The sequence below is a fragment of the Rissa tridactyla genome, chromosome Z (genome assembly GCF_028500815.1).
Source record: "Rissa tridactyla isolate bRisTri1 chromosome Z, bRisTri1.patW.cur.20221130, whole genome shotgun sequence".
NCBI classification, from domain to species: Eukaryota; Metazoa; Chordata; class Aves; order Charadriiformes; family Laridae; genus Rissa; species Rissa tridactyla.
This window is the reverse complement of record NC_071497.1, coordinates 87,148,770-87,218,461: the sequence shown is the minus strand read 5'-3', so window position 1 is coordinate 87,218,461 and position 69,692 is coordinate 87,148,770. Positions and strand designations below refer to the sequence as shown.

General features: G+C 53.9%; 3 protein-coding genes across 3 annotated transcripts in view; 1 reads left to right on the top strand and 2 right to left on the bottom strand.

Annotated features, from left to right (window-relative positions):
* The window catches only part of LOC128902247 (ferrochelatase, mitochondrial), a 19,731-nt gene extending 11,753 nt beyond the window's left edge, over window positions 1–7,978 (top strand). Inside the window, exons 7-11 of the mRNA XM_054184840.1 lie at window positions 239–337; window positions 1,099–1,206; window positions 2,180–2,344; window positions 2,769–2,828; window positions 3,298–7,978. Coding sequence (XP_054040815.1) covers window positions 239–337; window positions 1,099–1,206; window positions 2,180–2,344; window positions 2,769–2,828; window positions 3,298–3,432 — 567 coding nt within the window. The 3' untranslated portion in view covers window positions 3,433–7,978. The remainder of the gene's footprint in view (window positions 1–238; window positions 338–1,098; window positions 1,207–2,179; window positions 2,345–2,768; window positions 2,829–3,297) is intronic.
* Window positions 7,979–25,490: 17,512 nt separating this feature from the next.
* Window positions 25,491–43,018, bottom strand: LOC128903100 (one cut domain family member 2-like). The gene is given in 3 exon segments (XM_054187013.1): window positions 25,491–26,154; window positions 41,804–42,777; window positions 42,779–43,018. Coding segments are annotated over 3 exon segments (1,440 nt in total). The 5' UTR covers window positions 42,958–43,018; the 3' UTR covers window positions 25,491–25,867.
* Window positions 43,019–55,625: 12,607 nt separating this feature from the next.
* LOC128902779 (sia-alpha-2,3-Gal-beta-1,4-GlcNAc-R:alpha 2,8-sialyltransferase) lies at window positions 55,626–60,670 on the bottom strand. Its single transcript, XM_054186312.1, has 4 exons — window positions 60,492–60,670; window positions 59,317–59,439; window positions 56,655–57,212; window positions 55,626–55,908 (listed from the first exon to the last, which is right to left on the bottom strand). The coding sequence occupies exons 1-4, from the start codon at window positions 60,668–60,670 to the stop codon at window positions 55,626–55,628; spliced, it is 1,143 nt and encodes a 380-aa protein (XP_054042287.1).
* Between the last annotated feature and the right edge of the window lie 9,022 nt (window positions 60,671–69,692).

Here is a 69,692-nt window from a genome sequence, read left to right as displayed (position 1 = left end):
ATCAAAAGTTCATGGGAACCTTTGGTGTGTTGGGACTGGGCACTGTGTGCTAATGCATAGTAAGAGTATGTAATATGCGCTGTCTCTCCCTCTTGCCCCACGCGTACTGAATTTTGGAGTTTTGGAGTTCCTAAGGCAACCTGGAACATTGAAGCTGCCTATCTGGGGTCATTCAAGAGCCCATAATGCCTCTCAGTGCTTCTGATTCAGGGCTTTGCTTTTTTTTTTTTCTGAACAGTGCTTCACCGATCACATACAGAAGGAACTGAACCTGTTTCCACCCGACAAAAGGAAAGATGTCGTCATCCTCTTCTCGGCTCACTCGCTGCCCATGTCTGTGAGTTACATCAGGTCCCTTCTGGCACTGTTAGACCAGAGTCACTCTGGCCGGGCTGAATGGAAGGGCATGAGGCTCGCCCGCCCGTGGGGTGGAGCCACAGTTGTGGGAGTGCCAGGCAAATATAAGAGACAAATACGAAGGTGAGTTAGTGGGTTGGAGGTGGAAGCCTGACGCGGAGCTGAAGGTGAAGCACGTGAGCTGTGTGCAGCACGCTTGCTCAGATCTGTGCTGTCGGCCACCATTGAGGATGGGGCGCTGGGTTACGTCAGGCTCGGTATGGCTGCTTTCATGGCCTCACGAATTTTCCAGCTTAAACTCAGATGGTAATGGAAGGGAAAATTTGATTATTTTCTCACCTCTAGAAAGCAGTAATAATGCTTTCCCTGAAGGAATGAAAGTAAAAAAGGTGGCAATAAATGACTTAATCCTCTGTCAGCAACCGGCAACTGCAGTGAAATGGCTCTTGGAGCATTTTTCAAAAATGCAGTGCTGTTACCGAAATGTAACCATATCTATGTATGATGATATAATAATTTATCTTTTGTCATGGGAGGAAGGAGGAGTAGATGTTCTGGTAAAGCAGCTTCATCATGGAGTTTGCTGGGCAAGAATGCAGTTTTTCTTCCCTGTTTCGGATGAGCCAGGCACTTTGTATGGCCTGTCCCTGGCGCAGCCGCGTCACGTGCAGCAGTGATTTAGGTGATCTTTGCCCAAACGTGTTCACTGGGAGAAAAAGGTCTGGTGTTTCTGTGTTGAAGGTAGTGAACCGTGGTGATCCGTATCCTCAAGAAGTGGGAGCTACTGTGCAGAGAGTCATGGAGAAGCTGAACTATTCCAACCCGTACAGGCTTGTGTGGCAGTCCAAGGTAAGTGCTCAGGGAAGCTGCAGCGGCACCTGCCACTGTAAAGCTCTTCAGGTGATGGAGTTTACGATCTTACAGCTCAAGAGGGTCATAACCTCAGTGCTTTTTCCCATTTGCAGCAAGTATTTCTGCTAGAACATAATCCCCATATTTTACTCAAATTCAGTCTTTCCAGATACTCTATCTGCAGTTTCTTGCCTTTTTTGTATATTGCATCATTTTGAAGTAGATTTTTGATGTGTCCGTTAGAAAACCTATGATCTCATACATCTAGTTTGGCATTTGTCTCTGCCAGAAAGAAGACTCGAGCACTCACTGGATTTTTAAGGTGTTGCTTTTTGAGGATCAGTGAGCAATTTTTCTGAAATCATCACTATGGTACAGGCATTCTTAATACAGAGCCAAACAGGCTTCATTATTCTTGACAAGGACTGTTTGCGTTACTTTGTACTGCTTATTACTACTGCAGATAGCAAGGAACATAAGTTTTACCAGAATTATGTAGTACAAGTAACTTTATATCTCAAAGGCGTTACACCTATCATGCCATTGTTGTCTTGTTCTTAAAATTGCATTTTATGATACAGCAGCAAATACTTCATGGATAGCAAAGGGATTAGGACACTTTGCTACAGGATGGTAACTTTAAAAGGCAGGTAAACCCTGTGCAGTATTGGTCAGGGTTTTATTGAACTGAAAACAGCAGACCTTTATTTAAATTTTTGTTTAGTTTAATGAAAGTCTCATTTAGGCCAGCCCAGGTTCTGTTTCCTTGGGATTTAAATGACAGGACAGTATGTCTTCATAAAAAAAAAAATCAATGGAGAAAGCGAGAGGTACTGTCAAAAACGGGAAAATACAAATAACTGGCTCCATCTTAAACATGATCTGGCCTGTGTGGTCCTGCTTAAGAAAACATGGATGTTCTTTGTAAAAGTTTTTTTTTTTCTTTATTTCTCTTCCCCTTTTCTTACAGGTTGGCCCGATGCCTTGGCTTGGCCCGCAGACAGATGAGACCATTAAAGGGCTGTGCCAAAGAGGAAAGAAGAACATGTTGTTGGTCCCAATAGCGTTTACAAGTGACCACATTGAAACGCTTTATGAACTGGATATTGAGTATGCCCAAGTTTTAGCGAATGAGGTGAATGTTTTATAGTTTTTATAACTGTTTGGATAGTGGTGCTCTGAAATGACTTTTCCTGTTTTGAAATTTGCTTTGTACTTGCTCTTTGCAATATGCAAATTTTATTTTTCTGTAAATTGAAAATTAATCTGAACTGGTTTAGCTCCAATTGATTTTAGCAACACAAAACAGGTGGGATTTTGTCTTTCTAGGTTTAACTCTTTCGGCCACTACTATCCTTACTAAAAAGAATCATTTAAATTTTGGCAGCAAAGTGAAATTTTGCATCATAGTTATTTTTCCTGTATTGAAAAAACATGATATTGCATTCAGCGCCGTCATTTTGGGGCAACTTCCGAATGAAGCAGAAAGGAAGATTTTGAAGGCTAACTGGTGAAGGCTCTATCAGACTTAACTTCTCTTCTCCTTATTTTTGATTCAGTGTGGAGTTGAAAATATCAGAAGAGCAGAATCTCTTAATGGAAATCCACTGTTCTCCAAGGTATCTTCTTTGTTGCAATAGCTGTAAAAGTTTGCACTTGTGTGTTTCCTAATAGATTATGGATGTCTTCTTGTAGTTTTAAAGTATTTTGAGTTTAAGAGTAAAAATGGAAACCCCTGTAATTTAACCTGTATACCACAAAGAGTTTTATTTTACCATAGTTCGTGGTGGTGGTTTTTTTAGAAAAAAAAAAAAAAGTTCAGAAGTTTGGCTTGACAAAAAAGAAAAACAGTTTTGTATCTATTTTTAGTAATCTTTTAATGAAATATTTGTCTTAAGATACTGTGCCAATACGGCTTTAAAGCAAGATTTTCCCCTGAAGTAAAAGGGGGGTGGTGCTTAAAAAGTGTAGGCTGGTGGATACACAATTTGGCAATCTCGCTAGTCAGTGTGACGCATGTTAAGGCATTTTTTTATGTTACGTAGATAACGTTTGCTCACTTCTGTTTTTTAATTAACTGTCTTTCAGGCTCTGGCAGACTTGGTCTGTTCCCACATCCAGTCGAATGAGATCTGCTCTAGGCAGTTAACCCTCTGCTGCCCACTCTGTGTGAATCCCGTCTGCAGGGAGACGAAAGCCTTCTTCACCGGCCAGCAGCTGTGATGGGCGCTGGGGAGGGCACCTCTGGCTCCAGCAGGAGCATCGCCCTGGTGAAGCAGTGCAAAGCAAAGAAACCGCTTGGCCACACTGCGCTGTTAGATACTTACAGGCTGGTAGTCTGTAACGTTAACCTCGTGGTAGTGAGGAGAACTTGACTTTTTATGGGGTTTTTTTTCTTCTTATGTTTTCTTTGTTTGAGAAGAGTTTGCAGAAAGTAGGAAAATAAGGCATTTCTCTTGTGAGATGTGAAAAGATCTCCTTTCCTCTGATTCTGATTGGATTTAGCATGAGCCCATAAGTACGCACTGAAAAACTTAAAAAATTTTTCTACAAATTAGCTTCTATTTCCTATGCAGGGATTTATTTGTATGCAGTTTTGTCATGAGTGCGTTAGCTGCGACTTTCCAGGTCAAGCGTATGATTATTTGTTTTGTTTATGCTTAAGGTACCGTATAACCAGCATAGTCACCGATTGTCTCTCTGAGAGTGATTTTTTTCAGATGGCTTTGGAGATCAAGTGACTTCTAATGCTTTTTAAATAATGTGTGTATTTTTTTAGAACATAAAGATAAGGCTTTATTTTGTTTTGTTTTTTTCCTCCTGCCAGAAACTTCCGGTGAAGGCTTAGCTGGGATAGTAGAACGCACAAGATTTGTTTACATTTTCTAGCAAAAACACTCTCATTATCTGCAGGAAAGCCTCTGCGTTTGAAGAGCGTAAAGTGAAAGGAATAAGCCTGTTTGGGTGATGCTGAAGAGCATGCTTAGTTGAAACGAGCTGTGTACGTTTCAAATCTAGCAGCTGTCAGCAGCATGTATGGAAACATGTTGGTTTATCTTTTAAGCAAAATGGCTTTTTAAAGTTTTTATTAAAAAGGGCTTTCTCTGTTTGGTTAAGTAAATTTAGAAAGTCAGGCTTGGTCTCCAGAGACTTATAGATCTGCTCTGTGCTTTCTACTGTGCCACAGTGCTGTGGTTTTTGTGGGATACCTATGGAGTTCCGTAGGTACAATTGATCTAGCTTAATTGATGTTATTTAAAAGTGAGATGATAAGTCAGGAGTAATTTACATAGGAGATGCCTGAGAGCCAGCAGCGCCGCAGGCTGACAGCTGTGTGCGAGCGCGTACCTTTGTAACAGCTGAACGTGGTCTGTTAGATTCTCGGCACTCATTGTGGGCCGGGAGTGTGCACTCGTAACCCAGCTAAACTTCTTCCTCGTTTTGGCAGGCGTTGGGGTGCATCAGGACTGCTGAATCCACTCCTGAGTAGCGGTAGTTTTGTGGAGTGAAAAACCTTTTTAGGGCAGTATTCCCTCACTGTCAGCGCCGGGACCGGTGTCCAGGTTAGTCTTGGGATAGGAGAGGCCTTTTCCGAAAGGCTGGTCGCTGCACAGCAAGCCTGAGCTTGGCACTGGAAGTAGTTCAGGGCAGAAGTGCCGCAGCACCTCCCTCAGTGGTCCCCTCGCGCGGGGACCTCTCCTCCTGGCTGGGACAGAGGAGGAGCAAAGCTGTGACAGTGTTCTGTGGGACTGAGCCATATGTCTGTTAGCCTAGCTGTCAACTTCATGGGTAGAAATGTTTACTTTACGTAATTAGCACTGAAATTCCAGTACTTTGGCAATGCAGGTTGTTTTCTGTAATTGGCGATTCAGCTAATCGTGATGTTTGAGAAGCAGATGCCACGCCGCTCAGACAGTTTTATTTGCTATTGTAATTATGAGGCATGAACAGTTTGAACCTCTGATCTTTCAAGGATAGGGTTGTTTAAAAAGAAACAGGCCTCTGTTGGTATAGCAGGGGTTTACCTTGTTCTATTTTATGATGCAAGAATGAAACGTGGGATACTAAATGGACGCTGCGTCGATCAGCCAGTGGGCCCAGTACTGCCATGGAGCGGTGTAAATCCTACTGCACAGCCTCGCTGGGACCTGTGGCCTGACACGTCCTGAGAGGTGATTGCCGTGTCTCCACTGCCATACTGCAGCTTCCCAGTGTGATTATGGTGGGACAGACTGAAACTCCTTCAGCGCCAGAGCCTCCGACATCACTGCTGCCCCTCGTTGCTTTAGCAGAAAGAAGTCTTCCTTGACCCTTCGTAGCGGTGCCTGTTTCAGTGGCAGGGAGCCAGCAGCCAGGACTTCTCTTCTCGCTCTCTTGCCCCGTTCTTGGTGTCTGCTCGCTGCCTTGGCAGGCAAAAGGAACGCAAAGCTGACTCCTGCCCTTGCTCGGGTGGAGTAGGTGGTTGTCACATGCTTACGGAAGGGTGACGTTTTCATGGAAAAGCTTTGAATCAATGGCAAAAGAGTAAAAATGTCTGCAATATGTGTGGGAAGGGAACACTGGCCTTATCTCTCCTTGGACAAAGAACTTCTTTTCTCTGTTCCCGTTTCCCTGCTTGACACTTATGGGTCACTGGAAAACAGCCTGTTTTGTAGAATCTTCCTACTTATACCTCTTTCCTACCAGCCGAAGGGTGTATCGACCTTCAAATCCAGGTTGTGACCAGCACATTTCGAAGTGTGGCTGAAGCTGGCAACTGAAGGTTAACTTTATATGAACGTTGTGATGCTATAAATATAGATTGGCTTTTTATTTCCATACTGGAGAGAGTACTGAATATATTAGCCGTCACTAATTATGAGGCATTATGTTTGTCCCCAGTTATAAAAGGTATTTAAAATTCACTTTTTAGTATGCTAACCACAAGTGAGATAATTACTAAGCCTATTGCTGCTATTAGACCATAATGTAGAAATCACTTAATTTTCTAGCTTTTAGCAGATGGATCTCATCTCATGGAGTTGGGGGTGTTCTTCATTTTGCTGAACAGATTTGTAAAACCACTCTGTCCTGTTGTGTAACACGCGTAATTTTGTCCGAGTGCAGCATCAAAAGCCTGTTGAAAAACTACCTGAGCGAGTTAGCTAGCAGCTCTGCTTAATGTTTGTAACAGAAATCAAGATAACTGAGACGGGTAATGGCGTGAATTCTGCTGCCATCGAAATCTTCTAATCCTGTGGTTTTTGTTTGGGAGTGTTTCTGACTATGCTAACTAACAGTGGCATTCATCTGACCTTACTTTAGATGCTTCCGATGTAGACGTCAACATCTGAGCTGGTTTCCTAGGTACTATTTATGGTCAAAAGATTGCTTTAATATGCGATTCTGAGAAATTATTCGTCTCTCAAAGCGGATGTCCACAGCGGGGTGGATGAGTTTCACTCTGTTGCTGCCTCTGAGTGTGAAGGGAGCGTGGGGACTAACTCGGAGGTAGTTAGCTACGTTACACATGTCTAACGTGAGGAGAGATGAATCCCATCCATTACGTGCCTTCTTCTTCAGCACTCTGACAGCGATGTGTAGCCGCTGCATTTGGGAGATTGCAGTCTTAACCCGCAGTTATGCATTCAGCTTCCCTCTGGCAGATTTTAAACGTTTGGTGCTATGAAGTCAGGACCCCATCTCGCCAGATCCTGAGTGCTTTCTGCTCTGGTTGAATTGACTTGAGCACGTGGAAGTGTCAGCATCTGGCAGACTCTAGTCCTGGGACAATAATCGAGTTTGATTTTTTCGTTATCAATTACACTCCTTTTGCAGTACTTTATTTCATTTGCAAGTATCGTTTACATGTGCCCTGACAAAAAGCAACCAGTTGGAAGTGAGCTGAAGCGGTGTTGCGCAGTGTTGTATCCCAACATTTGGTTGGTGAGAGCCGAGTCCTCAGGCTGGGCGCGAGCAGCGGGGCGGCTGCGGGGACGGTGGGGTGTCACTGTCCCCTTGCCCAGGCTGCTGGGTCCCCCCCTGCTGATGCTGGGGGTGCCGGTTGCAGCGCGGGCTGGCAAACAGCCGCACAGCCGAGGCTGCGCCTCAGAGCAGGGTGAGAGCTTGGGAGAGAAATCTTCGCACCAGCGCGCCCAGCGCTGGCCTGAGGATATCGACTGAAAAATGGGGGAGTTCGGAAACAGAGCCCTTGGTGTCCTAAGGGAAGTAAAGTGGGAAGTAAAAGTGCTTGCAAATGGAATGTGTTGAAGAATTTGCTCGCGATTAGGCTGTTCTCCTGATTTAAGTCTCTGCAATTTTGCTTTTTTCTTTTTTTGTGTGTTCAGTTGGAGTTTTCCTCTTTTGGAGTTTATGTATTCTCTCTTATTACTGGCTGCATTTTAGAAAATGTGATAGCTTCCAAACGTGGTGCTGTAACGTTAAAAGGTGTGTGGATAGCCTGTGAGCTAGCCTGCTCCTGCAGCGAAGAGGATGTCACAGCTGAGCTCGGTGGGGCCGGCGTTTTCCTAGGAATATCTAAAAGCTCACTTCATTTTCCCTTTCTGCCACACCCAGAGAGCTGGAAATCAATATGAAGTGTAAGATGCAAGAGAGAGAAGTTCCTTTTATTTTTAATGCCAGATGTGTACAAATACTTGCTTTTAGTCCAACACAAGTGTTTCAGATTGAACAAGGACTTCCATTTAATGCAACACAAAAAAATTTGTATAATCTTACTGTGTATCAGTCGCCATAAAGGTGGAATTTCGATTAAATTTTTTGGAAGAAATGACTGAGCTGTGTGTCTTTAGTAAGAGCCCTTTGTGATGGTGTTTGATGTCCTCTCTGTTCCTTTCCTTCTCTCTGCGCCAGAAGGCAAAGGCGTTGGGGCATGTGCTGGGCAGCGCTGTGATTCGCATCAGCGTGTGAAGCGATGATTCCCCGGACAGAGTGCCGATGCCGATGTGCTTTGTGCTCGAGAGGCTCAGGCCCTGGGTGCCTCTGGGAGGAAGCGCTCCAGGCGCGCACCAAGCATTCCCACTGCGCGTGGCTCTCGGCCGAATCCTGCTTGAGTGCTCAGTCCAAGGAACCGGACTGATGTTACCTGGAGCAGGGCCTCAGCACCCACCCAGACGTACCGGCCTGGTCCTGCTGTGCCGAATCGCTTGCCGAAGTGGCCGAGCTGTGGTGGGTCCGTGCCTTCGGTGTGCAGGGGAAATAAGGGCACTTCAGCCCTGCGGGCTCACAGTCCTTCGGGGTCAAGTTGGTGTGCACAAGGGCAGAGTTCACTAAGGAAGCTCTGCGAGCAACAGCCTTTTTCTGGGGATTTATGTGTGGTTTTGCACGTGGATGTCCTCAGTAGTCAAAGCTGCTTATTGTGCTCCCCTGGGAGCATCTGTGTACGTAACCTTTCAGCAGGTGGTACCACGTTGGGCTGATGGTTTCACGCTGCCCTTGCCCCCGTGACTTCCCACCTGGGGTAACAAACTCCAGTATCGGTTAAACTGGTCCCTTGGTGGAGGTGACAACTGCACAGCGAGGCTTTTGCACGAACTAGTAGTGCCTTCCTCTGTACTTTTCTGGAGAAGGGGCCAAATTCAGCTTGAGCCTTTGTTTCGAAGGTCTGTTCCCCGCTGGATGAGCCCGTTCAGGCGGGGTGAGTTACACCTTAGCCTGCCTCTTCGGCTTCGTTTGCCACGACCTCGCTGAGTGCCCGGGACGATGCCGAGTGACGCTTCATGACGTGGAAGGGGATATGAAATACCTGGCTGCACATGGTGCGCCTTTCTCGTGCCGAGGCCCAGCTCCACGGGGCTGTGCGCTGGGAGGACGTGTGGAAGTGAGTGTATCCGTCTGCTTTCTGTGGAAGCGGGGGCTTTGTGTGCTTTCTCTCAAAGTCGGCTCGAGAAGATGGTGAATAGAAGACTTGCACTCGTTTTGAATCCCACCTGTGACTTAATTTATTCAGTTATCTATTAACAGTCTCTAGGCAGCTTATTTCTTATGTTAAAAATTAAGTGCTTGATTGATTATTTTCTAGAACAGTGATGAGAGTTGTTGTATACTTAAGCTGATCCATTAGTGAGCTCTCATTACTAGGCTGTGATGGGAGGGAGGCGAATGGATGGAAGATGGGAAGAATGGAGGAGAGCGGTGCTTTTGCTTCTTTTCCTCTGGTGTTCCCATCAGTGGCTTTGCCATTTTGCATCTGGATGGGGATTGGGCTGAGGAAGTGCGGCAGAGCTTAAGGAGCGTCATATTTATTTGAATCCAAAAGAATCTCTAACCTTGTGGACGCGTGGGCTCACTCTCCCTTTAGAAAGTTATAGTAGGGTCAAAAATCGCATCTACTGGCATGGGTTGGCCTGTGGCCACGGGCTGCCTGCGGGCTGTCACCTCCGCATCCCCCAGATGCAGCAGCGGAGAGCGCAGCTCCTCCGCGTTCGGCAGCAGCCACGGTCCCTCCAACGCGGCTGCAGCCGAGACGCTGGTTGTGGCAGCTCCTTGCCCTGCGGTAGGTCGGCGTCCTGCTGGTTTCTGCCGAGATCTGTGTGAGCTCGGGGAAGCCGCTCGCCCCGCTGCAGCTGCAGGTGAGCCCCATGCGCCTCGGTGCCCTGCTGGGACCAGCAGGACGCGGCTGAGCGAGAGGCGCTGCTGCAGGCTCGCGGGCGCTGCACGGCGCATGCTTTCCCTAAACTAATCCTGGGAAGTTAGGGGATTGTCTTGGCAACGCTTGGTCACTTTGTGTTGGATAGATGGGGTTTAGGTTGCAGGAGGATGAATATTCACGTCCTGTTAACAGCGGACAAGCCGAACTCCCTGCTGCAACCCTGAAACTGTGGCCGACAACCGCGTCCTCGCACCTTTCTGCTCGGCACGGGCTGGTCAAAGGCTTAATCTGAGTTGTACCGACTGGCTGGGTCAGGCCACCGTCGGGGCCATCTGAGCAGGTATGGGCTGTGCTCCTCTGTCCTCCTCTGTCAACAAAGTACTCATCTTCTGTCGATACCACCCGTGACGCACTGGGCAAGTCATTTATTTGTAATTCATGACTTTCAAGCCCTCACAGGCAAGTTCTGCTCTTGCACACAGAGCACAGAGATTTGTAAATTTGGACCAGGTCTAAAATCTGCCTTTTGTTTTCCTCCTAAATTCGTGTTCATCAGTAAATGCCAGGAAAAGGTTATTTAATTTGCATCCCGTGGCCTGGCTGACCGGCGTCCTTTACGTGACTGCACGGAGATGGATGGTCCCTGAGAAGCGCGGCCTTTTGTCCCCCCAGGCTGAGAGGTCACGTCGGGAGCGGCCGCCCGCTGACATCTGCGCCCCAAAGGCCAAGAGATCAGGAGGCCATATCGTGGGGGGAAAGCGCTGAGGGTGTCGCTGCCGTTGTCCTCGGAGGAGGGGACCGTGCCGGCGATCGCAGCGCTCGCAGGGCAGGGAGAAGGGCCAGATGTCGCGGGGATGAGGATTCATGGCAGAGCCCATGCCCGGCGGTGGCGGGTGCTTCTCGCTGGCCCCAAGGACGTCTGTTAGGGCTCCTCCCTCCCAGGACCAGACCCGCCGCCCAGGATGCGGAGTTGGAAGTCAAACCTCTGTCTCGTTACCTTGATGTCAAAATACATTACCCACAAAGTACTAAAGAGCGACGTTACCTCCTGCTGATTTATGGCAAGGTTTCCGGGGTCTCTCAGAAATGCATGTGAAGACACATTTACACTCCCTAGTGGCAAGGAAAACCTGACACAGCGGCGGAGAGCAGCAATATGCCGTCGGAGCTGAAAGCACAACCGCCGCACCTACGCCGCAGCGCCCGGAAAAAGCCATTATAAATAGCACCCGCTCCCCAGCCAGCGCTCCCGGGGCCAGCTGCTGGGCATGGAAGGCCAGGTCAGAAAGGCTTGGAAAGGCCTCGAACCGCAGGGCTGGTGGGGGCAGCTGGGAGGGAGAGGGGTGGTCGGGACATCGTCCTCCCAGGGCTGCGGGAGGCTTGGGGGGGCCGCAGGGGGCCAGGGACCACGGGTGTCCCCCCAGGAGCGTGCAAAGGGCGGCCGGCCTGAGACGGGTCAGAGCAGAGCTTCACGTCAGAGTTTATTCACTGGCGGTTGAGAGAATTTGCTGTTCTTCATTTTGGGCGGAGTAAATAACTTGAAGTCAATATACCTGCTTGAATAATTACGGCAGCATGATTTCTCTCGGAAGGTGGCCCGTTACACTAAACCGCAGCACTCTGCTTCCGTTAACAGAGATAAACTGCAGAGATTACGTGAGATTTTGGGGTGACTGAGCCTGTGTGTGTGATTTAGACTAACGGTACCTCGTGTTATCCTGCCCGACAGCGCGCAGTTTCCCGGCAGCGCGGCGGTGCCTCCTCGCATTGGTCTGAACTGCAGCGGCTGCCGTGGGCCTAAAGCCTCAAACTCGGGAAAATATGGCAAAAAACGCGCTTCTGGAAAGTCTTCTGGATTTTACACAAAGACATGCTTCTGGAAATGTCCTGACGCTACGCCAGATGGGCTCAGGATCTGCCATGGGGCCGGGGCGGCCGCGATCTCTCCAGGGGTGAGGGCGGGGGGGCTGCCCTGCCGAACCCAGAGCCTTGGTCATCCTTTTCCTGTCATTTTTAAGGATGATCCATAATGTGTGAACATCACCCGCAATCGGGGCCTAATTGCGTTTCTCAAGTGAGCACGCTGCATTTTCAAGGAAGTCTTAAACGAGCACTTAAGCCGTACTGCGGCTGAGCAGGTCCGGGGAGGCTCCGCATCCCGCCCCCGGCTCCTCGCAGCCAACTCCCACAAGTACTTTTATCGCAGAGTTATTAGGCTGTTATGGTCTACGATTGTCTTTTACTGCCTTTGATTTCTTCTGTTGTCAGGCGTGAGGAAAGTGATGTGTAATATGATCCAAAGTGTTCTTGTTTGTTTTAATCTACTGTTTTAATATATTATGGCTTCCTGCCATTATGCCTTTCTGAGATGGGCCCTGGAGTCACTCGACGAGGTTTTATATGTGCAGAAGCTGAAAGGCGTTTTTCCAGTGGGTACATCTTATGGTAGGCAGAGCTAATCTTGGGTTTTCCTCCTCTGCGTGTGTTTGTGTGCGCGTTGGCGCTGGTTGTTTCCACCTGAACATCGCCAATCCCGCTGCCGTGTCCTGCCGCACTGCCGATATCAAGTGTTTTTTCCTCCCGGTTGTTGTTTTTAGGCACCTCTGTGCCACACGTGCTGAAATACGTGTCAGCAGCATTGCAAAAGCTTCTGCTGTTTCTCCCCAGAGCAAGCCAGTTTCCTGGCAGTGACGCGGGGTGCAGCTCTCCCTGCACGCTGGCTCCCAGGCTTTTCCCCAAGGGAATCCCAGGCCCCGCCAGGCTTCAAGTTGTGCTGGGCGTTTGGTTTGGAAAAGACAGCAATACCGTAAGCTAAAAACCCCGTTGCCAGCACTTCATCTGCAGTCAGGAGGGACCCGTGCCATGATCGCCGCGGGGTCCCATGCAGCGCATCGTTACTGTCAAGTCCAGCCTGACGGATGCACTGCCGTCCCCGGCACTGCCCCGGGAGGAAGAGGAGGAGGAGGAGGGGAGCATGGTGCCCACTTCTTCAGCCCAGGCTGCTCTGCCCTGCCCGCAAGTGGGGGTGGACATTTCGGGGAGCATCCCGCGGTCCCAGTGCGCTCCGTGGAGCCCTGCCGGGGAGCAGCCTCGCCGCCCCACGGTGCCCCCACGTCCCCACCATGTGAGTGCAACATTTTGCTGTGGGTTTTTTTAACATTGGTGACAAAACTGAGGGTTTTTTTTTTTTAAGGTGTTTTAACCTGGAATGATCACGTGAGCCCCGGTAGGGTTAAGAAGCAGCAAATCGAGGTGAATTCACAGGGATGAGCCGCTCCGACGGGCAAGTTGGTCCCCTCGCCATGGGTGCGAAGTCTGCCCTGGACCCGAGCGCAAGCGTCACGAGCTGGCACTGGGAAAAGCCACCAAGGGAGGGAGCAGCAACTCTTGTCTCGGGAGGTTCCAGCTGCTGCCTGCTGGCCTGCGGAGGGGAACAGGAGCGGTGGCGGAGGGGAGCGGGAGACGGGAGCACCTCTGCACTGGGGACGCCGCTCCAACCCCCGCAGCTCCTGCGCTGCCTGCGCTCGGGGCGTCAAGGCGTCAGAGGAGAACATGCAGAGAGACGCTGTGGCTGCTTAACGCCCTTTGGGCTCCTACTGGTGTGTTTTTCAGGCCCACATTTGGCTCACACGCGCGCCAATAAACAGAGGTGGGTGAAGAAGAGTCTCAGGTAGGTGGTGTGGGTCCCCCAGTGCCACGCGGGACACGGCTGGTGCCGTGGGTGCCCGCTGCGGCTGCTGTGGGCGGGCAGGAGCTGCCACCGGGACAACGGGAGGAGCTGGAGCATCGAATCCTCCCAGGGTTCCTTGGCTGAGCACCGCCGCTTCTCCGTGCCCTGGAAGTGCTGGCCGCGGGATGCAGAGGGGCCTGGCCGCGGCTGCTCCTGGGCTGTGCTGGGGATGCTCCGGACACTGCCCGGCACCGGCTTGGATCAGCCGCGCCCGATCGCGGGCTCGGTGAGTAATGCCCAGCGTTTTGGCATCTCCCGCTGCTGCGGCACAGCCCGGTGACCACCCAGGCCAGTGGCTTCGGTGCCAGCGCAGCTGGGCACCCGCAGAGCCGAAGGTGTCCCTTTGCTTGGGGGATTTTCCGCAGTTCTTCAGCATTTGCAGCTGAAGCCGAGCAGATACGGCTTTGCAGCCCAGCTGAAGTCCTGCCACACGCTCGGGTCATCCCTCAGCTTTTTGTCAGCTTAATGAAATGGTCCCGTTTCCTTCTTCCAGATGTGCCCCCTGCTAAGTGCCTGGAAAATGCATTCCCGGGGGAAGGATCCCGCAAGTGAAATGGAAATGACCTACCGGGGGCTGCATTAGTCCCAGCGTCATCGCTTTTATTTCTTTGCTGTTGAAGTGTTTTTACCCTTCCAGTGGTCAGCCACCGTCCTGCCCTCCCCCAGGCCCGGTGGCCATCTCGGCAGCACTCACTCCGTCACCGCCACCTTCTCCCGGGTGAGCTCCCGTGGAGCTCTGCAGGGGGACGGGGGCAGGAAGATCCATCCAGCCCTGCTTGTTCCCTCTTGCTCTCCCCGTGGAGCCCGGCACCAGGCTCCGGTTCAGGTCAAAGCCCGTTGCCCTGTGTGCGGTTGCAGGTCGGAGCGCGTGGAGCCGGGTGCTCGGAGGGATGCCGAGCCCCGTGCCCGGCCGGAGGCAGTGCCTGCGCTGCCGGGAGCTCGGGGCTTGGGGGGGTTCTCTTCCCTCCTCTTCCTCGGGAGCCCCCACCGCACCCCAGCCAGAGGGCGAAGGTGGGAAGGAGACTTGAACGAACAGCAGCGTTCAGGGCTCTTTGAGACGAAATGCTGAAGAGGCAGGTCTGCTTTTATTTGCACCAGTAGCCACTCAGCAAAGTTAAATGAAGCAGCTTAAATTTAATTAACGGCAGAATCTGGCTCAGCATCGAGAGAGGGATATGAAGAGACTGAGCATGAAAACGAATTCTTCTTGTGACTTCATTAACCCCAAGGTTAAAAATCGGTGCTAAGGTTAGATTCAAGATAACAAACCCCACTGTGGCTTTTTTACTGGCGACGGTGCTGCGGCCCCCGCTGCCCTGTGCCCGGCCCCCAGTCCCCCCCGCCGGCCTGCGCCCTCCCCGGGGGTGGGCAAGGGGGCAATGGTGTCTGCAGGGACTCTGCCAACGCTGCCGAAAGGTTAAGGAGGGAAAGAGCCATTTTTATGGGTTTTTTTTAAGATATAAACACAGGAAAGTGCTTTCCCTTTTTCATTTCATTTTGCTTATGATGAGATTACTCAAGGAGAAAAATGCTGGAGTAAAATGAGCGACGGCTGCAAACCTGCTACATTCTCCATGAAATTCCAGCTCGAGGAACCTCCTGCCTCCTCCAGCAGTGCTGCCTCAGGGAATGACAGTGCGATAATTTACTTGATTTTATGGTAATTACATTGCATCATGTAATTCCATGATTTAGATAACAAACATCTTCACTGCTCTAATGTAGGCAGTGACTTACCACCACCTGAACGAATTTTTGGAATTTTCTTGGGAAAAGCAGAGGCCACTGGAAGAGGAGAAGGATAAAGAAGCCGGGGCTGAGGACCTCTGTCCTTGCCGGCCCCCCCTCAGCTGGTTTGCTCTGGGCACTGGCCCGGGCCCCTGGGGTAGCCCTGTCAGTGACCTGCTGAAGGACGGTGGCTCCTCGGAGGAGCTGCCCTGTGCGAACGGCACCCGACGTGTCCTGGCCAGGCTGAGAGAGGATTCTGCACCCAAGTGACCAAGCTCTGCCTGGGAGCGCGGTTGCTCCCGCCTCTGGCGTTACCGGCTGCGAACGCAGTGCTCCGTTTCGTTTTCAGCCAGCCTGCATAATTACAGGACTTGCCTGCGTAATTACAGGATTTTTCTTTACAAAAGACCTTAAATACTGACATGCCAGAGCCCCAAGCCCCTGTCTCGCGAAGGGCCCTGAGCAGCGGCAGCGAGTCGATGCACGCAGCGTCCCGCGCATGATAAGCAGGAGGAGCGAAGGTTAATGCACTGGGAAGGGTGTGCGAGAGCAGAGCTGGGCCAGGAGGGCTGCAGAACGCCCTGCTTGAGAAACCCCCTGCGGGATAACGAACCTGCGCTTCTCCCCCTGCTTGGCTTCGTCCCCGTTCCACGCTAACCTGTCTCTGGCACCAGCCGTGGGAACAGACGGACCTGCCACCTCTCTTTCCAAGCACTTTTTGCTCATGCTCGGCCAGATGTGACGCGCAGTGGCGTGTTTTGGGGACGCGGTCCCGCGCTGGTGTGGCTGTGCTCGGCTCTGTGTCCCCGACAGCGGTGACAGCCCCAGCCGTGCCGGGGCCGGAGCAGCGACGCTCCGCTGTGTGGGGCAGGGCCAGGCGGGGGGAGCAGCCAGACACCTGGAAAAAAGACAGGAACTTTTCATCGCACAAGGAAGCAAAAGCGTTGTTTTCCTCCTTTATTGAACTTTGGCAAATAATATGTGTGTGTGGGTTTTACATCAATAGCTATAAATAAAACTTTGAAAGCAATGTAATACTTGTCATCAGGATAAAGGACATCTATTGGCACAAATCATTGAGTAAAAACCCTTTAATGATAAAATAACATTCACTCTTTAGCTACTTTATTTGTCTGAAAAACTCAGCTTACACTCAGTTCAACATATCACCTTCCACAAAGTTAAAAAATGACATAAAATGACATAATAAAATATACCTTAAATTTCATAATACAAGTACCTTGGCAAATTTTAGCAAGCTGGACCACCTACTGTTGGCCGCAGCAGTGACCGTTGCCATTGTCTCACATACCCCGTGTTGCCTTTGGACTGAAACCTGGAGGTGAGCTCAGCGTGTAGGTATTACAACAACCGCGTGTGCCTGAGCAGCGTCGGGATCTGCTAGCATGAGTCGAGGCTGCCGAAACAAATGTCGAGTCTGCTTATTGCGGAAGAACATAGAAAGCTTTCTGGAAGATTAAACACTATTACAATCATTAACTGTCTTACAAAAAAACCCTATTTAAAATTCTTGTATCCATTACCGTCTTTGGCAGATAAATAAGAAAAAAAAAATAAACAGACTATATTACAAAGCTTTCATTATCACAATCTACCGTATAAGGCCAAATAAAAATATGTTTCTTTGCACTAATGAAAGCACATCTCTAATATATCCTTAATGACAGACAATATAAACACTCTACCGACGTTACTTCAGATGCCTCATTAGAAGACTGCGACTTCCGTACTCCTATTCCCCGAGTGGCACTCTTCTACGCAGAGTGAAGTGTATTTAGCAGTTGATTTGGCTTTATGTCCAGTGCGACCGGTGAGTCAGGGTTACGCCAAGAGCCGGCTATAAAAGACAATCAATTTGCCAGCCCGCTCGGGCACTGTGAGACTGGGGGGGGCCTGAAACCCGTTTGTGACACGAGGGGTAACTCAAAGCGGGCGCAAAGCGTTTTAATGAGCGTGAACCCCGAGGCGAGGGTGCCGGGGGTGGCTGGGAGAGCGCCGCAGACCACGCGCCCATCGGTGTCCTGCCGAGCACCCGCCGGGACGGGCAGGAGGCAGCGGGCAGGCGAGGGGCGCCGCGGCGCGTCCCCAGCACACCCTGTGTGGCCCGTCCCCCGTGCCGTGCCCCGCCGGGCTGCCATAAAGCCAAAGGAACTCCCGAGCCTGGGAAAAAACGCACAGTTGGCTCCGTTCTGAGCAAGATGTCTGTTTTTGCGCGACCGACTGATGGATCCAATCGGCTGGGGCCGGTTGGCCAAACTCTTCCCCAAATAAAAATTTAACTGGAATTCAATTTGTGCCCACGTTTAAAACACGGACAGACCAGAACTGACGCGCACCTCAGCTCTTGTCAGTACATAAGCGTATGAGGCAAAACTGTGCGTGTTTTCGCAGCGTAAATGTACACACAACTGCGCCACAACTGCTAACAGGTAACAGGCTCCATGCATAAATAAATACCATCAAAGCAAAAGGCCTATTTTCAAATCCAAAAGAAGAAGTTGCCATTAAGAACCACGATGCATCACACTGCTAAGGTTTTGCCTCATGCATAAAAATGGTAGCGCTGATTGGCAGTTGCTAATTATAATACTACACCGTCACACAGAACAATTAGCTGTTCAGACCAAGTAGCACAAATGTAGAAAATAATCTTTTTTTTTTCTTTTTTTTTATCAACAGAGCAAATTAACACAGATTGTTTCTTCAGCAAAATATGAAACTGTAAACTTTGGGCTCATTCTGCAACTTTTCCCCAATCCGTAATAAACAAAAAAAAACCAACGGGAAGAAAGACTGACGTACATTTTTAAGCGCACCTGTTCCGTCTATTACAAAAGCACAACCTAAAACGTATAAAGCTTTTTCTTTTTTAAATCACAGTTACCAAAAAGAAACAGTGAATAATTTATTACATACGCTATAATAACATTACTCTAAACAACTATTCTCTATGAGGTATATCTGAGAAAATTCGGTAAGGGATTGCACGGTCTGCGTTGCCAACATGCCCAGTTTTATATTAAAGCTTTGGAACCATGAAGAAATAGAGAAGGAGGAGAGGAGAGGGAGAGGAGAAGAGAGGAGACGGAGAAGCAGGAGGAGGGAGAGGAAAAGGAGGAGAAGGAGGAAGAAGAGGAGGAGGAGGAGGGGGAGGAGAAGGAGAATAAGAAGGAGAAGAAGGAAGAGGAGGAGGAGGAGAAGGAGAAGGAAGAGGAGGAGGAGAAGGAGAAAGAAGGAGGAGTAGGAGGAGGAGAAGAAGGAAGAGGAGAAGAAGGAGGAGGAGGAGGAGGAGGAGGAGGAGGAGGAGGAGGAAGAGGAGGAGGAGGCGGAGGAGGAGAAGGAGAAGAAGGAAGGGGAGAAGAAGGAGAAGGAGGAGGAGGAGGAGAAGGAGGAAAAGGAGGAGAGGAAGGAAGAGGAGAAGAAGGAGGAGGAGGAGGAGGAGGAGAAGGAGAGAGGAGCCTTTGGTATTATTAGGAGTTTTGTTCTTTGCAGGGCTGCATTGCAAAGCACCACAGTACAAAAAGCCCACCAGGTACGATTCGGCGGCCCAGTTGAAGCTGAGGTATTCACAGGAAGAATAAAAAAAAGCACAGAGAGGTCTAGACTGGCAAAATCGTTGCTTTGGTTCAAGCAAGGCACTCGTCCCGTGGTAATGTCACACTTTGCAAGTGAAGCACGTGTCTGGTGAGAACCGCGACTGCTGGGGGGACCCTGCCAGCTCTGGGGTTTCTGTGCCCAGCCCGCCGCCCGCCCCTGCCGGGCAGGGGGGGCCGGGGACGGCGGGAAGGCTTCGCCTACGCCAGGACAGATCGTCTCCTCCACGCCCGGAAGGCATCCTGAGAATTATTATAGCTTTTTAGAGAAGGAATACAGAGAGAGAGATTGAGAGAGAGAGAGAGAGAGAGAGAGAGAGAGAAAGCACACTTGTCAAGTCCCTATCTTTTCCAACACAGACTGGAAACCAGAAAGAAATACGAAATAAAAGGCAACACTGAATTGAAGCGGAGCTGTTGTGTTGAGCCGTTGGCAATCTGTCGGGGTGAATCCAGAGGCGTTGCTCGGGCAGATTTCCTGGGGAAAGGCTCAGGCCCCCGTCCCGTCCCGTCCCGCCCCGGGATCGCCGCGATGCTGCGCCAGGGTCTCTCCCGCCTGCCTTCACCCTCAGCGCAGCGAGGCCTTTGTGCCGCCGCGGGGCAGGCCCAGGGATTTACGAACCGGCTTTTAACCTCAGCCAAAAGTGCACGCACCTGCGATCTCAATTAGGTGTTTTATTTCCCCTCTTTTAAATTTACCTACCAGCCAGCGCCCACCTTCTCGTTGTTTTTTACTGCGGAACAGGCTCCGCTGTCGGCAGGATGAGGCGGCTCCTACCGAAAAGCTGAGCTCGTGTCTGCCGGGGCCCATGGGGAGCTCCCCGTCGGATAAACAGGATAAAACAGGCCAAAAGAAGCAAATGCTAAAGGGCACCGCTAATCCCCCAACGACAAACAACCAACTTTTAAGTAACCACTTAGGAACGTCATACTAATGGAGCTTAATGCAGCTTTGTTTCATTGCTAACTCGAGAAAAAATAATTAATTGATTTTCATATGAAAACTGTAGTCGCAAACAACACCTGCACCGTGTAGGCAGGAGCGAGCAGCCTCCGTCTCCGCTGTGCCCTCCGCGTTCCCCGAGCCCGCTGCTGGGCGTCCGGGTGGCCAAAACGGGGAGGGACCCCCTCCCCTCAGCCTACCTGTTCAGGAACGGCATTGCCTCAAAACGATCATTTCTAGCCCTAATTTGTGCTGCTGGCGCAAAGGCGCACCCCTGAATCCGTGAGCGGGACCGGCGCGGGTGGCAGCACGCGGGTCCCTTTCCCCAGGGAATCGTCCGCCGGATACAGCCGGGATTCACCTCAGCTCAACACAACCGCTCCGTCCCCCGGGATCTGGCGTGGGGAGGGACGTGAAGGGGTTCTGCGTCTCCAAATGTTTTTGGCTGGCGGGAAGGCGTAAGGGAAACACAGAAAACGTCGTCACCAGAACTGGCAGCTTCCGCGAGAAGCATCTCTCTGGGTGTCTGGGCTGCAGCTGTACGTTGCTGTGTGTAGGAGAGAACAGTTGAAACTACAACAGAGCACAAGCAAAATGCAGACCGCACAGAGAAAGAAATCTTTGGTATCTTTGGTATCATCAACACGATTAAAATTACAAATGGAAAAAGTCAGTGAGGTAGCCTCTTTGGTTCTCACTAGAAATAGAAAGGTTTTTTCTTTTTTTCTTTTTCCCTTTTTTTTTTCTTTTTTCTTTTTTTTTCTTTTTTTTACACACACAGAAGTTCATTCTTGGAAGCAGCTAGTTTAAGGGTTTCTCTCTTTTCGCTTGGCATGTATTATGTTTTCACCCAGCTTAAGTTTTAAGAAGCCACAAAGTTCAGGCAAAGTATCCCAGTGTCTTTTTTTTTTTTTTTTTTTCCTATTGTTTCTGAATGCACAGTTTTAGGCTGAATATTCATTGCTTGTCCTCAAAATTCGCTCTGTTGTTCTTACGGAAAATCAGCTGTAGTGCTTTAAAGGTGATTCTAAATAAAAACCAAAAACTATACAAGGGCATCCTCAGATGATTATGAATAAGTTAAATAAATAAGTTATATTAGGAAGGCTTTATGTGCCGTAATAAAGGTATGTCACACTTTCTAATCAGATGGGAAGAGATTAACTTAAATAATTTAAATTTTGATATTTAAACAATTGAAATTAATTAAAAGAAGAAATTAAAACTAGACTCCTGTTTCATGTAACTCATTATTTTTCTCCTGTCTGTAACAGAACGCGGCTGCTCTATGAAGCAATACTAACTTTTAAGCGTATTTACTAACACAGGCTTCGCATCTCTGATGCGCTACAACAGTAAAACGGATAAATAAACAAAATTAATCCCAAATTAATTCATAAATGATCGAATTAAATAGTTACAAATAACTCACATTGGAGCCTGATCCCGCAGTCCACATTCAGCCAAAACTCCCATTGAATTTCAAAGCTGAAATGAAACTCAATGGGATTTAGACTGAACAGAGATTTCAGGACCTACTCTAAGACTAAATTAAATAAATTACATTATTGATAGATAATATATCGGGTTAAAACCCACAAGTGTCTGGAAAAAAATAAAACCATTTTAAGCTTTACCTTTTTAAAAAATTTAAACAATAAAAATTCCCCTTAATAAATATAAAGGAGGCCAAGTATAAAGTTTCCCCGTGTCTTAAAAATACTCAGGTATTGTGACAAGCAAGAAAAACATCGGGTTTTGTCCGAAGCTAGCACACTCTTTGCAATACCGTGTCGTTACCGTGTCTTGCTCTGGAAGAGGAGACCCCTATTCCCTTCTGCAGTTTGAGCGTAGTTTGCTGGTTTAGTCCTTCTCAGGTCTTTGGATTCAGCTTTAGGTAAGAGAGATCCGGAATAAAGCTATTCAACCGAAGTCATCAAGCACATTCTTTGTTCCTTCACGGATGATTAAGCAATATCCAAGGTTTTTTGAAAGTTGAATTCATCTTGGATGTGCCCATGGTAGTAACTCCAAGTCCACGGTACAGAAGATGCTGGGATACTATCTGTACGTACCAGTCTTTCGTATCAGAATAAATAAAAGGAACAAGTTACATTACGCGGCTCTATAGATTCATAAATATATGGTATATAAACGTAACGTATCTATTTGAGTTTTTTTTTTAGCATGGGCAGAATAGAGCGTATATTCTGCTCACACGTGTACATACAAACATATCTACCCACAGCATATGCTACGGACACTCCTCTTCTGAGAGAGCTGCTACATAAAAGCCTACGAGAGTTGACAGTGAAACGGAAGACGTAACACAGGGCCATGAAAGATGCAGGGATAAAAAATGCAGCAGCAGTTTCAGATGTTCAGATGAAAATGACTTTTGGCGAACAGGGAGGAAACACGGGCACTGATGTACCTGCAGTCCCAGCGCAGAGAAGCCTCTGTGTTTTGCTAAACAAGCGCTGCAGCGCGGGCAGTCGCGTCAGCCAAAGTGTTGTCATTAGATTGTTCCCGGTGGGAGGCTGCGGATCAGCATTTGAAAGAGCCAAGCAAAAACTTAAGCCGTAATATTGCATAACAAAAACTTCCACAATTGGGAGAGAATTAACGATTTCATCGGGGATGTATTTTTTTTGTAATTCAGCACTTGATCTAGACTTACATCGTTATGGCGATTGGGATGAACTCCGATCAGAAATAAAAAGCCCAAGTCTTTGCTCACAGGCTTCGGGAGAAGCCCAGGGCAGGCTCCCCTCCGCCTCTAAGGATGGTGGTACGTGGGAGGCACAACCAAGGCTGTCCCTAACGTGGTGTCCCACATGCCCGTCTCTGGGGTGGGACACCGGCTGCTGGGAGGAGGCCTGGGTCTCGTTCCTTGTCCCGGATGATACGCTTCTCTGCCCCGCGACTGCAGTAAGGGAAGGGGCGGTAAGGAACAACAGTCGGGGTTTTCACCAGTGGCGCGTCACCTCCCGCAGTGGTTACAGGGGCACTATGGGATGGAGCATGAGAAAAGTGACCAAAACCCAGCATCACCTGACACTGCTGCAGATTGCGGGAGGACACTGTCGGAACAGACATTTCCCGCGGGGGCGATGCCACGTTCAGGATGCGCATGGAGAGGCTGCTTTGAGCGGACACTCTTGGATGGGAATGAAGGTGGAACTTCAAGATGACCAAACCGCCTCAGCTGGGTGCTGCTCTACAGCGAGCTGGCTCAGAACTCCTCACGCAAACACCCCGAGGCGCTGGTACACATCAGCCCAGACCCGAACCATTTTTTGGCAGCTTTAGTCCTGACTACCGGGCTTCTCTGGATTATTTTCAAATCATGCCCAATCTTTCTGGGAAATCTATGTTTTGCTTCCCAGAGTTGGTATGTGCTGTCAGTTTAGCTGTGAGGATCCCAAATTTACTTTTCAGAAACCTTTCCTGTCCTGAGCAGACAAGGCTTTTTGATTTTCTTTCTTTTTTTAAATGCGAAAATTGGAAGATGACTGCAGCGGTTTTGCGAAGTAGTTAAAAAGAAGCCTTTGTTTAAATGTAGAGATAGAGCACAATGGTACCACGGAGCTCCAGCTCTGAAGAGAAATTTAGACCGAGGTCTGCGTGTCGTGACTTGGACCATCAGGACTTTGAGCAACCAACATAATGTGTCTAATACATCAAAACGAACTACTGAACTGCCGCATGAACTGCCGAAACCTCAGTTTTGGTTCAGATCAGGATCTGATCTCGGTGAGCCAGCCTGCGGCGGTGCTCAGCACTTACAATGACATAAATCGGTACATACAGATATTGCGAGTTTTATCCCTGGGGAAGAGAAAGAAGGGTGTGGGTTACTCATCCGATTTCACATACGGAAGGATGGGTGTTCAAAGATCTAGACATACAGGAGACCAAATCTACCTGACAAAACAAGTCATACCCAACGGACACATTTTCCCTACGTGGCTCTGGAGAGAGGAGACATACCAGTGTAGTATCCCAACATCTTGCGCTTGGAGTCCATGCAGCTCTTGGAGAGATCCCGTGTGAGGCAGAAACAGGAATAATGTAAATAAACCCACCCTTTTGGTTGCTCAGAGAAACAGAAGTGATTACCTGTACCCAGATCAATGGTGCTATATGCATTCAGTCGTGCAAGAGGAGATAACGAACTGAAAGAAAAGTAGTGAGAATCCTCATCTTTGGTATTGTAGCTGTTGAGGTTTTGGTTGCTCTGTTCCTTGTTCTTTTGAAAAAACTGCATAGGCACAAATTAAAGACAATCTTCAACTTTAAGATGACTGAGTTGTCAAATGAAGCAGCAATCGTACTGGCTTTGCTTTGTTCTCGTTCTTGTCAACCCTTTCTTTGAGATCTGCTTCCTAAAATGTCCAAGATGTCTGTCAAAACACAGTGTGTTACTCGTTTGCTTCCTGACGTCCTTACTTGTTTTTTTTTTTTATTTTTATTTTTAGTTTATTTTTAAATGGAACAGTTCGTTGCAGAAGAAGTAGGTGCAGAAAACGTTTCTTTGGTTTCGATTAAGTAGTACATAAAAAAAGTCTCAAGTGTCTCTAAAGAACCACGACCGCGCTTGGCTTTGCTGCCGGGGCCCCGGCGGGCGCTGCAGGAGGGGCCGTTCTCGGGTAAAGGCGCACGTCGAGCGGCCGCCACCGTCCCGCCATCGGTGCGGCGGCGAGCGCGGCGGCTGCGGCCGGGGCTCGGCGTCGGCTCAGCTGGGCTGCTGGCCCGCCGGAGGTGGAGAGAGGGCTTGGAGTTTGTGAGGCTCCCCCATCGCCACACAACCACCCGCACCAGCGATGACGAAGAGAAAATGGCAAGTTATAAACATCTTTGGCTTGCAGTAATCCTGTCTCTTTGGTGTGCTGTGTTCCCGCCAGCTTGGGTAGCTGGGGGGTAAAAGGAACTTAGGGATTCAATAGATTTAGATGGCGTACTGAAGTCATACGCGGCACATCTGAAATGGCCAGTGGCATCTGAAGGGCTCGTTTCTGTTTTTTTCCTGCTTGAAAGTACCATAAAATACTGAAAAAAAAAGGAACAAAAATACATTGAGCGCTAAATACGTTTCAGTAATAAGGACGTTGCCGAGGAGAAATTAGATTCCTGGTAACTAAAAAGGACGCATTAATGACCTAAAAAAATCTAGATCTTCCAAAATGTTGTGTTTGCTCCATGTACTGTAGCAGTTAAATTATTGACCTCCTGAGTGTGCATCTGCATTAGGTACAAACACAGAACTTGTGACAAACTGCAAACTGTGCTTGAGGCTCGCGTGGTCACAGAGGTGTTCCCCACGGCCCGGGAAGCCGGGCTGCGCGGCGGAACAGTCGCTGCCGGGAGTCCAGGGTCGTACCTATTCCTATAGCTACTGGCTTTGTGCTTGATACTTTGAGCTCAAGTGAACTGAATTTTTCTGATCCAAGATCAAGCTGTACTCGCTGATTAAATTAAAGAAACTAAAAGAAAAAAAAACAAAACCAAACAAAAACTTAAATTTGATCTTTTTTTTTTTTTCCCCCCTAAAACACTTAACAAAACCATGCCTGAGTTTTAAAAAGAGATTCTCAGATTCTTTAGCGTCTACGTGTCAGACTTTGTGCTCCGTTCTGGTGTGGCCGCGCCACGGCGGTGAGCTTTGGTGCAGGGCGGTGTGGCCAGCACCGGCGCCCTGTCGGCAAGCGCCGGGCATGGGCAGGCTGCCCGGGCTCGCAGCGGCACCCCGCCGGCCGCGGCTCTTTGGGGCTCAGGAGAAACTTGCCTCACGGACGACTCCCCTACGTTTCAGACCTGCTTCGCCTGTCCTGAGCATAGTATTGTATAGAAAGAGGTTAATTCTTGACTTGCGCCTGCTAAGACTGACTAAAAGCCGTGAGAAGTGTCCTTTGTTACAGCTGGGCTGGGGTTCGTTTCCAGGAGGATTGTGCTTTAAGTCACCAGTGACGGGCCCCGCTGCGAAGCCGCTCTCTCCACCGTGCCATGCCGCGCCGCGCCGTGCCGTGCTGCGCCGTGCCGGCCGCTCCCCATCACGCTTTGGTACAGGTGCTGGGGGCCGAGGAGGAGCCCCCGGAGCTCAGGTCGTCCTGCCACTTCTCCAGGCTGCGCCGGCGGGCGTTCATGAAGAAGTTGCTGACGGTGGTGAGCTCCAGGCCCAGCTGCTGGGAGATGGTGATCTGCATTTCTTTGGAGGGGCGCTTGTTCTCCTTGAAGATGGCGAAAAGCGTTCTGCGCTGGAGGTCCGTGAAAACCAGGCGGGATTTCTTCTGGGAGTTGTTCCGCTCTTTGTTCGGCTCTTGCTCTTTGCGTTTGCAGGCTGGGGAAGGGGTGGGCAGAGACAGAGAGAGAGAGCGAGCGTCAGGACGCGCCTGGCTGCCGCAGACCCCGCCATGGACCCCGCAGACCCCCCCGACATGCGTGGCCACGCCAGGCACGGAGACCTCCCGCAGGATCCGCAGCGCCAGCCGTGCACGGCCGAGCCAGCACCGCACCGGACCTGGGGGCTGGCGGAGGAACGCCAGGGGGTTACGCTGGTGATCGCACTCGCGTCCCAAAAACCTGCATTTTCAGAAATTATTTTGGGTGGGCACCTGATTGTTGGGCATTCCGGCACTGAATTCCAAGGCAATTGGAGCGCCCCCCCCCATCCTCAGACAGAGCCCTCGAATTCACCTGCCATTTCTGGCTAGTGCCCAACTTTGAGATTTCCCACACTTTTTATAAAGCCACCATCTGAGAAGCGCGTTGCTCCTCTGTCACAGCAGCATTAGGATTAACAAGTTAGCTTATCTGATGTCAGCCTGGGAAAGAAAATGCAAAGCGCATCCTTTTTTTCCCTTCATTAGCTAAGACAAAGATTAATCCTTTGCAGAAACTTATCATGTGCCGTAGCATATAACAACCGCAGATGACTATTTTTTAACAGGCGCTGTTCCGTAACGTAAACTCCATCCCGTGCGTAATCTACAGGAAATACAATTGGAAATTGCTGTTCTTGCCTTCTGAATAAACCTTCCACCCATGTTTTGGGGCAGATCGGTGGGGCGGGCCGGAGGGATGCTCGCAGCATCCTCTCCCAGCGATGTCCGTGGGACGGAGAGGTGCTGGCCACGGACACGGTGGGACGGGTAAAGCCGCACGCAGGGGAGGGCGCGTGGTGGAGGCCTGGGGCTGCCACCCCAGCAGCCAGGTCTAACGTTTGTACGGGAGTTTTATTGCTTTAAACACCCCAAAGCAAACCCCCGTCAAAGCTCCCCTGGCAGCAACTTCATGTGACCACCGCTGGCGGAAAATCATGTTCAATAGCAGAAATGGCTGCCGTCCAGCTGAACCTCCTGTTTGCTTCTTTTCTCCAGAAAGAGAACTCTTTTTAACCATTTACCAGTTTATTTGTGGCTTCTATCCGCTGCTGCAACAGCCGCTGTCTGAAAGGCCTGCCAAAACTTCCGAAATCTGCTGGGAGACAAACTCATGGCTTCTGCCGTGAGACCATTTGCTTACGGCCTCACACAGAAATAACCGCACACCACCCCGCCTGCCTCAAATTCTGCGCCTCTGTAAGCTTGCGCTTTCATACGGTCTCTCACGTGTGGAAAAGCCATGAAAAAAGACAAAGCGAAACTGCAGCTCTCTGAGACGAAACGGCAGCAGTGCCTGCTGTTTAGGCAATGTCCCTCATCAGCAGTCAGCTCTCCCCGCACCCCTAGACTGCGGACACCCCTGCGGCCCCCGGCAGCCCTCGGGCAAGCCGGCAGGGCTCTGCGGGGGCCAGCGCCGCCCCCCTCCCCGGGGCATCTCCCGAGGCCGAGGGCGAAACCAGCCAGAAACGCCCGTCGGAGCTCAGGTCAGGCGGGGCAGCAGCGCCAGAGCAGCGCTGCGCCAGGCGATGCTAATGCATCCTAAAAAAAATCAGTATTAATAGCTGATCTGTATTTATTAGCACAGAGAGAACATCAAGTGCTGAAACCAATACCGCTGCCATAGCATACCCAGCTTTAAAAATAGCCTGATAAGGCTGTCTGCATGGGGCAGCAAGATAAAAAAAAATCCATATGTTGACATGGTTAGGTAATGCGCTGGGACAAAATAAGTGGAGTGAATTGATAAGTGGCCGGGTTTTTAAGCAGCCCTATTAAATAATTCTGCAGGTCTAGAATGTGAAATGAGAACCTGGCCCAAAAGGTCGAACTCAGACTGTGGAAATGTCTGTAATTAACCTGAAGTCAGGACTGTCCCTGTCGCCCTGTGCCTGAGCAGGGCAGAGCAGGGAGCCTGGCTCAGCCGGGTGCGTGACTACACTGATCAGCTTAGTGTGGCGCACGGGACAGTATTCCACTGGGTTTCTGCAGGAAACTGGAATATTGTGTTGGAACAGCTGATCCTCATCTTGCATCCGTTCTCGGCTGCCAAACTCCCGTGGCTGCGGCAGAGCTGCCTCTGGGAGGAAGGTCGGGCTGGGACCATTTGAAACAGCCCAGGAGGGACAAAACGTAAGAGGAGGATGCTCTGGAGAGCCGGGTCCAAGCCCAGACTTACAGGATACGGGCGAGCGTTGCCGGGAGGAGCTCACAGCGCAGCTCCGAGGCAGCGGCACCAGCACAGGGCTCCTGATGGCACCCGCGGGAGTGGGGGGCAGCAAGGACCCTCCTGCCCGGGCACGCCGCAGGCGGCAGGGTGAGCCTGTAACTGCCTCCCCATGGCTGGACTTGGGTCTCTGGAGGCGATTAGCCCAAAGGCTAATCTGGGTTCTCTGACTGCACCTCTAACATGCTCCACAGATAACGTTTTACTGCCCGTCTGAGGTGAAGAAGCAGATTTTAGGCTGGATTTCTGCATTTGATACCTTGCGCTGCCTTTTGTCTGGAATCCACGCGGCGGTACCCGCAGCACTGGGGATGTGACGAGCACCCGCATCTTTGCCGCAGTTTCTAATAGGTTCCGGGACACTGGGAAGAGTCTAGTGTTTCCTAACATCACTAATTTATGTCCAGAGATACTCTGCGTTTTACAGTTATTGGTATCTTATAATAAATAATGCAAAGGTATGTGCTTTTCAATGCATTCAGTAAATACTTTCCTTGAACTGTTAAGTTTGCTCTTGAAAAGGCACCATAAAGGCAAATGTTGTTCCTTGACATGCATTTATCAGAAGAGAAAAATGGAGTGAGCACTCTAATAAAATAAAGTTATTATCCAGGAAACCTGCCTACAGAAAGAGAAATGTTTTACTAGTAGAGGGAAGGGAAGCGGCCATCTTGATCCTAAGACCAATTTGATTTATTAACTGCAGTTAATACTGAACATATTCTATGGAAGAGAACGGACAACTGGCAGGAACTGAAAGTCGTAACTGTGGAAAAAAAATATAATTCTTCTCTTTTCTTGTACACCGGACTAAAGACACTTTACATAGAAACAATCTAGAAGGAGCTCAGAAATAGATTCAGTGCTGCCTCGCTTAACTTTGGCTGAAGCGGAACCCCAGGGGTTTAAAGGGCATTAAGAGCGGCGCAGAGACCCGACCCAGCGGGGCCGTGTCCCCAGGGAGGGACAGGCTCTCTTCAGCGAGCAGGGCTTTGTCCCGCAGCTAAAACTAAGGGAATGTTTAAAAAAACGTGGCTTTAAAATAGAATTAGGTATTGCTTAGGAATAATAAAAAAAAAAAAAATTAAAAAAGCATTCAGCGCAAGTGTGGAGAGGCGGGAAGCGAGGCAGCCGAGGCACCAGGAGGTAATGGGAACGAGCCCCAAAATCTCTGCAGCTCCCAGCGCCAAGAAGGTTCCTCTCCATGAAGACAACAACTATTCCGATGTTCAGCTTTAAATATGCAAGACACTCCATCGATTTTTTTATTAGTGTGTTCGCAAGCCTGAGGTTAAGCACGTGCTGAAATATGTTGCCAGGTGCCGGCGGCAGGCAGGCAGCCGCACCTCCCGGCCGAGCCGGAGCAGCGCTCGGCCCGTCTCCCCCGGCCCCGCCGTTCTGTGGGGACATGAGCCAGCCGAGCACCCAGCCCTCCTTCTCAGCCAAGGAAGCGAATTCCAGCCACGGCTCCGGGCTGCCCTCCAGGAGCTGGGTAAAACCCCACCGCTCCCAGCTCGTCCGCCCCCCTCTGCAGAGCCTTGTCCCCCCGGATCCCCTCTCTCACAAGCCAGCTCCCCCACCAGTAAGGCTGGCGCTCGTTTCACCTAACGCTAGCCAGGGAAAAGCAGGGCACCCCACGTCCCGGCTTCCCCGGCAGCCGGGCACAACGTCGGACGCCGCTGGGCTGCGTCTGCCGCAGACACCTGGCTGCGAGGGGGTGACAGCGGGGAAGGACGTGGCCTCCACTCCATCGCCTCCCGGGACGCACCTCTCTTTCGCGAAGAAGATTTGCTCTAAACTGCTGGCAGTTAATAGCTTTCCATGCAATTCACATGAGAAAAAGAATTATATGCCACCGCTTTGGAAGACTCACGACCCCACCGTAACCAGGAGCTGCAGTGACCGACGTGCGCTGCATCAGCCCCAGCATCTCCAACCCCATCTGCCTGAGAGGCGTCCGCAGGAAAGCGGGCCTTTTTTGGACTTTATTCTACAAGCCCCTCTGAGTTTTGGTTTCCTTGTGAACTTCACATGCTTCTAATTTAAGCTCAATTTTTTTTTGTTGCCGAGTATCATTAAATTGAATATTTCTACTAATAGTTCGTTTGTCTTATTTTCTGCAACAGTAATTCTTATTTTCCATTTTCCTCCAGAGGAGAGAGGAACCTAGCCAGCCCCTGCATTACAGACAGCTATAAATCCTGAAAAACATCTAGAAGTGTTTCAGTTGGTAAGTATTGTCTTTAAAACTTCCGTTTATAAAGACTGAAGCACTGGGAAATGTACTCTCCTATTAAAGACGATGCATGGCAGCTACCAGCAGACGGCAGTGGGGTCGCTAACGCAGCCACGTGGGTCTCCCCTCCACCCCGCTGCCATGAGAGTCGCATCCGCAGGAGCTGCGGTGGTCCCCAGCACCCAGCCCATCCCTGGGGCCCGGCACCCACCCCCAGCTGGGCATCCCACCCCGCTCCGGCACTGGCCCGGCTGGCTCGGGAGAGCTGCGGTGGCCAGTGGATCCCTGCGGGGGGGGAAACACAGTCCAGGGCAAGTCCTCCACTGAGCTGGGGAGAACTCCATGAAATGCAAATGGTTCAGACTGGACGATCTGGCATTTTCTCAGGACAATCTTTTTCACTGGCAGATATTCACAGGGCTCCGCCGTTAATGGCTGAAACAACGCGCGGCCCGGCGCAATCAATCTGCCCTACGGCAGCCAGAGGCAGCGCTGCCTATCCCTGTGGGCAGCAATAGCTCCTACCAGCTGTTTATGCACGCACAGAAAGACCGGCCCTTTTTATAGAAACTGCTTTTGCCACACGTAGGCCAAAATTGATTGATACGGAGCTCATCACTGCGAGTGGGAGCGCTGCCATAGTGTTCAGCCAAACCCCACCCTCCGGACCCTCCGGCACGGGGTGGGGATGCGACTGGAGTGAGCTGGGGCCTCTCTCCTCCCTCCGCTTCCCCCTCGCTGGTGCCAGGAGCGAGACAGCCGGGGGACAAGGACATGAGGGTCACCAGCATGAGGAGGAGGAGCAGGACAGGGAGGGGTCCCAGGGGCTGGGGTGGGCTGGATGCTTCGTGCCAGCGAATGGCCTCAGCAGGTATTTCAGAAAGTGAGATCTGCAGAGCCTGGGCATCTGCGTGCTCATGAGAACGCCACTGGTGGCTAGTACATCCAGAGGAAGCCCCTGCCCCACATCCCACACCAGAGAGGGGATGGGGACCGTGCCGCTGGCAGAGGATGGGGCGAGCACCGCTCCTCTGCGTCAGCGCTGCTTGCGGCTGGGCTTGTGGCAAGCACGCCAACATAGAAACAATGATCGCTCAAGCAAAGGAAAGGCGTTAATGTGAAGTCTTCCAGTGGCTAATGCCATACGGAGCTGCAGGGAGTCTGGAGAGAGACGTCCCAGAGGTGCGGGAGCTGGTCCGTAAGGGGGCCCTGGGTGGTGATGCTTACGGGCAGGGGGCTTTGCCAGCCAGGCTGGAATACAGTCATAATAACACATATAACTACAGAGACAGGTACAGAGGGACTACAGAGCCGTCCCGCTTCATTCCAAGTCCTGACACCAGTTTCCTTTGGGTACTGGAAATGTTAAGGAAAGGGCTCGTGTGACTTTCTGTCCTGTGAAGCACGGACACTGTAAGCCCCGCTCCTAACGCAAACAAAATCCCAACATGAATCTGACGTCAATCCATCTCCCCCCTCAGGTATCTCTGCTTTTACCCCAATTACGCGAGGGGGTTTTAATCCAAAATCCTAGAGGATTTTTTAGCAGCCTGAAATTTCTTCGTCGTCTACTTTTGCTGAAAAAAGCCTCCCTTTGGCCTCACCTCTGCTAGATTTGGTTCCCTGCAGCTCCGCAGGTTAACTAATGCCCTCAGATAATCACTGGGTTTACGGTGTTTTCACTCTAATGGCAAAAGTGGCTCTGGCCCTGTGAAACAAATAGCAGATGTTAAGAAGGAGCCGAGTAGAAAACAGTATTCCCTTAATCCAGCAGTAAGTCATTCCTCTCCCTTGTTCGTAAGGATAAGCCATGAATATTGATCTCTCGTATGTGGTTTCATGCGGGTGTAGTACAAAGTCAACTAAACCCAGTTATCTGCCTGATGGAACTAAAAAATGTTGCTCAATTTGATTTCGGAGAGGACTCAATGTGGGGGAAATTTAATTATGCTAGTAATACTGAACACAATGAAATGACCATCGAAACGTTTTCCAAAGGTTTAAAATGTTTTTCCTTCGCTATGATTCACTTAAAGCAACCTCTTGTATATCTGTGTTACTACAATCTCTTAAAAACTAGGCCTCAAAAATCAATTTGATTACCTCTCTGAATTAAGTATGCACAAATGAAAGCAATTGAGATCGATACAAATTAGGTTAAGTACTCCGCTGTGTACAGAATCATTATGTAACAAGAAACAATTTGAATGAAGACGCAAATAATCACGTTGTCGGGGTGCGCAGCCCCTGCGCCTTCACCAGCTCCTTTCCCACCGCCGCACGCTCACGGCACCCTCCCGCGCTCTGCAATCCCCGCCAATGCCCTCGGACGGCATTCCTCCAGAAAAACAGAGTACGCCCACCAAGGAGGAGTGCAGCGCAAAGTGTTAATTCCTTTCCTCCAGGGAACATCTGCCGCTATTGGAAAAGATCTCTTTCCTCGCCCAAACCAACCCTCCTGTAGCGGCGAGGTGCTCCCCGCGCTGCAGTTCCTCTTTGGAGGTACCGGGATTCCTGCAAGGCTCCGAGAAAGCAGCGCAAAGCCTGGACGCTTCCCGCCAGGCCTGGGTTTTCTTGGTACTCAACCTGATTTTTCTCTCCCTTAATTCTGTCACGGAAGGAACGTCCTCCTCTCTCTGGGGTTTGCATCCTTCAGCGATTTGAGAAGAAAAGATGAATGGGTTCGGGGACTTGGTTCTTTTATATTTCTTGCTGGCATGCAGCAGGTCTCGGGCTATTTGTGTCGCATCTCTTGTAAATCTGCCGGGCGGCTGAAATTGGGCTGTAAATTCTGCGGGGCAGGGGCTGCTCCCTCCCGTGCAGTGCTGCAACACCCCTCGCAGTGCGGGATCTCTGACAGGGGCCTCCAAGTACTATTGCAATATACTCCCAGCATTAATACAGAATGATAAATAATAGATGGGATAGGGCCAATTTATTGCACTCCAGGGCAAGAACAAGTGGAGGCTTGGTGATTGTGCAGTACAGTTTCCACGTACCCCTCGTCACCAGGCGGTTACAAGCTCTAACCCTCACCAAAGCAGTTTCGGCAAGGCAGCCCCCCAGGTTCTCTGCTGTGGCCGAGATGGGGGGCATCCCCTCATGCTCAGTATCCAGCCCTCTCTATAAACAAGCTTTTCTGTGAGCTGCAAAAGGAACAGACCCGATTTCAGGCAGATTTCTGTTTCAGAGTTGATCGCGAGCTGGTAAGGTCTCCTTTCCAACAGCTGGGGGACACGTAAGCTGTCCCCCCTGCCGGGATCAGCGTCCAGCTGGTGCAAGCTCCCACCGTAGCCCTGCCGCAGGGCAGGCACAGAGATCTTCGTCCTCCCCACTGACTCCTGTTTTCACAAGAAGGGGCTCAACCCCCCCGGGTTACCTGTGAGAGCACTGGTCCTGGGTGCGGTGACACCCCGGGTACCCCACAAGGTACCAGTGACATTGTCCCACAGGGACAGACAGACACATGGCATCATTGCATCAACCTCGTCGAGCTGCCAAAATACACTTGTGCTGGTGGGAGTCCCAGCTGCTTTCAGAAGCACAAGCTGACGGAAACTGCGCAGCAGCAGCATTTAAATGCCATCCCCGGACTGTGACAGCAGCGTGGCCCCGCTGGCAGCGCTGGTGTCGCACCCGCCAGCTCTCGCAGCAGCAGCAAGGCTGCTCAGCTGCTCTGCCCAGTCACAGCAAAACGGCCTTCAAACCACGCTCTGCCAGTCCTCCACTTCTAACGCCTGGGAGATTTATGTTTCCTCTTGTTCTGGAGATTCTCCCTTTTGAATCCCAAAATAGTTTCCAGCTGAATTATAACACTTTTCTGTAAGGAGGATTTATATTCCCCTTGTCAGAGCACGGAGCTGAAACCAGACCTTCCCCCCACGGAGTGCTCTGCCTGTTGCAGCAGCATCCGCAAGTGATGCGCCAGCACATCCCCTCAAGTACCGGAACACAGCTGCGACCTTCTCCCCGTGGGGAAAGGGAAGCACTTCGGGCACCTTTTCCACAAAAGGACTGGGAATTTAAAGTTGAGGTAGGTGAGTGAGCACTGAATAGGAGTCTGAAGTCTTCGAGTGGATGAGAATTTGAAATATTTTGCTTTCTTGTTTTCTGCTGATTGCATCTAGCAGCTTTCCCACAGCTATGTGGCTCTGACACCCTCCCACACTGCGGTTCCCTCCTGGCACCTCACGCTTACAAGGCAGAGTTGAGAGCCAAGTCCCGTGGGCCCTACTGCAGGGGAAAGTATGGATCTACCGAGTTCCTGCTGTGTGCCTCCAGAAATGGTTTGTTTTCAGAAATTCTGACTCATGGGAGAAAGCAGGAAATGATTATTTCCTTTTAATGGCTGTAACCGATGGGGTGCAATTATGAAGAACAGCAGAGAATGGGAGCAAAGCTCTGCCAGCTTCTCTGGCAAAGCCTGACCTGTGCTGCCCTCCTGGCTCTCCGAGCTCTCCCTGCACTTCGGACAACGAGTGCTGAATGCAGAATGCAAGAGAAGGCTGGGAGGAGCGATGTTCTTTGCCATACAGCCAGGTTCCCATTTCCTTCTTCCCAGGGGCTTAGGAAAGCACAGCTCCAGCAGCAGAGGTAAGCGTCCCTCCTCCCCGAGCACCAACGGGGTCGCGTGTGGAGGTGAGGAAGGGACTGAGACCCTCTAGGCAGAGGGCTGTGGGTCTCCCACCTCCGCAGTGAACGTGCCACCACGCAGCTGGTGGAAGGGAGATGGGATGGCTCGTCAGCGGGCCCTGTGGGCGAAAGCAACTGCCTATAGTAGAGCTCCTATCACCCCAGTGGCATGAGCTAGCTGACACCGAGCGTGGCTCCAGCGTCGGGTCTGTGGGGCCATGCCCCATAGGACACCTCCTCTGCGGTGGGCTGGATGTTGGAGGACACCAAGGTGCTGCACCCTGGCAGGATCTGGGCATGACAGAGGAGAAAATTGGCACTAAAGATGCCAGAAGGACAGGGGGAAAGCTTTGGGAGCTTATACCTAATCTGTGTGAGCCTCTTCGCATCGGGAGCCTGTGGTTAGGGCTGCCACGGTGCCGTGGTGCCACTGGTCCTTCCCAGCCATAGCTGGAGAAAAGATGCTTGTGCTGGGACGCTGGCTGCCGAGGGCAGCAGCGGCATCCTCACCTGGTACAGGAACGAGTGGGCATGACAAGCACAGAGGAGAAGGAAAATGGAGAAGGTGTGTGGGAAGCTCTCCGAGGAAGACTTCCTCATGCTCTTCCTTTATCTTCTTCAGCTACGTGCTGCTTGCCAAAGCTTAATGCCTCAGCGCAGGGCCCCGATCTTAAATGCCCATTATGACAAGATGAGATCTGCTGGAAAATCACCGCTACTCATAAATATGTTCCCTGCTTACTTAGAGATATTTTGGTCCCAGAGACAATTTGCGTTTTGGGAAACTGCCAGCCTCTATCGCTTGTCTAATAATTCCTTTGTGCAGCATTTAACAGTGGTTTGACTCCCCTTTTTTCACAATGGAGTAGTTTGATTTTATAGCTCAAAAAACCCAAACAACCCCAAACCACTCCAATTTCGTTTTTGATTGCATTTCTATCTGCCATCAGTGAGTTGTCTTGTTGATCTTATCACTGAGCCCATTTGAGATTAGTCTATTTTGTATGATTTCTGCGTACAAAAATCCTCTATAAATCAGAGAGCCTTTTATGCAAAAGTCTGCAAGATTGATAGAGCTGGATACAAAATCTTTTACCTTGGAAAAAGAGATGTATTATCTGTCCCCTTGGACGTAATGCTTTCTCTGCATATTCATCTCCTAAGTATGATGGGGCTTTTTCTAGAGAAGACAGGAGACAAGATAGCAGTCTTAAATACAAACAGATTACTATCAGAAGAAAGGGAGTCATTTTTTTTGCTGTGTCTAGCAGGGATAAGATGAGAGGCAAAGGATTTAAAAGACAAAAAGGGAGATTAAGGCTAGTCATTAAGGATTTTTTTGTACCTGTAAGCCCTGGAAGAGATTGCCTAGGTAGCCTGAGAAATCCCCATCACTGGAGATTCCTGAAGAACGGGGCAGACTGTCAGGACAAGTGATGTCTCAAGTCCTTTTCAGCCCTGCTTTCCCTGTTAGATTAATTCTCCGTACACCTGCAGAGCCCTGTTTCCACTCTGAAGGCAGCCACAGGGGAGCTCCTCTGATGCGAGGAGTTTGCTGCTGTTAGTGCTCGGAGACTCAGAATAGCCGTGTTGGGTTACTGGCAAGAAGCTTGTCATGTCTGAGTAATGTCTAATTGGAAGGGATGAAAAAGCCACTTGTAACTGGTGGACGGCAGGAACATCTAGGACAAGACTTTGTGACTAATACAAGGGAGGAGCGCTAAGGATGGGGCTACAGTGCAGAAAAAAGCAGCGCAAAGTTTGAGTCAAAACACCCCTATAAAGAGCAAGGGAAGAAACAGCATCAGCTGCTGGAAAATAATCCTTTTGGCAAAAATGTTCTCTCCTTTATGTGATCCTTGCCAGAAATAAATTCTGCCAGTTTTCAAATGCAGAGAAATATTTGAGTTTGGGATATTTCATTTCAAATGGTGATGGCCAAGAGATACTAGGCAAAAAAATGAGATGCTGGAAAAAATCTAGTAAGGAAATAGCAAGGAACAGATCGGAAAAGTTCAGAATGATCAACACAGAATGATCACAAACTGATTGATTCTTAAAAACTTAGAGGAAAAAAGAAGATATAAATGCATTTCATGAGAAAGATGGTCAGATTTATCTGTATCAATCAATCAAGAAACCGATAAAAACTGTTTGCTTAACAAAAATGGTATGCAAATTTCTGCAGGGCAGAAATGTCTTCAGAAATAATCTGGAACAAAAAGATAGGGCAGGGTATTATTTCAGAAAGTGGGTACAAGAGAAATATAATTTATCACCCAGCACCACAATTTACCGCATGGATTGTTCAAACATAACCACTAATCTATATCTGAAGAGAGTACTAATATTTCAAGCCACTAAGCACCTTTCAAAGAATCTTTACGTACCTGTATATTTAGTTCTGCACTAAGAAATAGTTTTATACATAGATAACGCAGTTGATACAGATGTTATTATGCCTTAATTTTTAGCTGTAGCTACAGACAACAAAATAGGCTCAAAATCCAGAGAAAGGAGCTTTAGGTACGGCACAAAGAGGCAGAGGACAGAGAGCCAACAACAGTCTGCCTGTACACAACCCACCCCTAGCAATCATCTACAGCACGGGGGCTCTCCTGGGCACTGGAGCGTGGACGGGCGCCGTGGGGTCAGATGCACTCTCGCAGCTCTGGCCTTGGTGGGGTGTGGAGCCACCATCCCTCCCTCCTCTGCTGTCACCTTGGTGGGGTGTGGAGCCACCATCCCTCTCTCCTCTGCTATGGCCCTCCCAGCTCACCAGGCCCTGGGCCAAGGAGAGGCCGCAGCCGCCGCCTGCCCCGGCGCTCATCTCCCCTCTCTGCTCCCCTCTCTCCTCCTTTGCCTGTTCCTCCATCCCTCCCTGTCCCCCTCCAACCCTCCCTGTTCCTCCATCCCTCCCTGTCCCCCTCCATCCCTCCCTGTTCCCCTCCATCCCTCCCTGTTCCTCCATCCCTCCCTGTCCCCCTCCATTCCTCCCTGTCCCCCTCCATTCCTCCCTGTTCCCCTCCATCCCTCCCTGTTCCCCTCCATTCCTCCCCGCTCCCCGCCGCTGTCCGTGGTGCTGACGGTGCCGCCGCCGCTCCGGGGCTCTGCTCGCCGCTCGGGCCGACGGGGCCTGACCCCCCCCGCCCCGGGCATCGCTCCCCGAGCCCCCCTGCGTGGCGGCACCCGCCCTGCCCGCAGCAGGCGGAGGTCACGGGGGGGAAGCAGAGCTTGTCCCTGCGTGGGCCACACGCTCCCGGGACCAGAGGACCGGAGTGTCGCCGCCCGCCATCCCCGAGCACTCGCGGGGAGCAACGACGAGACACGACCGGGGGGGGGCCTTCAGCGCAGCTCCGGCGAAACCTAGCCCGTGGGTGGGCACGTCCCCGGCCGCCCCCCGGGGCTACCCCACCGGGGATCCGTGGAGAGAGATGGAGCCCCCCGGCAGCCGCCGCTGCCCCTCGGCCGGGGGCAGGCGAAAAGGCGCGGGGCCGACACAGCCTCCCCCGCTTTCCACCCTCCCCCGAACCGCGCTGCGATCCAAGGGATGTAAAGACGGCGAGGTCAGCGCGCCTGTTCTGCACAAATGAATCATTGATGGTGTTTTGGTACAAAAATGTTTAATCATCAATAAGGTGATTCAGCAATCGGGAAACGTAAACAAGCAGCGCGGGCGTTTTGCTGCTGGGCCCGGCGAAACGGAAAAGGCACCTGCGGGGTGCGGGCTGGCCCGGCCGGGCCCGGCCTTGCCCACGGCCACCGGGGCGAGCTGCCACCGCGGCTGCTCGGGGGGCCGGGGACACCCGCACAACCCCCGCGCACTCAGAACCGCCCCCGGCTCTGCACCGGCATCTCCGGACCCCGTCCTGCCCGGGAATACGGCACGGGGCTGTTTTCACGGCAGGGGAACGCGGCACGGAGTTATTTCAATTGCAGGGCAATACGGCACGGAGCTATTTTAATTGCAGGGGAATACGGCACGGAGCTATTTCACTTGCATTCTTGCCGTGTTTACCGGGCAGGGATTCGGCGATAAAGCCCCGGTTCCGCGCTGTGCGGGCAGCCCGGCCGTGAGGAGGCGGCTCCGTGTGCTCAATCAACCCGAACCGCCGTTGAACCCTGCCCTCTGAACTCGCCGCCCTGATAAATACCTTGACTCGCCCGAGAGATCGTTAATATTTTTCACCTCGGCAGAAATTTAGGGACTGCCCGACGGGGCCGCACCGGCCGCGGCACAAGGGCTTGTCAGAAGCCCGGGGCAGGTCCCCAAAAGCCCCGTCCCTGCTCCAGCTGCCCCGGGGCGAGCCCGGTGTCCCCGGGAGGGCACTCACGCCGTCACGCCAAAATTATGTTTTTACTCTCGGACCCCCAAAACGCGCACCGAGCTGCCTATTCACAGTGTGAGCTGCCCGCAACTCTGCCCGGGCTGCCCGCACCGCTCCGAGCACCGCAACGCCCGAGCACCCTCCACCAGCTTAGGAGTCTCTGAAAGACTCCCAAGAAGAGACAATAAGCACAGAAATAATAAGAAAAATTAGACTAGACTAGAACAGAACAGAATTCTATATCTTTTATAATAAGAATAATAATAAGCACACACGACTGCTACAGTTCCTACAGGGAGAGGGGGAATTTCCCTCAAAGGACAGCAGATTTTCATCCTGTTCAGGAAAAACTTCCAGGAAGGACAGGGCAAACTGGCCATTTTTCAGAGATCTGAAGTACTTTCGGTTTATTCCCCTTGCTCGGAGGGGAGTAAAGGGGAAGAAGGAAGCACCGAGGTAATGAGGCTGCATAGTCACATGTGGTAATAATAATAAAAAAAACTGATTTCCTGAAGGGAATGGTAATTTGCAAAGGTCTTTCCCACTCCACAGGGAACCTGTACCCACTCAGACACCCAGTTCTCTCCAAACTTTACTCCTGGGTGCAAAGGCATGCAGGGGGAACTGGGAAAGTGGAGATCCAGAATTATCTATGCATAACTCTCTGTGTACGGCAGAAAATCATAAATCGCATCTACGCAGCCGCCGGACGACAGCTCATGGCAGAAAATCAGAAATCGCACCTACGCACCCACTGGGCAACAGCAAAGCTGTCACCCGGCGGGCGTGTAGATGCGATTTCTGATTTTCTGCCCCATATGTAGGGCTCCATGGGGAACCCCCCACCTGGGATTGGTGCTGGGAAGGAAAAGCACCGGCAACATTACTGGAAATGAGCCGGCTCAGGTTCCAGATCAATGAAAACTGGGTCCACGCGTTTATGCTCCTGTTGCCAGCATTAATGCTCTTTTAATCTTCTAAACATTATCTGCATCGATTTCCCTCTAGATACGCGTTTGTTTGAGGAGGCGACATCACCGCGTGCTCCGGGAAAAAAAAAACAACAAAACACAACACAACCCCAAACCCTTTCTGTTCCTCTGATGCTGACATTGCAGACAAACCTCGGGACCTTCATTTGGTTGATAATACGGAAGAACTGGATGGTGTTGGGAAGGACGGGAGGAGTTTGCAGTCGCCGTGAGAGCGCAGAACTAATCAATAACGCGCGAGGATGGGTCCGTCCAGGTTGGAAGCAACCGCAATAAAGGAACGGCGGGCTTGGCGGAGCAAACCCCCCCAGTTTCTAAATTGTGCAGGTGGACGTGTCGCTGTCACAGCAGAGAGCCGAGCCGGACATGGGCACACTACGGTGCGCCTGCCCACGCGTGTCTGCCCGTGTCACCGCCTGCACCTTTACCACCGAGACACAACCACCAGGCGACCGATTTCCACGGAGGGGAAGCCGGGGGGGTGTGCGTGTGTGACAGGCCACGTCCCGGGGTCCTGCGTGACCGTGGGACCAGACAGCCGACGTCCCTGCCGCCCCCCCCGCCCTGCCCTGTCCCCCCTCCCCCCGCACGGTCAGCGCTGTCACCGGGTCACCCTCGCTCACCCCACCGCGGGGCGGGCGATACCGGGGGTCGCTGCCCCCCCGTCGCCTCTGTCCCCCCCCCCCCGGCCCCGCGCCCGCAGAACAATGGGGGCTGCGGCGCCCCGCCACCGCGCCAGGGGGCGCCCGCGCGCCCTCCGCGGGACAATGCGGCCGGCGCGCGGGGCTGCGCGGGGCTGCGCGGAGCCGCCGGCCCCCCCCGCCGCTCCGCCCGGCCCCGCCGGCCCCGGGACGCGGCGCGGTGCGCCCGGCAGCGCCGGGAGGGATGGTGGCGTGGCGGGGCGGCGCGGGGCCGGGGGGGGGGGCCCTTCAGCACCCGGCCCCGGAGAGCTGCCCCGGCTCCGCCGACCGGCCGCGGCGGGCTCCGCGACGGCCCCGGCCGCGGAGAGCGGCCCTCCGCCAGCCCCGCCGCGGGTGCCCGGCCGCTGAGAGCCGGCGAGGCGGAACGCGGAAAGGGGGCGGGGGGGGGGGTGTCGCCGAGCCGTGCCGGTACCGGCGGGGAGCGCCCTGCGGAGGCGGCCGGGGGTCGCGCTCCGCTCCCCGCTCCTCCCGCGGGGCGCCGGCCCGCACCTACCTGCCAGCCGCAGGGCCGACATCCTCTGGAACTCCGGCTCCTGCAGCCACTTCCACATCCTCCGGAAGGTCTCCCGGCCGGACTTGAGTTTACTCCAAGGCTTAGGGTTCCGCAGCAAGTCCGAGAGGGTCCCCTGAGAGCGGCACAGCACCCGCTGGGCGAAGATGGCCTGGGGGATGCTGTAGCGCTTCAGCTCCGCCGTGATCCTTTGTGCCACTTCTTTGGTGTTGATCTCCTCCAGCTGCCCCGAGCTGCTCACCTGCGAGCCGGAGGAGGAGGAGGGCGGCCGCTCCCGGCCGGCGGGCAGCGCGGGCCCGTGGGGCGGCGGGTGGCCCGGGTGCGCGGGGTGGTGCATGCCGTTCAGGTGGGGCATCATGGCCGGGGGCGTCCCCAGCCCCCGGGAGAGGTGCTGCTCCCCCCGCGCCAGCATGGCGGCGTGGGCGTCGAAGTTGGGGCTGAGCATCTTCTCGTGGCCGGGCGGCCCGTAGCCGTGGAGGCCCTGCTGGGCGTTGTGGAGGGGGCCCAGCCCGTTGCCCAGCGGCGAGAGGCTCTGCCCCATGCCGGGCATCTCCTTGTAGGGCCCGTAGAGGTTGTTGACGGCGGGCAGCCCGCGCTCGTCCCGCATGAGGGCGAAGCTGCCGCTGACGTTGCCCGAGAGGCGCTGGTGGTGGTGGTGGTGGTGGGCGTGCGGGTGGGCGTGCGGGTGGTGGAACTTGTCGGAGACGGTGGAGATGGGCGGCAGGGGCTGGAGTGGCGTCAGGGTGGTGTAGGTGCTGCTCATGCCCATGCCGGGCGGCGAGGACTCGCAGGGCATGCTCATGGCGTGGTGCAGCGGGATGGAGAGCTCGGGGCGGTACTCGGCGGCGCCGTCCAGCAGCGAGGCCATGCTGGACACCATGGCCGGCCGGGCGGCGGCGGGGGCCAGCTCCTGGTGCGGCGGCGGCGGCGGCGGAGGCGGCGGCGGGGGGGGGGGGCACCCGGAGCGGCCCGGCGCTGCGGCCGCCGTGGTGGGGGCTGGGGCTGCCCATCAGCTCCGGCTCATGGCCGGCCGCCCCGTGCAGGCTGCCCAGCGGCTCCATCGCCATCTCGGGGTTCATGGCGCAGGCACCCGGCTCCCTGGCGAGGCATCGACGGGCGCCGCGGCCGCTCCTCATTCACTCATGGGGGCGGCGGCCGCGCCGGGGAGGGGTGAGGGGGGTGGGGGGGCAGCGCGCCGGGGCCCGAGGCCGCCCGCTCCGCCGGCCGCGCGGGCAGCGGGCAGCGGCGGCTCAGCCGGGCCCGCGGCGGCCCCGCGCCATGTCCTCGCCTCGCCGCCGCCGCCGCCGTCTGCGGGCGGCGGGAGCTGTCCAGGGCGCGCCGCGCGCACCGCCTGGCCGCGCCCGCGGGGCCGGGCCTGCGCCGCTGACGGCGCCCGCCAATGGCGGCGCGGGGCGGGGCGGGGCGGCCGCCGCCGGGCCCTTAAAGATGCCGCGGCCCTTTGTAAGCGTGCGGGGGGTGGCTCGCCGCCGGGGACCGACCGGGACCCTTGCGTACCACCGCCGCGGGGGGCCGCGGCCCGGCGCCGGCGAGGATCCTCCTGGGGGCGGCCCGGCACGGGCCCCTCCGGCTTCCGGTGTCCCCCTCAGGTGCCTCAGGCTCCTGGCGTCCCCTCCGGTGCCCCAGCTCCTTCAGGCTCCTCAGGTCCCCTCAGCCGCCGCAGCCTCCTCCTCAGAGCCCCGCTCCCCCGAACGGGGCTGCGCCGAGTCCCGGCAGGCGGCGATCCCGCCCGGCCCGGCGGTGCCGGTGCTGGTGCCGGTGCGGGCCGGCGGCGCAGATGTCGCCTTTGTGCGAAGGCGGTGATGGGGACCGGTGAGCCCCGAACCATTGCTCGGGCCCGGCCAGGCAGCGCCCCGGCCGCCGCGCCCGCGGGGAGATCCCCCCTCGGAGCGGGCCGGGGGCCGGGGCCGCCGCGGGGCTCGGAGGGACGCCCCGTCCCGCGCCCTCGCTCGGCCGGTCCCCGGCGGAGCAGCGTGAGGCGCGGGCAGGGCCCCGCTCCCCAGCCTGCGGCTCCCGGGGGTCCCCGCACGGTCTTCTGCCTCCCCTCTTGCTGGTCCAAAGCCAGGCGCGGTGTCCACCCGCGTTATTAGTTGCATTAAACATGGGAGAAAGTACGGCTTGGTAAAAACACCTCACGGGCGTAGATGACCTGGTACGGTGACAAAAGAAACCCGTGTCCCCGTGTCAGTCTGCTTTCACACGGCTGCCCGGCTCCTCTCCCTAGTGCACGCACACCCCGCGCACAGACATGCACATTTTTCCCTCTCTCTGCGGAAGGGACGTGTCCCCCGGCAGCGGGAAGGGGCAGCAGCACCCACAGCTCTGCTGCGGGCGTCCGAGCCGGCAGGCACCCACCGGCGTACAGCGAGCGGGCTTCAACTGATTCATGTTTGCCCTTGCCAAAACCATCTGGTGTGTGACTGCAGGGCCATCGATCCGGAGCTGCCAGCCCCCGTGCCGGCCCAGCACGTTACTGGCAGCCGGCTTCGCTCGGCGCAGCGCCCGCCTCACAGCCCCCAAAGTCCCCGAGTGCCCCATCCCCAGGGGTGCCACTGCGCGGGGGGACCCCACCGGCCTCCTGCCGGGCAGACCACGGGTTCACAGAGGGGCTCCAAGTGTGGCTGTAGCCTCCGCACACGGTGCGGTGTGGCACCGCGGGGGCTGTGGAAAGATGGGAGCGGGCAGGCAGGCCACAGAGGGGGTGGGCAGGCGAGGGGGTGGGCAGGGGGGGCCTGATGGGAGCAGCGCCCGTGGGGGCAGGAGCCGCCGGCACAGAGCTGGCAAGTAGGGACCTGCCTGCTCTGGCCAGGCCCTGTGCCCCCCGCGTACCCCGCTGCAGGGCATCTGTGCCGAGACATGTCGGGCCGTGCCATGCCACCCCAGGCCGGGCCGTGCTGGACTGTGCCACACCGTGCCAGGCTGTGCCGGCGTCTGCCATGCCGAGCCACGCTGTGCCAGACTGTCGCGCTGTGCCGTGCCGTGCCAGGCCATGCAGTTGCTGCCAGCCATGCGGTTTCCTCTGCTGTTCCCCCCGCCGCCTCCTGCCCTTTAATCAGTAACGCAGCGACGGCAGCTCCGAGCAGCTGTGTCCTTGCGTTTTATGTCATCCTTATCTCGGGCCCCGATAACCATCTCTACGTTTGTAAAGGTCCCACCCCCACACTGTCTTTCCGGTAACAAAATGGGGGGAAATGGGAGGAAATGTCACCTTTTTGATAGGATCAGCAAGAGTTCAGCCTCGGTTGGACATTGGGGAGTAAAATTCTGAAAAGGGCCAAAGGGGAGCAGTGTGCAGGGATAGTGCGGTGCGGGGCTGTGGGGAGATGTGGGCAGTGTGGTGTGGGCAGCGCGGTGTGGGCAGCGTGGGCAGGGTGGGCAGCGTGGTGTGGGCAGGGTGCTGAGCCGCCTGCCTGGTCCTGGGTACAGGCAGGGATGGATGATGGGTGCTGGGCAACTCTCTGCTTTGGGACATGCAGAAATAACGCGGGGCTTGTAAAGAAATGCAGCTGGCGAGTGAAAATGGCTGAACCCAGTCCAAAAATGGCTGTATTTTATATTCTTCCGAGGCAAGACACCGCACATTACCAGGCCGCTCTCCAGGGCAGCTGGAGCCTATTTACAAGCAGGTTGTGTATGACAGCACCCAGTTTCCCTACAGATTTTCGCTATGGATCCCAAAGGCTAACGATCCGTTTCTCTCCACTCCGCCGTGTGTCTCTGGAGCTCACGGTGTTTTCCAACTGCTTTTTGGCACTAACCAAGTGGGTATAAAATGAAGCTCCCCCCACCCCAGCTACCCCTGCCCTTGTCAGCCTGTGGTGGAAAAGAGAAAAGAAAGGAAGAAGAAAAAAGAAAGCCCTGGCGTGAGGTGCCTTTGTTCAGGACAAGTTATGCGTGAAATCTTTTTGTCCTTCCTAAAGGAAGGCAAAAGTTGCAGTTGATTTGGGGAAAAGAGAGGCAAGTGCAGCCCTCCGGAGGCGGCGGGCAGGCGGGGAGGGGAGTGGGTAGGCAGACCCCGATGGGAGCCAGGCAGATGTGCCGGCGTCCTTCTCCTTCTTTTCCTTTTCCCCTGTTCCTTTCCCTTTCTCTCTCCCTCTCCCTTTCCTTTTCCCTTTCCCTTTTTCCTTTCTCTTTCCCTTCCCCTTTCCCAGAAGAGCTGAGGTTGGGGACCAGGCACTCCAACTGCTGCTCAAACGGTGTCACACAAGCGTGAGTTGGTGGCAGGACATGCCATGCATTTTTAGGTACTCAACTCCATCCCCTCCTGCCGCTCCTGGGAACTACCAGCACTCTCTTTACGGAGTGGGAAACGTTACCTAAAAGTTAAGATGAATCATACTTTGTATTTTAGCTCCATAGGTTTGCAAAGATCTTCTACCACGTTTCACAACTTCAAGGAAATACAACTTTTTGTTGCACAAAAAACGAACGGCACTGTTTTACTTGATTGTGTATCGATCCCCTTTGCTTTGAGGAAAGCCAGCTGCATTCAGCTCTCTCAGTAGGCACCTCGCCCCCCTTTTTGTTGGTTGGGGGGGTACTCGGCTTTACTGGGGTGTGTGCTGGTCGGCATAAGACGGGGTTCCCCGCCGGGGCAGCGCGGCAGGAGCACGGCAGGCAGCAGGGCGGCCGTCTGCCTGCCGTGGTGGGGCGCAGGATGGCGGGGGGGGGGTGCAGCTGGCAGGGGCATTTGCCAGCGCCTTCGCTGCGCCACTCATTTCGATCAATTATGCTCTCTTTAAGTTAACAGAGGAAAGATGAGAAATTGATTTTTTTTTTTTTTTTTTGCCTGAATAAATGATATTTTCCAAATTCAGGAGATAAGGCCTGACTTTGACCTTTTCTTTTTAAACCCGCGTCTGATTACTGCGTTCCACGGTTATGTTATATTACACCTCGTGGCGCCTAATTCTGGCCTCTTGCCAAATTGATGTCAAAATCTTTCCATGGCTAATCAGCCCCCCAAACGTATAAATAGCAGGGTGGCGGGGGCAGCTGTAAGCAGGGCGGTGGGTACGTGGCGGCACAGCGCCACTCGGGCGCCGCGGTGCCCGTCCTCCGCCGGCGGTGCGAGGGGAGAGCTCTGCCCTTCTGCCCCACGCGTGCCACCTGCCTCGGCCCCCCGAGGCCCCCGCTCCCCTGGATGTTTCTCCCTGCGTGATGGAGGATGCTGGCGTGTCCTTTGGCACCCACGCGAGGCCGTGTGGCGCAGGCAGGGCTGGCAGGAGCGATGTCGGAGAGCCGGGGCGGCCGCTCGTTGCTTCCAGCCTAACGAGCTTTGGCTGCTCAGCGGGAAGCGGCGTTCCCTGCCTGCATGGCTGCCTTTGCCAGAGGCTTTCCCTCTGCTCTTGGGGGAGGGAGGTTTCTTTGTTAGTTTTCCTCTTTCTCCCTGCCTGCAGCCAGGACTCCCCGAGCCGCTTCCCCTTCCCCTGGACCAGGCAGCGGTGCGGGGCCCAGGAGCCGCTGGGACGGGATGGACCTGGGGCTGACCTGGCCTGGCCGCGTTCGCCCCAGGCTTGGCATCCTTCTTTTTTTTGTCTGTGGCTCCCCAGGGTATTTGAATTTTATTTCCTCTCCTCTTTTGTTCACTAGAGGTTGGACCCTGCGGTTTCCTGCAGCACCCACAAGCCATCTCTGAGCGCGGGGAAGAGAAGGGCCTGGCCCTTCAGCGCTGCAAAGCTGGCTGGCTGACTCAAACCGCCTGAAAAGGGCACGTCTGGGGGTTCATCATCTGCGCTCGCAGCCCTGCACACACCCTCGCGCTGGTGCGGCACCTGGCTTTCCCAGCCTTCCCTTAAAACAGCTGGCAGGAGCTGGGCAGCGACAGCACACATCGTTTTCACCTGCTTTTAAACAAATATTGCAAGTGTTTTCTTTTGGTATTTTGAAATTGTTCTTGGACCTCTTTTCTTCTCTGCAGAGGGCAGAGGGGCCGGCTCCAGCCCCCAGTGACATCTTCCCAGCTGGACGCGGGTCCAGAGGGGACCTAAACTCGTATTGGTCCCAGGCGTATCTGCTGCCCAGGAACTAAGTTTTGCTCCTGAGAAGCAGAACCAACCTTCCTTGTGATTTTTCTCCTCCCAGACCGGATTTCAGCTATTTAGAAGTAAAAGACAAGTCGGACAATATGGGATGTTTTTCCCTGAGTTCTTCAGGGGGCAGTTTAGAGGGTAAAACATGCCTGAGAAAGATGAATCCAGCTTCAACAGTGCAAACTGATAAAGGAAAAAGGGCTCAGGGGCTACCAGGGGCAAGTGAAACCCTGGCTGGGCTACTTGCCTCCAGCGCTGGCACCCTTCGGCTCCGGCACCGAGGGGCAGAGGCTCTGGGGAGCCTCCCTTGGGTTTCTCAGTGGGGAAGATGAAGGGAAGGATTTTTCCTCTCCCATCGCTACACCAGAAATTGGGTTTTGGGGCAATAAATCCCAGCTGGAGTGGTGCTTGCCAGGCTGCTCTTGCCAGGGGCTTCCCGAGCAGCTGCCAGTCCCCGTGTCCCCATCCCCGGGCGTCCTCACCAGGCAGAAGCAGCAGCTCTTGCGGATGGGGAGTGCAGTCCCCGCGGCACGGCGTGGCAAAACCAGGAGGCGCTGGGCTGCGGCGGGGACCGTGGCAGTGGGTGGGTGGTTGCTCGCTTGGGGGTTTCAGCTCCACACCTCTCACGAGACACCCCTGCCTCGGTGCACCCCGTCACCCGCTGCGAGAAGGGCATCGTGGCCGCGCCGGCGTGGCTGATGGCACACTTGGCTGGTGAGGACCATGGTTAAAGATTAAAACTGGATCCAGTTTGCAATATTTATCTTGGGAGCAGGAGGGCCCCAGCTTGTTTGGTTTGTGGGAAGTGTTGGGAAACAGTGATGCTGGCGGGGAGGGAGCGGGCAGGGCTGGCCCCGGCCAGGGCGTGGGGTCCCGGCAGTGCCCACGCGGCGAGTAGGGCTTCGGTGGCACTGGTGGAGGCAGGACGGGGAGAAAAGCCGCGGCAGGGACCCGCATCAGCGGCGAGCCCTGCAGTCAGGAGGCGAGCCCTGCTCGCCTCCCACGCTTGGCACGGTGTCCTGCCTCTCAGCGGCGACAGGGGCACCACCGTGGTTTCGAGGATAAATATAATGGATGCATTAGATATCAGGGGTGGGAAGCACGCAAGTAGCATAGACAGGTAATGCTTTTTCGTTTATATTGCACCAAACGTTACCTCCTGAAGCATTTTTCAAAGATCGATGACTGGTTGCCCAGACTATTAGCCCTACTCTGGAAACAGCCACACAGGTGCCGGGACAGTGAGCCCTCCAGTTTGTACGGGAGTGTGGCGTTTAAATGTATTTTGGTGGCTGGCCGGGGGATGTGGGGCCGAGACCACGGGCCATGGACATCGGGGAGCGGCGCGGGCAGCTCTGGGACCCTCTGTGGGGGTCTGTGTGCCAGGCAGACCAAAGCACACGCCGTGTCGACCACAGAGCATCTGTCACGGTGTCCTGAGAGGAACCAGCAGCACCAAACCCTCACCCCTCTCACCACTGACTCCTCTTCGGCCAGCACCTCAAATACAGCGTGGGCTGCACGAAGCCGTGCTCGTATTTTTGCTAGGGGAGAGTGTCCTTGGTGTGCTTTCATACAATTTGAGCACATTTCCAACCCCACAGCGTATCCTTTAAGATATGGAAAGCTTTTTCATTAAAATGACGATCTGGTGCTCAGCGGAGTGTGCCTACAGCGTGGAAACCCTCCCGGCGCAGCCCCTTCGTTACTATTGACAGTTCAGGAAGTAATAAGAAGAAAGAAGCGGACGCAGCTGAGTTTTACAGACTTTCAATGCACAATAAAACATTTTATTTAAAAACAACGCATTCAATATTGTGTTTTGGCACGAGTCAATGTTGCAGGCACATTCACACCAAAGAACCACATTGCTGAGAGATCCCAAAGGAATCGCCGCGTTGTTCTCCACAAGCGATGCTGAGGACGAGGATGCGGTACTTGGCCAGGAGAAGAGCCAGGGCCTCGCTGGCCAGCGTGCCCGGGGGCACGACGTGCGGCGTGGCCGCGGCTGGCAGGGGAGGCGCCCGCCTGCGTGCCCAGTCCCGGTCCTGCCGATGCCGCAGAGGCTCTCCCGGGGAGCCAGGCTTGGACACCAGCTTGGCTTGCAACGGATTTCACACCGTGTGCGGCTCTGCCCTTCACCTGAGACTGTGCCCTGGCCCTTTGTGAACGTTAGCCATTGAAAAATAAATAATGCTTTTAGTATGGCCGTCAGATAATGAATCCTTTATTACAATTATGGCATTTTTTTTTCTTTTTTTAAAATATTTATCTTCTTTTTATTGAAAACAACTCCATCAGGCATTGAACTGTATAGCCATTAGAATAAAGACACATTCATTTACAGAAAACCTGCTTTTTTCTAAATGACCTGTTTTTGCAACCTCCATTCACAGTTAGTTATATTTCACAAACGCTTGCTTTTTGGTATACTCCACAATTAAAACCGGTAGCCAAAATGACTTCGTTTTAATGTATCTTGCTACCATTCACTGCAAAGATGCAAGCAACGCAAATACAAACCCAAGATGTGTAAAAGAAGAGAAGGTCACACACGTATTTCCACCCTTATGTACACCCCCTCTTCACACCCCCTGCCCGGCGGCCAGACCCCCCCTGCACAGTGCCCGTCCCCGGCTCCCCCGGACCCCACAGCCCCTCGGCAGAGGGGATGGAGCAGGATGCGGCCACCGCTCGCCCCCAGTGGCCACAGCGTGCGGGACACTGTCCTGGCAGCCTGGGGGCGAGTGGGCTCCGTGTCCCGCCAGACTCTTCCCCTGGCGCTGGTCAGAAGGGCCTCTCCTGGCTTTGAAAACTCAAATGTTCCATACTCACAAATATTGATCACATCGCATTACGCATACGCTCATTTAGCTGTATTCGCTTGCCTAGACGTTCAGTAATGACAGCGAGCGTTGTCCCTCAACCGTCAGGAATTCGTTCAGGTAGAGAGAGGCAGGAAGATTTTGGGCCAAAGAGACGGGAAGGAAGAGTCCGGCCAAGGCGGTACCCAATGCAGGTCCTGTCCCGTCCTGGCAGGGAGGGCGGCAGCCGGCACCTCCTTGCCTCACGGACCCACATTCCATAGCAGGGACCAGCTTGGGACACCTGATTTTCTACAAAACCAGAATTACCTGGGCCATACGCCCTGGCGCAGAGAGAAAAGGGCGCCGAGCCCAGAGCTGTCAGCGCAAACACCGGGGGGTCACCCCCACATTGCCGCTCTAGGACGCACAGTGCCCCAAACGCGAGGTCCCACCAGAAAAACCAGCCTGAAAATGGGGGTTTGGGAAAGAGCCCAGTCTGAGCGCGAGGCATCGGGGGGTCCGAGCCCACCCTGGGCCACTGCTGGTCCCACCGGCCGGCGCAAGCTGCCCTTCCCCTCCCGTCTCTCTATAAAAGCAGAATTCAAAGAGCATCTAGGAAAACAGGCAAAAACAAAAGATGCACATTTTAAGATGATTTTCCACATTGCCAGAGCTCAGACAAAAAATATTGATACTAAGAAGCAATTTACTTTGGGCTGTATTGCGCCATTGATTTTGGGGCAGAACTCCCCATTAAAATCAATGATTCTGAAATGTTCAATGTGGTTCTGAAAAATCGATGGGGAGTTTTGCTTAAAAATCAATGATATAATATGGCGCTCTGTCAATAATTTTTCTGTATTCCCATTTCCGAATATTTGCAGTCGTTTTCGTGCTTCCTTCTCTGCGCTCAGTGCCTCTTTGTGCCTCTGGAAAGTTCCAGCTGCGCTGCCAGCGCCATCCCCGGGATTGAGGGGGGGGGTCCCGTCCCTCTCCGGGGGCGGGAGGGGGCTGCAGAGCACCGGTGTTCCCCCACACCCCCCCCAGCGGGGTCTGCTGCCTTTGGTCATCCCGGGACCTCGCCACAAACGGGACGAGCCTGAGAGAGACACTCCCTTTGATGACATTAAGCAGGATCAAATTAAGGTACCGTGCATTAAAACCCCTTTCTGTCACCATCCTCTCCACAATCTGGGGGTGCAGTGGGGCGCCCCAGACCCCCCCCGAGCACAGCTGTGGGGAACAGGCTGGGGCTGCAAGTTGTGGGGAGAACAGAAATCCCGACTGCGGGCATCTTCCCCAGGTTTATTGTGACTGGGAAGGCAATACAAATTTTTTAAAATAAATGATGAAAAATTAAAAAACTACCCTGGGGCAACTTAGGGTTTTGGTTTCAGCCTGTAATTTTTATATTTTATTTTCTCTCCTGGGTGCTCTAAAGCAGTAGCTTGAGGGGAGAGAAGATTTGCCCTTCTCAGGATCAACCGGCCGAGGCCTCGGGCGTGCAGGGGCTCTGGGGGAGGCAGGAGGCTGCAGCTCTGCCCGAACCAGCTCCACACAAGCTTTGCCGCGCAGGTGCAGCCACCACACACGCCTTCAGCACGGGGAAACCCGCTTCTGCCACCAGCCCTCGCTGGGGACGCTGGGGACAGGGCTGGCTCACAGCAGGTGGCCCATCCCCTGTGGCTTCCCGGGAGCTCACAGTGCACCCGCGGCCAGTTTGACCCTGGAGATGTTGCCCTCCCAGTTACAGGGATACACGGCAGGTTCCTCTGTTCCCGGTGCCCTGCAGCGGTCCCGATGCCATCAGGGAGGAGCTGCAGGGGGAGATGTGTGATGAACCACCTCGCCCCAGGCTGAGCATCCCCACTGCAGAAAGGGCACAAAGTGCGCAGATGGAAATACATTTGTTTAGGATAATGAGTGTTTACTCGCGACTACATCTAATCTAAAGTAGTTATGTCACGTAGACGCTGTGCAGCAGCCAAGCAGGATCTGCCAGTGCAATTTCCCAGTGGGAGCCAGCAGCCAAAAACTGTACAGAGCACGCTGGCCTCCACTTTCATGCCAATATAATGATAATAGTTCACATTTCCTTAATCTGCTGATTAAAAATGGTCACTCCCTACATGCAATTGATAAAGTGCCTCTTAATTAAAATACCTGGCATTAACCACAAGCCAACAGGCATCACTCGGGGTTCGGGGCGACCCTTCTCCCCCAGTGGACTCTTTGCTGAGCTGGCCGCTGGCCACAGCTTCACCCCGCGCCCTGGCGACGTGCAGAGCCATCCGCCCGCCTTGGCCAACATGCGTCCACCCTACAGCTCAGCAGGAAACGATACCAGAAATGATTAATTGCGGTACTTCATTGACAACCAGTGCAGAACTCTTCCTTCCCTGTGCAATTCCTCTGTTTGGTTTTTGGGCAAAAGCAGCCCGCGTACTCCAGCGCTTGGAGAAGGGTTCCCGCGGGACTCAGTCAGGGCTGGTGCTGCCCGGCTGCTCCCGGCCGCACAGCTCCCCGCTCCGACACGCCGTCCCGGCGCCTGGCGATCCCGCAGACCCTCGCCAAGAGGGCCCACAGGGGCCGGCGGGGCTCGGTCCTTCCCTGGGGATGCCTGTCCTCGCACCATGCGGGGGGTCTGCGCGCAGCACAGCCCAGCTGCTGCCTGGCCCGGGCCCTCGCGCGTGACCACGACACAAAGAACACGTGATAATATCAAGAACGACTCATATGGCACCATATGGCATAAGACACCACCATCACTGCACAACTATGTCTTCATAATAACAGTTGCGAGAGGTCGTACTCTGCTGTGGGAGCGGTGATGAGCGCGGGACCAATACGACAGCACGGAGAGCCGGAGCCCGGGAATGCCGAGCCAGGCTTGGCACAGGGAGGGAAGCGCTGCAGTTCCCTGCAGGAGTGGGTCTGTGCACGCTGTGGCACTGGGGAGACCCTCCACAGCGCGCCCCAGCCCCAAACAGCCTTTGAAAAAGCAAAAGCCAGAAAATGTGGGATAATTAAAATGGGCAAGAGAGCTGCCAGCTCCTCCTCCAGCCGGGGCGCGGGGAGAGGGATGGCACGGCTTTGGCGGAGCCACGGTGGCGGGCACCAGGAGATGCTCCGGGCCGCTCAGGTTTGGTGTTGTACTCGAGATCTCCTTCCTCACCTCCTACATCTGCTTGTATGCAAAGAGGCTGAGAAAAATTAAAATGTGCCATTTTAAAGTATGATTTTAAATTGGATTTTGCATCTTCTTTCAGTGCGTAGTCAGTTCTCAGTGTCATACAGAATAGTAGAAAAATGTTAAAATACTTGTAAGCGTACTTACTGTAATAAGAAACCCAGTTATTTTACAGGCTCCTTTATCCTGAGTCATAATGGCCAACATTTTCAAACCGTAAGTGACCCTAAGGTTCGTCCCCTCTACAAACAGCCTGATTTTCAGCGGTACCGAGGCACCCGTGTCTTCCTGTACTGCCTGGGACGGCTGTCGGCAACCGGAAAACGGGGGCACTAACTTAGTTGTCTGACCGTGGATTTAGAGATGTAAATGGGGTAGATCTGATAACTGCATTTCCTCTTCCCTGCGCTCCTGCCATGCTCGTTTCCCTTTAAAAAACATTTTTAAAAATCCTGGCGCCTGGCTGGCGTGGCTGCTGGGCCAGTGGGTCCCTGCCCAGCTAGCCATGCCTGCTGAGCCAGGGCCGGGCGCAGGGCAGGCTGGGCACCCTGCCCCTCGGGGGGACCACCCTGGCCACGGCGGGGGGACAACCCGAGCCTCGCTGACCTGAGGGGCTGGCCGGCCCGTCTACCCTGTCGCCGTTAATTGGGCTAATGAAGGCTATTACTGCTCCTTAGAGACTTGGCATCGCTGGGCACCCATCGCCCCCATGGGACGGATGGCATTTTGGGTGGGACGCACCGAAACGCAGAGGGTACCTGCTCTTGCAGCTCCGCACGGCGAAACACCAGGTACCACCGTGGCGGGGCCACGCACACCGGGAGAGGGGAACAGGGATCTGTGGGTGCAAAGGGATGGGCCGGAGCCCCCGTGCTCCCTGCTCAGGGGGATCGTCCTCTCGAAGGACGCCCCGTCGTCGGGGGTGTGGAGAGCAGGCGCAGAGGGAGGTGTGCCTGCGCCGGGGCTTGGGGTTCTTCTCACCCAACACACCTCCAGAGAAACGCAATTCCATTTATCGTGGTGGTTTAACTTTAAAATCAAAAGACCAAATAGTATCACACGGATGGGAATGACCATGTTTCCGCCTGGCTGATTTGGACTAGGATTTGGCCCAAACTGAATTAAAACGCTGAAGCATTCTGAGAGCAATATAAACGCCTAGGTACGAGCCATATTGTGATCATCTTGTTTACGTTATTCTTTAAAAAATGTAAAATTCAGTAAATACGAAAATATGCAAGCGGTGGAAATCAGGATCCACACTGAAGAACTTGCAAGGGACGATGAACGGGAATTCAGAGTGGCTTTCTCAATCGGCCACAGCAATATACGTATGCTGAGCTACTGATAGCAACATATACAAGAGGAGCAAAACCTTTTAAAATTGGCATTTCTAAATCTAATAGGGAAGGGATAATAAAATTAAGAGATTAAGGGCATTTTGTGGAATGCTAAAATATGAAAATATCTTAAAACATACTTAGTAGCGTATCTATAAATGCAAAATATTTCAACTTTGCTGCTGCATGAATAGCATCCACAGAATTTGATAAATGCTTCTGCACTGCTAAATATGCTTAAACCCTTCTGTGAGCAGTGACAAGGGTGACTAAAAAGGATCTTTATATTATGGAAAATATTTTAGGGTGGGTTGTTTTGTTTTTTTTTTTTATTTTTTTAGAATTATATCTGAAGAATGTTTAATTCGGTTTTGGGCACTTTTTAGACAATCATTTGGCACTTCAAGATTTAGGTTCTTAGGCACAATGCGACAAGGTGAGTTTGGCCAGTCCTTCACCGTGCATCCTGTAGAGCAGCTGGAACTCTGCAGGCAGCTGGTGGGACTCCTGCCACTTGGTCGTGAACTTGGTTCCCTTCTTATCATAGTAGTGGTACGGGAGGTCCTCCCGCGTGTTGGGGTCGAACCCAAAGGGCCAGAATCCGTACAAGTGGATCTCCTCGCAAATGGCAGAAGCGAGGGTGTACATGAGAATACCTGTGCTCAGCCGCTTGGGTGACAAGTGCTTGTTCTTCCAGTACCTGTGAAAAAAATAAAGGTGCGTTAGTTTGGGGTGCAAGTAACGCCACAGGTGTGCTGTAAGAAAAACATAATGTTACTGCCTGGAGACCATGAGCGCTGGGAGTGACAGCCTGGATAAGGCAAGGGTTGCTCTTTGGGTCAGTCTGGAATGACCAGGAGTGAAAAGCAACCTTAGCAGCACCCTGACTGATAGTCTCCTGTGGTCTCCTCCCGAACGTGTTCGGTTTTTAACCAGGAGAGGTAGTGCCTTATCCAGAAAAGTGCGGTTCCCCGGCTTCTCTTCACACGTGCATTTGCTAAAGAGGTGGCAACGTTATCCTCCTTGGATTTATTAGTTTATCCTCAGACCACCTTTCAGCTGTCTGGCAGCATCCCCGTTTGCTCACTGAGAAGAGAAGCTCTTCCATAAGTGGTGCGTTGCTTATGCAGCAGCTCCCTCACCCCCCGGCCTCCTCCCACCTCTGGAAGCAGAAGCAGCGGCGGGAGCAGAGCCCAGGGATGGACCCTGCCCCCGTGCGACCGACCAACCCACCCCTGCTGTGCCGGGCATACTCTGGAAAGAAATCACTCAAGTACGTACTGAAGCAATAACAAACCTGAATTTACTCTAAAATAAAGCAGTATCAGGTCCTGACCTGTGAGACAGTGCCCACCAGATGAGGCACGAACAGAAAAATAAACACACGTGTATTTGTACAGAGAAAGACGTATTTTGACACGTTAAAAACAAGGCAAAAATACACACCTGTTAACATGCTGCATTATATTTCCTGGCCAAGCCAACTGGACCTTTAGTTGCCCTCTATGCTCAACAAAGAAGTCAACCAGTGTTCTCGTGACTGTTGCTGACGTGTGGAAGAAAAAAGCGGGGATCCAAAGAATGGCCCCATCAAGCTTTTTCAAACTTAAAAAGAAGTTGTTGCGATCCTGAATGGTCAAAAGATTGTTGTAATACTTTTCCAGGATGCTGGGGTTGAAGGTTGTAAGGTTGGTTTTCCTTCCAACATCTTTCTGGAAAGCCTCAGTTGGAGCAAAATTGCAGCGAAAAACAAAATCGGATTTATCTATCTCTTGCCCGCACTGACTCCCGGTCAGGATCCCACTATTTCCAACCACGGCGCAAATGTTGTAATGCTTGTTGAGGATCGGCGACACGTCGGGAAGCAGCGACCTGAAGTTATTGCTAATAGAGAAAACATACTTGTGGCTGGAATAATCGTAATGCATCAGCTGTCCAATCCGAACACTATTCTTGGTCAAAGAAAAATTTTTTATTACGTCGACATGCTGAAGGATTTCTTGCCTAAAATAAAACAGGAAAAGAAAAGAAAACGTGGAGTTGTATTTCCCCTCTTTCTGCGGTGGAGAGATTTTCTTTCCAGCTAGACTTAAATTTTTCCTTTTTTTTTTTTTTTTTTTAAATGTAGTAAAGTAGCTTCCTGAGCAATGTGGTGCAATGGCTTTTAGTTAATACAAATAGATGGAATTATGGAGCTGGCTCCTCACCTAGAGCTCTGCTTGGCTTTACCGGGAGGTCCTGACTGACACCAGCTGAGGATGTGTGCGTTTCTTTTGGAACAGCATCAGGATTAATGTATCGGATTCCCTGCGGAAGCCCAGGGCGCGCAGCTAACAGCACACCCCTCCCGCAGTCCCCTTGCTGAGGGGCGACGCGCAGCACGGTCCCATGTGTGCTGTGCCACGGGCCAGGTGGGCAAGTCTGCTGCCAGGGCTCACCGCGGGCACCTCGCCCTTGGTACGGGCCCGCCCATCGTTGGCAATGGTGGGCGCCGTGTTTGCAAGCCCAAGCAGCTCAGGATATTCAGTTGAATTAACAGTGGCTGATTTTTAAACACATATATTTTTGTGTGTTCTCACTAAGGAGCTTTGAATCACAAAAACAAGTGACTGTCACTGTCTCTATTTATGTAAACATAATTCCTTAATGTCTTATTTGGGCAAGCACGCCGGCATTTTTACAAGGGTCATTAGAGATACTTACAAACCAAACAAAACCAGCCCTGCTCAGGAATTTCCCTTGCAGGGCATAAAATTAGAAAACCAATACTGCTTTATTTGTTCATGTTTATGGAAAACAAACAACCTTTCTTCCAGCTCGCATCCTCCAATGTCTAAGCATTAATGGAGTCCCACTGGGTGCCCTAATTATCGGTTATGGCTAACGGACAAGTGAAAAGGCAGATCCTGAGGCATTAGCTAAAGTCTCTAGTGGGGTGGCACAGAGATAGACTCATGAAGGGTGAGCTGGTGGTGCCAGGAATGAAGCAATAACTGAGGGGTGGCCACTGTCACGCCAGCCTGGGAAGTCCCTGGGAAAGGATGGGGCAGGCAAAGTGCCATCTCCTTGCCGTGCCCCACAGCTCCTCAGGGCCTCGGGCAGCGTTTGTTGGCACTAGAAGGCCATTATTTGCCCTCTGTGCTGGCAGCAGCGCTGACTTGGGACCGGGGAGTGACCAGAAGGGAGGAGAGAAGCCCAAGCCCTGCCCGCCAGCACCCAGGGGTGCAGCAGCCCCATCCCGACTGCCAGCTGCCTGGCCACAGAGCTGAGGGTCTGGGCTCCTGCTCCTCAGGCAGGCATTTGTCAGGATAAAATTGCAGTCCAGGATGGTAGTAGCTATCTTATCAGTAAATATATATATATAAAAATGTATGAAGTATATATTTACTGATATATATATCTCTCAGTAAAGCAAATGAATAAAAGAGGTTGGCCAGACACCACCAAGTTCACGTCACAGTGAGAAAACTGAAAGCACATTTTACTTCCCATTAAGTAAGGAGCAGCTTTGGGGAAGCTGAAGGAATGGAGAAACCCTTTCCATTGCCACGCAGCAGGGAAGTCAGTGCAACCTGTGAACAGCAGGCAGAAGGCAATGCACAAAGAGAGTGCCTCCAGTGGATCCAGGCTCTAAGCCCCATTCGAACTCCCGGCTCTGCCCACCCCTCAGCCGGAGCAGTGCTGGAAGGCAGAGCAGCACGGCTCTTGCTCAGAACTGCAGTCAGCTGGGAAGTTTCGCTGGGCGTGTGTTGGCCTCCATGAACCTGGCATTTCATGGCTGTTACAGTCCAATGTGTTTCAAGTTTTAAAACCCCAGCCATTTATCTAGAAGTAATGACAATTTCACTTGCACCCCAGGAAACTGGGTCACGTTCTGTTTGGTAAAATAATGCGTGTTGCAGCCTGGTGTCCTGCTCTGAAATAATCAATTCTTCCAAGATAGCTGTAACCACCTGGGGAATGCCTTTGTCTCTCGCCGCTGGCAAATCACTCAGCTCAGAGTATTTAGCGGTCCCTGATTGTATTTTCTTAAATCTTGGGGGGAAGGGGACACCTCAGGGAGGGTGAGAAGGGGAGGCCCAGGCGCAGCACCTGGCCGGACACTCACCTCTGGTGTGCGAATGCCGTCCGGTTGAAGGCCCACCTGGAGGGCTTCTCCTGCAGCTCCTGGCTCAGGGAGTTGGTGATGGGGACGAAGGAGGGGTCAAGGAACTTCAGCGCGAACTGCGACCTGGAAACGAGCACACAGACCCACGCAGACACACACACACAGACCCACGCAGACACACGCACACAGACCCGTGCAGACACACAGACACACACACAGACACACACACACAGACACACACACACAGACCCATGCAGACACACAGACACACAGACACATGCACACAGACCCGTGCAGACACACAGACACACACACAGACACACAGACACACGCACACAGACCCGTGCAGACACACACACAGACACACAGACACACGCACACAGACACGCACACAGACCCACGCAGACACAGACCCACGCAGACACACAGACCCGCCGCCGTTACTGGCCGTGCCCGCCCCCGCTGTCGGCCGCCGTCAGCACCGCGGACAGCGCCGGCCGCGCCGCGGCCGGGCCGGGCCGGGATGTACCGGGATATACCAGCCTGTACCGGGCTGCACCGGGATGTACCGGGATATACCAGCCTGTACCGGGATGCACCTGGATGTGCCGGGATGTACCGGGCTGTACCAGGCTCTACCGAGCTGCACCGGGCTGCACTGAGCTGTACCGGGCTGCACCGAGTTCTACCGGGCTGCACCGGGCTGCACCGGGCTGGGCCGGGCCAGGCTGCACTGGGTTGTACCAGGCCGGGCTGCACCGGGCCGTGCCGTGCTGGGCACGGTGCTGTCGGGCTGCTCCCCGCGCTTCAGCCCCCCCGGGGCATTGCAGTTCCCACGCTCCCCCCCCTTCCCCCCCCCCCCCCGGCCCGGTACCGCGGTTCCCCGGGGGTCCCTCCGCTCCCCGCAGGCCCCGGAGCACCTCCGCGGGCCGCGGAGCACGGCCGGGGCTGGGAGCGGGGGGAGCCGCATCCCCGTTGCGGGCGAGGGCCGTGGCCGCGGGGCCCTCCGGGGCCCGCCCGCCCAGTTGGGGCTCTCCCCCGGGCGGCAGCGGGGCCGGCGGGGGTCGGAAGGGATGGGATGGGCATGGGGATGGGGATGGGATGGGATGGAAAGGGAAGGGATGGGATGGCGGCCCCCCGCCCCCGGGCCGCGCCGGGCTGCGCCGCGCCCTCACCTGAATCCCGCGTGGAACATGTACATGCGGGGCCCCCCCGGGCCGGCGGCGCGGGGCGCGCCGAAGATGTTGTCCTTCTTGAGCGAGACGTAGCTGATGAGGGAGAGGATGAGCAGCGCGATGCTGAGCATCACCAGCCCCAGCACGCTGGCCACACGCACCATCTTGCAGCTCCTCATGCCGGGAGGCGGCCCCGCGGCTGGGCGTGTGCGGGGGGAGCTGCCGCGGGGCTACATGGAGGGGGGGCGGCGGGCGCGGAGGCGGCGGGCGCGGGACGGCGGCGGGGACCGGGCCGGCACCGCCGGCTGCCGGAGAGAAAATGGAGGGACCGAGCGGCGGCGCGATGAAATGGCAGCCGGGAGCGGCCGCCCCGCCGTCCCGGCCCCGGCAACCCCGCGAGCGCCGCCGTGTCCCCCCCCGCCCCCGGCAGGCCCCCCCCCGGCAGCCCCGGCCCACGCACCGGCAGCCCCGGTGCCCCCCGCAGCCCCGGTGCACCCCGGACAGCCCCCGTGCCACCCCAGCACTGCCGGTAGCCCCCCGACAGCCCCGGTGTGCCCCCCAACAACACTGCTACCCCTCCGACAGCACCGGTACCCCCTCAGCAGCCCTGCTGTGGCCCCCCAACAGCCGCAGCGTGCCCCCCAACAGCCCCAGGTTTCCTCTGCGACAGCCCCGGGGTGTTCCCCCCAGCAGCACCAGGTACACGACCTGGCATCCCAAGGGTGTCCCCCCCAACATCCCCGGGGGGTGCCTCTGACAACCCTGGTGTGCCCAGAGTGCCCTTCCCACTGCCTTGGGGGGCCCCGCAGTGACTCTCCAGAAGACTGGGGGTGGCCCAGCCTGGCAGCCACAGTGACCCCCCAATAGCCCCAGTGCTGCAGTGACCCCCCAAGCCCCGTGGGTGCACATGGGGGCTGAGCACGGCTGCAAGCTGCACCAGCAGGGAGCTGGGGCTGCCTGGGACGCGGTGCCTTTGCTGGGTGACCAGTGTCCGGGTGGGTGCACAAGGTCCTGCTGCTCAGCACAGGGCCGTGGGGACGTGGCATTTGCATTTCCCTGTGACACTGTGGGTCACTGTACGGCCCGTACAGTGCTGCGGGAGCCTATGCCACAGCCTGCACCCGGGCAAGGCAAAGCCCGGTGCTGGCTCAGAAGACCCCTTGTTCTTTAAAAGCCTGGTGTTGAGGGCACGCTACCGTCTAAAAGAACCCTACCGGTAATTAAACTGCCCCATAAATCACACCGCAAATTTCATGTGAACTCCAAGCGAGCCTGACTTCTGTACTCTGAGGGATGTCTCTTACGAACACGACTTCTGCATGCCGCAATACTTCCAGTGTTTCTTCAAGCTACCTTTTTTTCCTTACAAAGCTCACCCCCATAGACAGCTCTGCCTCTGAGCCCTGAGTTCATAGAAGTGCCTTATAAATAATAAATACTGTCTTTGTAGCACCATCCTTGCTCTGGGCTATATCCTACAAGCTCTCCATGCATGAAGCTCTCTTTGAAGAGGAGGAACATGAGGACCTCGCAGGGCTGGGTTTTATGTCACAGCGTGGTTCTTCAGCCTTCAGTGGGAGTTCGGCCTGAGTACGGCCCGAAGGTCTATATCCCAGTCCTGTGGGATGCCTGTGGCTTTGGTGGAGAGAGAAAAGGATGGGAATGTAGGAAATAACAGTTTCGATATAGGAGTTAGGTTTTTTTATGTGACTCTTCACACAGTTTCTGTTGTTGTCCACCTAGGGCATGGCGTCTCCAGCTGCAGTGTGTCCACCTAGGTGTCCCAGGACATATCGTCCACAATTTCTCGCCTTCAGATATTTTGGAAATCGGTTCGATAACACTTTGTCTTGTCTATGTCTGACCGTGCATCCCGGGGCATGGACTGTACATCCCTCGTGCCGTACACCTTTCCACTTCTCTGGCGCTCCTCTGGCAGAAGAAGAACCCCCAGCTGCTGGGCTTTGTACAAACCTCCCAAGTGCCCCTGTGAAAGCTAATGAGTGAGAGCATTGCCCACAGGCTGCTGGGCAAGTGGGCCTCTTCCCCTCCTGCAGCTGGCCCTGCGATGTCCCAGAGCACGCTCAGTGTGTCACCCGGCAGTCGGGCACAGGCTGTGAGGGGATCAGAGGCTTTTTGTCACGAGTGGGTGAGCAGCACGGGAAGGCCACCACGGCCCTGGGGGCACGGGCAAAGCCCCTGGGGGCAGGGGCAGATGAGCCCTGTCAGGACACACTGCCCAGGCAGGGCTTTGATGCTCAGAGAGGGATGTGTTGGCAATGGCAGGACAGCAGGAGCAGCAGCAGTGCTCCCTTGTCACTGCTGCTGGGGAGAGCTCAGCCAGAACCATGTGGAGTTGGAGGGAGGAGGTGGATGGCATGCCAACCCCGGGTTTTGGACCCATTTTGGCCCCTGATCCTGCGCAATCTCTGTGCAAATGAGATCTGAGAGGACATTGGAAAGGTGCTTTGGCAAGAAATGTTTAAAAACCCTGCCGTGTGCTGCAGCCGCTCTCCTTTTGACCCCGCTGCAAGCCCCAGCCCTGGCAGCACCATCCCCGGAGCCTGCACATGCCAACAAGTTGCAGTGGAAACAAAGGCAGTTCTTGCTTCAGATTCTTCAGAGATAGCAATATGTCAGGAGCCCCTGGAGAGGCTGAAAGTAAATGAATCAGTGCTAGAAAGTGAAGGATATCATCCGTGCTGAATGGTGAAAAGGAGTCCTGAACAGTATCTTCATTGATTTTCCTGTAATTGACACAGAAGCTCGGCTCGCCGGAGGCTGCGGGTGAGAGGAGTGGGGAGGCCCAGGTACGGCGCTCCCTGCCCCGCATCCTGGGAGCGCTTCTCCTCAATTAGGCGCCTCGTTTTTTGTGTGAAGCTTTGAAGGAGGCGGTGGGTTGGTAAAGCCAGCTTTTTCGCTATTCACAGGGTGTTTTGCAAGCCGCGTAGAAGCCAAGGGGCAGAGAAGGACGTGTCCCCTGCCTTCACGTCACCAGCCGCTCCCCACTGCCCTGCAGTGTGCGGGTTACACCGAGTCCTTGCCTGGTGACAAATACCTGTCCTTAAGCGAGCGTGTTTGCTAGAAAATACAACAGTGGCACACAGTAGGAAACTCGTAGGGGCTGCTGTTTCGATTAGATTTGAGGCTTTCCGAGGAGGAACGTATGAAGCCTGCAGTGCCCAGGCACAGCTGATGGACCCGGCTACCCGGGCGCTCGGTGGACACCCTGCCCCGCCGGCCGGCAGCCGGCTGCTGATAAGCAAACTATATCCAGCAGAGGCATCCGACGGGATTTTTACTGGTGCTAGGAAAGTCTGAATTAGAGAAGAAATGTGCTTGAAACAGAGACAAAGATTCAACCAGCCGGAGCAGGGGAGAGTCGGTGTTTCAGCGGAGAGAAGCGCAGCTACACCGCATGAAAGAAACCAGGAGCATCCATTCGCTTTCAAGCCCCATGGAGGAAACACCCATTGGGTTGGATGTGCGCTTAGGACCTTAGGAAAAGGTTCCCGCTTTTTGACTTATTCATGGAAATGGGACACGGTCTTTTTAACATTACAGGAAAGTTGTGCTTTGAAGATTTGCCCCCACTGAAATCAACCTTTTCCAGGCTATCTTTGCAGTTTTCTTCCCACCTTTGAAGCTGGTGTTTAGGGTCTCCAAGCACAAGGGGCTCTCGGTCTGACTGACTGCACCCAAAATAGTTTTAAAGTCTCTTTAAAACCAGGCGCTTGTCAGCCTGCTGGGGTGTGAAGATCTATGAATGCATAACCATTCTCCCTCCTCAGCCGCGGTTAGCAGCCAAGGCTGCTGGTTTGCAGCGTCTCTGGTTGTACTGAAAACACATTCCCTGGGGAAGGTGGTGAGGAACGAGCCACCTGCGGCTCCCGTCATGCTGCCCTGCTAACGAACCACCTCTCCCCAGCTCTTAGAGCAGTTGCAGCAGCCAACAGAGGCAGGAGCCAGCTGCAGATGGAGCGGCACAGGCGATGGCACTGCCGTGGGTACCTGGGGCTTGGTCCTCGCCCCGGTGGGGGCACCCAGAGCCTGGCCTGGGGCTGTCCTGGCAGGGGAACATGGCAGAGCTACCCGAAATGGAGTGGGCGTCCCACAGGCTTTACCATCCCTGCCTGGCGGGGACACTGCACCACCCATGGGCTGTCACGGCGCCGGAGGATGCCTGCAGAAATTGCTGTTTGGTGGCCATATAAGCCTGAGAGCAGGACCCAGACCGGACGCAGGGGGCACGCAGGGGGGACCCGGGCAGGACCCGGCCATCTCAGCGCCAAGCCCCTGCGGTTTCCCTGAGTCACTCCCCTCAACGGAGGCCCTGGGGTTTCTGCTGATGCAGCGCCTGGGCAGCTAAATGCTTTGTTGAACGCCTGCCCGAGTGTGCCTAAGTGCTTTCAGCCTGGGTGGCTGCTGAATTGGGCTTCCTGGGACAATTATTTTGAACATAAGTACCCAAAGTCTGCTCCAGTCCTGTTCTAAGTGCTTATGTTATTTTGTTTTAAAAATCTGGCACTGCTTCCTTAGACCTGTGGTCAGACCAGCCCCAGATATGTATTCATTTTAATTATATTTGCGAAAATGCTTGCTGGACATAAAGGGCACACATGTCTTTCTGACTTTGCTACATACAGTATTTTCTTTCAGCCTTTGAGCCCTCACTCTGCTGGCAGCCCCAGGAGCCCAGTGCCCATCTCCCCGAGCCCCAGGCAGGGGCTGGCTCATGCTTTGCTCACGTCCCACTGGGAATGTGCGGGAATTCAGCCCCAAGCCTCAGCGGGAAACGATGTCAAACCCCGGGAAAAATCCTGGGGTGCCAACGGGGAGGGAGCGGTGCGCGTGCGGTTGCCTGCTCCGGTCACTGCTGCTACAAACTCAAGGCAAGGGTTAGTTAAGCGGGGCTTGGCCGGCCTGGCAGGTGAGAGTTTGGCAGAAGTGACAGCCCGGCAGCGGGGGGGAGCTCATGGGCACGCAGGGGATGGGAAAAGAAAGGCTGCAGGCTTTTGCGCCAGCGTGGTGCGCTCCATCCCTTCATCCCCACCTCCAGTTTTCCAGCCAGGCACCCCAGGGAGGGCTGCTGGGCGGTGCGGGCAGGCAGGAGGGTCCTGGGGACACAGGGGACCGCGGGGACAACTGCTCCGGGCCTGGGGAAATCATCAGCTCCCAGGTTGCTACTCATGCTTCGTCTAGTTAAACCACCAGGAATTTACTGAAGGCTTCAGAACATAAGCTAGTCATCTCTTTTAATAGTTTACTAGCTTTTAAAAAGATCCCACCAGCTGGTTTGTGGCACTGCGTTAGAAGTTTCCCATGCCCATTACTGCACCTCCCTCCCCAAGCGAAACAGAAGATCCCAGAGTGAAGGACATGAGCGGTCCCACGCCAGAGGCGCCTCTCTGGAGCGGAGCAAGGGGCAGTGAGCCACGCTGTGCCCCCAGCCCCGCTCTGCTGCTCGCTGCAGGGATGCACGGCACTGAAGGGATGCACAGCACTGCAAGGGTGCAGGGCACTGCAGCGATGCACGACATTGTAGGGATGCACGGCACTGCAGGGATGCACGGCACTGCAAGGGTGCACGGCACTGCAGGGATGCATGGCACTGCAGCGATGCACGGCACTGCAAGGGTGCAGGGCACTGCAGGGATGCATGGCACTGCAGCGATGCACAGCACTGCAGGGATGCACGGCACTGCAAGGGTGCAGGGCACTGCAGCGATGCACGACATTGTAGGGATGCACAGCACTGCAGGGATGCACGGCACTGCAAGGGTGCACGACACTGCAGGGATGCATGGCACTGCAGGGATGCACGGCACTGCAAGGGTGCAGGGCACTGCAGGGATGCATGGCACTGCAGCGATGCACGGCACTGCAAGGGTGCAGGGCACTGCAGGGATGCATGGCACTGCAGCGATGCACAGCACTGCAGGGATGCACGGCACTGCAAGGGTGCAGGGCACTGCAGCGATGCACGACATTGTAGGGATGCACGGCACTGCAGGGATGCACGGCACTGCAAGGGTGCACGGCACTGCAGGGATGCATGGCACTGCAGGGATGCACGGCACTGCAGGGATGCACGGCACTGCAAGGGTGCAGGGCACTGCAGGGATGCATGGCACTGCAGCGATGCACGGCACTGCAGGGATGCACGGCACTGCAAGGGTGCAGGGCACTGCAGCGATGCATGGCACTGCAGGGATGCACGGCACTGCAGGGATGCATGGCACTGCAGTGATGCACGGCACTGCAAGGATACATGGCACTGCAGGGATGCACGGCACTGCAGGGACGCATGGCACTGCAGGGACGCATGGCACTGCTGCTGCGGATGTTGTCCTCTGCCCCCCGTGCAGACCCCCGTGGGCTGGCACATGGCCGCGGCCCTCGGGATGTGTCTGACTGTCTGCGCCGGCCTGACCTCAGCAAGGACAAACAGCCCTCCCATGGAAAATACTAATGAAAGGGCTAAAGCTGGGAAGAGTAAGGCAGCGATTAGTGGTGTGCATGCAGCTGAGCTTCCTGCAGATTACTTGTATTTAGGCCTAATCCTCTGCATTGAAAAAAATCCCAAATCTCTTCATTTTTTTTATGGAGTGATTATCATAGACTCCAGAATGATTGTGTAAAAATTAATCCTGGGGGATGAGATCGGTTTTGGAGCTGCAGTGTGGTGCTTGCCAGACATACAAGAAGCTGGTAAACAAACGTTTCCCAGAGCGAGGGAATTAATCTCCGGCTGGGCTCCCTTGGTTTCGATGCGCCGTGGGTGTTTATCCGTGGCTTCAGCTGGGTGCAGGAGCAGGGTTTCATGGGTGGGTCGGGGATGCCCTCCAAAGGGCTTCCCAGGGCTTCCCAGGGTTTCCCTGGAGGCTGTGATGGAGACGAGTTGGGGGGGCTTTGATGGGAAAGAGCCATGCTGCCGGCGTGGGGCACCTCGGTGCTCTTGTGCTGAAGGCGGTATGGATGGGGACGCAGGCGAGACGGGCTGATGACACTGCCCGGTGGCCCTCGTCTCCTCCCACAGACCTTTGCCTTTTCTTACGGGAAACATCTCAGAAGGAACTCCGGCCTTGTCGGCACCACCGGAGGAGACTCCGGGCTGCCCGTGTCCCCCCGGCAACCCCTGGCCACCACGGGCACGGCCGCCCCGTCGGCGGTGTGGTCATCCTCAGGGCTCCGGTTCAAAAAGGTGCTTAAGCCCAGCATTAGGAACGCGCGCTGTCCTGCTGCCAAGTGTGATGGATCTGTAACTATTCTGAAGTGATCCATGAATATTGCATGTGGATCCACTTATTGGAGCCTCCGCTGCATGGATGCCTGGCTCTGCTTTAATCGGCGGCTGTCAGGAAATGCAAGCAAGGGAGGAATACTTCCAGATAAGCCCTTTTTGCTGCCAGCAGCGGAGGACTCCCAGTGAGCAGGCAGGCAAGGGAAGGGGGGACCGGTGGGTCACCCCTTGGCTGAACCTGGGGGGGACAGTGGCAGGCATGGGCGCTCTCGGCTGCTTTAAACCCCTTTTCCCCCCGAGCTGTTCGATTCCTAGTGCTAAAGGGAGCCGCACAGGGGCTGGGATGGCTGCCTGCGGGCAGAGCCCTGGGCAGGAGCAGGGGGCCGGGGACCCCAGCATGGTCCTGCCTGGAGCTATGGCACAGCCTGGGGGGGCGCGAGGAGGGATGGAGGGTGCCCAGCGCCAGGGGATGAGCCTCCGACAGCTCGGAGGGGCCGGGAGGAAGGGGGAAGGAGAGGTGACGGTGACCTCGGCGTCTCACTGCAAACAACTTCTTTAATCCCCAAAAGCAAAGCCACGAGATCCGGCACAGGCTGGCGTGATGGCAGAGCCGCTGCTGGTTTCCAGCGTTTCATCTGAGCATCCCAGTTCAGTTCGGTCCGGGCGGATGGAGGGCAAGGAGCAAGATTCAGACTGCACATGGAAAAGCCACTCGGAGACGGGGCGGGGGCAGTTTGCAGTAATTTACTCAGTGACATTTAGTCATAAATTGGAGATTATGCCTTGGTTTAATTTTACGCGTTAATCAATAAGAGAGGGAACACTTTATTTTGACGTAGATGGCCACCGTCCCTCTCCCATTTACACCGTGCGGCTCCATTGATTTCATTAGGATCCGCCAGGCAGAAATGAGAGCGGAACTTGGCCCCCTTAATTAAGACGACTGTTGCTAAAGGCGGAATGATGGAAAATAATTAACCCTGTAAAAAACAGACGATGCTGAGAAGAAGAAATACATAATTTAGGAATCGGGAGGCTGTTATGCAATATTAATTGCAGACAGCATGTCTGAACAGCACGACATACCGAGAGTCGTGCCGCGTGTCACAAAGCCGCTGAAGAAGGCCAATTTTGCCCTTGGCGTTAAGCGAAGAGCCCAAAAAGGGCATCTCTGGAGTAAACGGCAGGGGGTCGGGCTGTGTCTGGAGCGGAGCCGGGGTCTGCACGGCTCTGCCCAGGGCTGTGCCGGCCCCGAGAGCCCACCGCCCCGCGGCACGGGGAGCTGGTCTCTCCCCTCCTGCGTCTCTGCTGGGCAGGGACAAATACGCTGCCTCCGCTGGTGGAGGCTCAACCAATTTCATTAATTAAAGCTCTAATTGTGCTAAGGGAGCTTTGACCTCCTAGGAGGACCCCTTGCCCTTCTTCGCCAAGGAAATTGGATTATTCCTATTGGTGCTGATTGTCAGTGCCTTCTTTGCTGCTAAAATATTCTCTCTACTTCCTAATCAAATGACTTAAAAAGGCCAAACATGGAACTTTCAGCAGCAATAACAAATACGCCTATTTATTTAAACAGGCACAAGAAATAGTAATTCAATAGGCAATTTCTAGAGAAGGCTATAAATGAATGCAAACAGAAGGTCCGCTTGTCTCTGATGATGCTTTAGGGGTTGGATACTGGATTTAAAAGCTCCTTCAGCGCTTTCTTTTAAACACAAAAGCATTACTTAGGAACCAGAGAAATGCCTTTGAGATTGGGATTGTTCGTCACACCACGGATGGGGATACCAGCAGCGAGCAGCTGGATAATTTCAGGAGGAGGACACGGCCACAGCTGCGCGGCAGGCAGGACCAGGGGTGTAAATAGGCTTGTGTGTGGTGTAGACCAGCGGCAAATGAGCACCGGGGGGGGGTCTGGGTGCCCTGGGGGGGCTGTGTCAAAGGCAGGTCCGCAGCAG

Excerpts from the sequence above, each read along its gene's own strand:
- LOC128902779 (XM_054186312.1), bottom strand. The coding sequence starts at position 60,670 with ATGAGGAGCTGCAAGATGGTGCGTGTGGCCAGCGTGCTGGGGCTGGTG. Across the intron at positions 59,440-60,491 it reads ATGTTCCACGCGGGATTCAG|GTCGCAGTTCGCGCTGAAGT; the intron begins GTGAGGGCGCGG and ends GCTCGTTTCCAG. Across the intron at positions 55,909-56,654 it reads ATAATGCAGCATGTTAACAG|GTACTGGAAGAACAAGCACT; the intron begins GTGTGTATTTTT and ends TTTTTTTCACAG.